At 36.5% G+C, this 72089-nt stretch overlaps 1 protein-coding gene across 1 annotated transcript; it reads right to left on the bottom strand.

Annotated features, from left to right (window-relative positions):
* Window positions 1–13042: 13042 nt before the first annotated feature.
* On the bottom strand, window positions 13043–71442 carry LOC138307364 (disks large homolog 4-like). Its single transcript, XM_069248065.1, has 10 exons — window positions 71428–71442; window positions 61844–61891; window positions 59923–60047; window positions 31709–31811; window positions 29687–29753; window positions 24396–24532; window positions 23780–23921; window positions 23311–23425; window positions 13665–13811; window positions 13043–13208 (listed from the first exon to the last, which is right to left on the bottom strand). The coding sequence occupies exons 2-10, from the start codon at window positions 61889–61891 to the stop codon at window positions 13058–13060; spliced, it is 1035 nt and encodes a 344-aa protein (XP_069104166.1). The 5' UTR covers window positions 71428–71442; the 3' UTR covers window positions 13043–13057.
* Between the last annotated feature and the right edge of the window lie 647 nt (window positions 71443–72089).

Below are 72089 nucleotides of genomic sequence, written 5' to 3'. Positions count from 1 at the left end.
AGATTGAGTGCCGACTGATTGTCTATCATCATCTTAATCTTTATATCCTAGAGGAAATGCCAAAAGTTTTGTATCATTTATATCCAAAAATATCCAACATGATAATCACAGCAAAAGTTCAGGAAATTATACAATACATGACAATGGTGTAAACATACATACATGTATGGCTAGCATGTTAAGTCTTTCCCCTCCTCCCCAATAAACTAACAGACATATTTTGAGGTAGTGTACATTAATTCTCATGTAGTAGCTGGTTAGGCTATATGAATTCCCAACATGAATAATTGCCTAATTAAGTTAACATTTTCGGAGTCCAAAAACTTGGAAAATTCATGGATATTTCCAATTGTCAAGCCCTCGATTGCTCCTTGAATCATTTCTGAAATTATTTTTTTTCCAAACTGGTATACAACAAACTGCTTTACTGTAAAGTGTTCTAAACCAGAAATATGTGATCAAGGCTAAGTGGCCAATTTTTATTCAACACAGCATATTGATACATTTTTATAATCGTGTCATATTAAACAACTTGTCCCACGGTGCTGGAATAGACAATGGAAAAGCAGAACATTGAGTTGAATAAATATATTGCTCAATCCTTCCAACATCAGAGATTCTCAAGAGCTGTTTATATAAACTATTTTCGGAAGGCTTATTGAACCTGAACAGCAGAAAACACTTCAGAACACCTTTTAAAACTCTAGAAATAGTTTCAGTAAATATGTTTGAAATAGAACAACTTTTGACAGGTCCTCCCTAATGGTTGTAGCTGTCATTAAATTGTTTTCCCACCTAAATCCTACCGTCAATGGACCGTAGTTCCTACCCTTAGATTAGACATACTCCGTCCATTGAGGGTCAGTTAGTGTGACAGAGCATTACTGGTCAAGCCATTTCACACTAATAGGGTAATTATGGCCACACTTTAGCCAGGAAAGGAAGAGATGGCCTGAGTGATGGTCAGTGTATTGAATGACCACCATTATCAAAAGTGACCAGTCATCAATAAATTCAGATAACAAAGTTCCTGACCTAAATAACTTACACTAGCAGCCTCAATCACCTCAAAAATGAAGCTGGAACTATCATGGCAATTTGCTTCTTCCAAATTTCCTATTGCTAGGGTGGCAGCCTTGCAAGGTCAAGGAGCTTAAATACAAAAACATTGGTTTTTTTTTTTAGTTTTACTTCCTATTAACAGCCAGGGTCATGTAAGGATGTGCCAGGTTTGATGGTGGAGGAAAGCAAAAGTACCTGAAGAAAAACCACCAACCAGCAGTTAGTACCTGGCAACTGCACCATATCAGATTCAAACTCGCGTCCCCGAGGTTGAGGGCTTGTGGTAGTGTCATGTCAGGACACTTTAACCACCGGAAATGCCAGAAGGTCATGTAGGCAGGAAATAAACCCTGGTCTTAGTAGAAGATTACAGTGTTACCATTGCACTATCTGACCACATAACAGTGGTGAGTTATAATGAAGTCAATTTGTGTTTGTTAGTAGCTACCACATTATAAACCAATCAAAATATCAACAATCTCAATATTTTTAAAATAGTTTAGTTTTACTCAATATTACTCAATAGGACCCAAGAGAAATCCAAAGGGGCATTCACATCAAGAAAACATCAATACTTAATGTAATTAAATAATTAAATGATTCTCAGGGCATAAATGCTTTCTTGTAGGAGAAAATGATTACATGGTATTTTTGTATGAGAAGAAAAATGGTTACAAAAATGAGGGGGGAAATATCCTGTCAATGCGGGAAAGAACTAATTATTTTATCTGAATTATCATTAATAAATGTAATGGGGAATTTTTCCATTAGATTTTAAATATGCTGGTAATATTGAAAGTCAGTCACACCAAGCTTGTATCATCTCCAAGATAAAAGACTTAATGAGATCATTTAACACTTCACACCTAGTTATGTAGGCTCCAGCTTAAGTCTGCTGTTTCATTAATACCATGGCAACAGAATCAACTATTAACCAATGTATAGATAGCATCTTATTGATTTTCCCCGCTACCAAAAATCTCCGATAAGTCGTCAATGTCTTCACTCCACCAGGCTGGACACAAAAATCCACAGCGATGTCCTACTGGGCACTAGACGAGACAGCTGACAAAATGCTGACGAAGCAGAAAATTGTGCTGACAATGCCTGACGAAGTCTATTATATCTTAAAATCGTGACATTATAGATCGAATCATGCTCCTACACACAGACAATCTGATGATGTAAGATAAAGGAGATGACATTCCCCTGATTTAGGAAAAGGTTAGCCTGCTTTACTTAATGTAAATTAAATCATGAATGGAAAGGTCTTATACCAATAATATTGATCAGATGTATAGTGTAATATCACATATTTAGATATTACAAAAAACATCCCTATCACGCAGACTTCAACATGAGAATGCACCTCATTAACCCCTGTACATGCACTTGAACTCTTCCACCTCCAAGACAGGAACAACTCATTATGAATTTCAGGTGTGCATGAATTAACCAATTTAGTCGCACAATGAATTGCAGTTAAAAGCATCAAGTTTAATCAGTCATGATTCTGTCAAGTTTCACCTGTCTGAGGACATCAACTGGTAGATCACAAGTGTATGTCATCACCTAAACATATACTGGTATGTATTGAAATACCTGTAGTCATAACAGCAAAGGAGGAAAAAAAGTTCAATAACTCCAGGTCATAAGACTGATAAACTCTGGTCATATCTTTAGACAGTAAGGGAAATAACTCGGGAGGCAAGGGACATAATTCAAGGTCATATGACTCTGATAAACCCTGGTTGTAACTGTAGATAGTAAGGGACATAACTCAAGGTCATATGACTCTGATAAACTCTGGTTGTAACTGTAAATAGTAAGGGACATAACTCAGGAAAAAAGGGACATAACTCCAGAAGACTTAAGTATAGAAATCAAAGGTCATAACTCTAAATAACAAATTATTTAACTGTAGAAGGGATATAACTACAGGTAACATGGATAAGTTAACACAGTTCATCTTGACGACTATAAATCAAGAGCCATAATTCTAGTCCGCATTGTTAAAGTGACAAGGGCCATAACTCTGGCCTACAAGGAACATAACTTTTATTGACATGTCTAAATCTCAGTGCGTGACACAATCCTCGTGATTTACCATATTGCTAGGAACTCCTTTACAGTATAACATACAGACACATGACTTCGAAAGAGACATCACACTAGTCCAACAGCCAACAGCTCTCAATCACTGGACACAGAACATGTGAACAAGGCAACTATAGCAAACAAAATGGCGAGACTGTTTAATCAACAATAAAACTGTTCAATCTCAGAAGGGTATTACTGACATTATCAGAACTTAATTTATTGTGTTATCAATGTATAAACATCTTAAATTGACAGCACTGAATTAACGTTTAAACCCTAGTTCACATCCATCCAAGAAATGATAAGAAATATATGACTACCTGTCGCCCATAAACCTGTATGTCAATATCTACTTCTGACAGAAATAGCTCAAGTGTTCCTAACTAAGATAAGCTACCCATTTCCCTGCCTAACTAGAATTACAGACTAAACTGTCCACTGGACATTGTGATACCCTGAATGATATGGACACCCAAGAGAAAATTTAACCAGGATCCCAGTGTGATTTAACAATCAAACTGGGATCCTGGTGGGACAAACTGGGATTCTGGTGGGACAAACTGGGATCCTGGTGGGAGAGACTGGGATCCTGGTGGGAGAGACTGGGATCCTGGTGGGACAGACTGGGATCCTGGTGGGACAGACTGGGATCCTGGTGGGACAAACTGGGATCCTAGTGGGACAGACTGGGATCCTGGTGGGACAAACTGGGATCCTGATGGGACAGACTGGGATCCTGGTGGGACAAACTGGGATCCAGGTTGGACAAACTAGGATCCTGGTGGGACAAACTTGGATCCTGGTTCGGTAAACTGGGATCCCGGCCGGAATTTCACATGACAGAGATCCCCCCTGGTCACAGAAGACTTGGCCAGGATCCCTGGAAAATGTCCTAGCAGGGTTCCCAGTCAAATTTTCTCTTGAGTAGTAATACGGACTACATGTTTTTAACTGATCACCTAACATGACGTTGTAAGAATTTAGGATTGTCTCCCCTATTTTAAAAGTAGACATGCTGTAGATGCATTAACAAAATACTCAAAATAGTGATAATTCTGGTAATCTAGAAACTCTGATGTGGCATGTCTGAAGACAGATTTTGTATCGACTGAGTAAATTGGTACAAGTTATTATTTTTTAAATGAAAAAGTATATTGTTGGAAAATGATTTTCACTTATATCTTAAATGATTGCTAAATTTCCCTTCATTATTTGCCCCTATTGGAATGTCTTACTTTTTTCAACAACACATGAAATTGTGATCATGCTTTTTGAAGCCTAAAGTGTTTAAAAGTTCTAGGCTTAGACAAATTGTATTAACTAACCTTGCCATTAGCATAAGGACTGATTGTGCAAAAAAAGAAGAAGAAATAAAATGAAAATAGACATAAATAGAAATATTGATAACAAACGACAAAGTTTCTCAATCCAAATTAGAGATCTGTTACCCAGACCCATGTTGTAGTGATGTTTTCTACTCAGGGGTGTGCCAATCAGACGTTGGTTTTATGGAAACAAAAGCATTTATCTCGATCCTCCACACCAATAAAAAATACTCCTTCAAACTATATTTCCCTTCAGATATCAATACTTCTCCAAATTCGATCTCCCTCCATTTGGCAATACAAATCTCTACAATTTTATTCTGATAGCATCTCTTGGTATCCTAATTACTGTCTCTTTCACAACACAATGTACACTTTAATACCTCACAGTAAGTGTGGTACTACAAGCTGTATGATGTTAATGCTAATCCTATTACTGGATGTGTTTGTTTATTTTGGCCCCTTTTTAATCTTGTATAGTGTCCAGTCCTTTTTGTCCCAATGAATCGTTACATAATATTAAAACCCTTTGAAGCAGTCCCTTTGTATGACTCTTCTGTTTGATTGTCTATCATTTCCCTTACAAACGTGTTAAGTGCCTAAAAGTTACATCATATTGATAGAAGAATTAAAGAACTATACAAAGACCACATGGCAAAACATTGTTACCTGATTAGAGTTCAAAGTTGTCCAAAAGGGGTCAAGATTAGATCTCTCCTGTTGTTATACTATATGGAAAGGACTAGTGTAGACTTATAATTTTTTTGTTTGTTTCATTAATTAACGTCCTATTAACAGCTATGGTCATGTAAGGACGGCCTCCCATGCATGCGGTGTGCTGCGTGTATATTGTGCGAGGTGAGTGTTTTGGGAGACTGCGGTATATTCATGTTGTGTCTTCTTGTATAGTGGAACTACTTTTGCCCTTTTTATAGTGCTATATCACTGAAGCATGCCGCCGAAGACACCAAGCGACACACCCCACCCGGTCACATTATACTGACAACAGGCGAACCAGTCGTCCCACTCCCTGTATGCTGAGCGCTAAGCAGGAGCAGAAACTACCACTTTTATAGACTTTGGTGTGTAGACTTATAAAGCTTGTTGTCTGATCCAACCTTCTACAGTATATCTGACTGTAATTTATAATGTTTATTGACAATAAAATATTTTGAAATTAATGGAAATGGATATTTTATGTAGCTGTGCAGCTTTAAGGAGCATTATGTCTATTTGTCAAATGAAATATAATTTCCATTCAATTAAACAGTAATGAGACATATCTTGTCATCAAGGATGTAAATAAAGACCATCAATGACAATGACATATGTATTTTATTTCTGATCTCTGTCAAACAACATGGATAGAAGAATTAAACTATAAATCCTTTAAACCTTAATGTCAGTTTGTCATTTCAAACCAAATTTTATGCGACATTTTCATATATTCTAATTGGTTAATAGGAAGGCCACAAATGATAGAAATGGCAGTACAAACATCATAACAATTCAGGCTATTAGCACAAAGAGATCCCCAATAGCACTCAAGGCTTCCTTATCAATGGGATATTGCTACATGCATGATTAACCATGAGATAATATTTATCAAACTCTCCCCCGAGCTTGAGGACAAATCCATTTCCTGCACATTGACCTACTTAAGTACAAGACGAGCAGGAAACAACCTTTTCACTCTTTATCAATGCAGACCAAATTAGGATTGATATCTCCTCCATATCGACATTGCCTATGCAGCATCAGGACAAATTGTGTGTTCTACTATGTAAAACGTTGCTACAGGTTTTGGTAAACCGCTTCAGATGGAACTCATCAATATTGATGACAATTAACTGTAAATCAATACAAAGGCCTAAACCAAAAAAGGAAATGGGTAATTCAATTGGGCATTATAATCAATGGAATTCAATTACAGAGTTCCACTCCCATACCAAGATTAAATTCTATTTTACCACAGTGATTTGATTCTTCATTCATTACTATGTAACGCCTTGTTGATCAAGTCGTGTAGGTTCGTTTCTTCATTCAAAATATACATGATTCCTTAAATTGTCCAAGATCAGATTTTCTCTTTCAGTACAACTGAGCACTATTACATAACCTACAATTATATGTCTGGTTTTAAATGTTCTTGTAAGAGATAGTCATGTATGCAGACCTGCTCAGCTGATCAACGATATATACAGTAGAGTATAAAATTTTTAAGCTAAATTGACAGAGAACAGAACTGTAAATCTTGATTTAAGTATGATTTTAGTTTATATCGGAACAGGGGGTCAATTACCCTTCGAGACACAACCATGTTTAACACATCCAAAATTTTTAAAATTCTTCAAATTCTCCCCTCCCTAACCATTCATTCACCTCAAAATCTCCTCCAAAATTTCAGATGTCAACTTAGAATGCCTGTAAGACATACACATCCTACGTTCATAAGACAGTACGACATACACATCCCACGTTCATAAAACAGTAAGACATACACATCCCACATTCATATGACAGTAAGACATACACATTCCACGTTCATAAGATAGTAAGATCTACACATCCCACGTTCATATGACAGACATGGAAATAGGAGCATAAATTCACACTAGTCCCTTTTCTGACATCTACAGTAAAACCTGTCTATAAAGGACACAGCAAAATGTCCTTTATAGACAGGTGCCCTTTATAGACAGGTGCCCTTTATACAGGGTTGTCCTTTATTTCAACTTTAATTATACACCAATCTGACCAATTCTATATTGGCCTAATGCCCCTGTCCTCGATTGTTTCTCTAACAGTGTCCCGTTCTATATTGGCCTAATGCCCCTGTCCTCGATTGTTTCTCTAACAGTGTCCCATTCTATATTGGCCTAATGCCCCTGTCCTCGATTGTTTCTCTAACAGTGTCCCATTCTATATTGGCCTAATGCCCCTGTCCTCGATTGTTTCTCTAACAGTGTCCCATTCTATATTGGTCTAATGCCCCTGTCCTCGATTGTTTCTCTAACAGTGTCCCATTCTATATTGGTCTAATGTCTCTGTCCCCGACTGTTTTCTCAACAGTGTCCCATTCTATATTGGCCTATTGTCCCTGTGCCTGATTGTTTCCCCAGCATTGTATCAGATTCTGTTCCTGAATGTCCCCGGCAACGACAGTAAAACACTGTGACACTATAATTAATTAATAATACATCTCTCTCTCTCGACCTATTTACATGAATTATTGATGAGCCTGGTTTTCCCTTCCTGCTGCATCATCATAATTTTTACTATGCACAATGAGAACTATATATCAGGCAGATTTAGGTCTTCTTCAGTTTTAGATGTGCTAAAGTTATGGGGATCTCAGGTTTAATGTTCTCGAAGCACAGGGACTTGAGTTACAAGCATATGTGTATAGATGGATTCCAGTTATGCCTATAATGCTAAGTGTGCTTTACATATATCACATTGACAAGTTTGGAAATAACAGACACTTAATGTTATGTAATATATATATACCATTATCTTCCCTCATACATGTACATCTGACAACACATGATAACTAATGTTAGGTACAACACTCACAGCCTATCTCACTTGGTCCCCTCCATCTATCTTTTCCCCTCCTGATATTAGTTTCACCCTGCCCCTATAGCTATCTGCACCCCTCCCCATATTGCTATGCTCCTTCCCCCCACATTACATCCCCTTCAATCTCCCCAATCGAAGCCCTTCCCCTACATTACATTTCTATTACATCGCCATCTAAATTATATTGCCCCTTCCCCATGTTTTACTTCACTCCTCATCCACCTTAAGTATTTGTATGCAGTGACGCCAGCCCTACACACAAACATCCATACATCTGTACACTGCCCCTGCCCCATGTATAACTCTGCCCCTTCCCCATGTATAACTCCACCCCCTATCCTCAACCACATTCATAAATCTGCAGACTGCCCCCATCCCCTATCCTAACCCACATCCATACATCTGTATACTGTCCCCTCCCCTATCCTCACCCACAATTATACATCTGTACACTGCCCCCTCCCCCTCTCCTCACCCACATCCATACATCTGTACACTGCCCCTCCCCTCTACCCTTACCCACATTCATACATCTGAACACTGCCCCCACCCTCTACCCTTACCCACATCCATACATATGTACACTGCCCCCTCCACCTACCCTCACCCACATCCATACATCTGTACACTGCCCCCCATCCTTCCCCACATACATACATCTGTACACTGCCCCCTCCCTCTACCCTTACCCACATCCATTCATCTTGCACTGCCCCCTCCCCCTCTCCTCACCCACATCCATACATCTGTACACTGCCCCTCCCCTCTACCCTTACCCACATTCATACATCTGAACACTGCCCCCACCCTCTACCCTTACCCACATCCATACATATGTACACTGCCCCCCCCCTACCTACCCTCACCCACATCCATACATCTGTACACTGCCCCCCATCCTTCCCCACATACATACATACATCTGTACACTGCCCCCTCCCTCTACCCTTACCCACATCCATTCATCTGTACACTGCCCCCTTCCCCTATCCTTACCCACATCCATACATCTGTATACTGCCCCCTCCCCCTATTCTTACCCACATCTGTACACTGCCCCCTCCCCTATCCTTACCCATATCCATACATCTGTACACTGCCCCCCACCCCCTATCCTCACCCACATCCATACATCTGTACACTGCCCCCCTCCCCCTATCCTTACCCACATCCATACATCTGTATACTGCCCCCTCCCCCTATTCTTACCCACATCTGTACACTGCCCCCTCCCCTATCCTTACCCATATCCATACATCTGTACACTGCCCCCCACCCCCTATCCTCACCCACATCCATACATCTGTACACTGCCCCCACCCCCACCCTATCCTCACCCACATCCATACATATGTACACTGCCCCCCTCCCCCTATCCTCACCCACACATCGGTACAGTAACACCAGCCCTACACACACACTGACTGTGTTACACAGACATAATCATAATAGATACACTTACCTTCTAACGTTAGGATCATAGAAATAAGGTTCCTTTTTGGAACCCTTGGGCCTCGACCCCATACTGCTGAATTCACTGTGTACACTGTCCCCCGCACAGATTTAGTCCACCATATTGGATGTTTTAATGGAAAGGCAGGGTAAATTCCACATGATCGTTATGTATTGTAATTCCCTTTCACTACCAACTCTTACAGCACAACACGAGTTTGGCACACACTAAGACTGTTGGTGTACGACACACATTTAAACACACACATACAATCCTCTGGCTCCGACCCTAAGTGCCCAGTAAATGAGAATCTGTGGTGGGGTTGACACTGGTCTATATTGGGTAGAAATGGAGATTATTGTGCCTGTGACATGCCCAGGAAGACATATGAGTCTGACTAACACTACAATGTGGTAATACACTGCAGCCCCGTTTAAATCACAGACACGTGTGTATATAATTTACGCCAGAGATGGACCGACCAGCACCCAGTAATATAACACAGTTATCCTACAGACGATCTACCTGTATGTAAATAATGGCTGCCTGCTGGACACTTTTACTGTGGAACAACAAACACTTAAGTCAATATTATCACACAAAGTCGGATCTACACACACAATGGTTTAAAAGCCTGACCTCAATCTCGTGTCACTGCATGTGTGTGAGTCTCGAGGACATGGGGAGGGTTACCACTCCTTATAAGAATGAGGATATAGAATATCATCTTCTACAGTAAAAATCAATATACCACGTTTTTTATATTAAACAGGCGAGTCACAGATCACCAAGTTTTATCAATAGTCAAACATCAACAGGTGTATAGAATTGGGTGGGCAGGTGTATACAGGTAAATCTCGTTAATTACCTACCTTTGTCGCTCGTCTTACCTGGCATAACTATGGAAATTTGGTTAAAATTTAATTAAACATTGATATAATTAGATCTTTATTCATGAAGATTCTTTAAATCACAACATTATAATGAGGAGCTCAACGACAGATTTTCTAAAGAGCATATGGGATTAACTTCTGCCATAGAAGTTAGTACATACAATAACAATTATACAAATGTAGGTTCTTTTTTAATGATTAAAAAAAATATTGTATCTGAAAAGTCTGTTTAAACATTACTGTCCAAATCTGTTTCCATTGATATATGAGATCAATGAATAGAACACTACAGAAAAATACTGGAAAATATATCATTCTTACATAATATGATACACATTGATTTTCCTATTCTGGCCATGTAGGAAGTAATCAACATTCGTGTTTACTACAAATCACTTGGTAAGTATGTATGTATACATGGTAATAATAGATATACATATATAATTATATAAACTGTATAAATAAGCAACATTCCTGAATATGGATATATAATTGTAGGCATAATAATAAATTTATGCATAATAGTTATTCAGATATATGTCAATTATATATGCATATCAATTTTCTGATAAACCGCATTGATAAATCTCTTTTGTAAGGAGAATTAAGATTTAATAAAATGCTCAGATTTCACTGATTAATAGAATTGACAACTTGTATAAAGGAATTGAACCGAGTAACATTTATTTTGTCAAAGAAAAAAGTTATGAGCTGATTTTAAGTTACCTTCCAACAGTCGTGATCTATCTAGATCTATTTGTCAGCATGCATACCATTATTACTTCCATCCTTTTTAATCTATACCTACTAGTACATAATTTAAGCATAGATATTGTGCTGTGAATACTCGATGGTATGAAATTCTGAGCCTTTCTTGAAGCGGATTATTTGCTTGGCAAAACAAATCCTTTTCAATTTTATATTTGAAATTTCTGTTGCTTCAGAACGGGCCATATTCAGTCGTAGCCAAAAGTGATTTGTTGAAGAAATGAGAGACAGAACAGGCCATAGGTGGCATTTCGTTGCTTTTATATTACTTTCTGAAAATTCTAAAAATCATTTTTTTGGTAAATTTTTTGGTAATTCATCAGCCTTTTTTTAAACAGATAGTATGAAGCAAAAGAAAATAAATTACTTATGAAAGCTTATTAGGAATTCATATTTTCAGTCTGGGGAATAGCACCTAATGGTATTTCAATACATTCGAATCTATCTTCTGGGCTTCAAGTCCCCTGGACAGACAGAATAACACTTCATGGTACCTAGCTAATACACTATAATGTATTTATAAAGTGAAAGTAAGTGAACCATGAATTCATTAGATAGAAGTGTGTCAGACCGTGAAATCTCTGATTTAAGGGGCTATACTGTATCATATGGGACTATATATAAAACTGGAGTGGACTAGCAGATGTTAGTAGGATATACCACACAGACTGGGAATGCGACCCATTATTCTTAGAGAAACTGTAGCAGGACTTTGGCAGTCATTGTTTTCTTCCCTTCGGCCATTACACTTGAGTTTGTAAGTGGAAGGATGTGTAAGACTTATCTTTGTTTAGGGAAACCTAGTGTAATCAGGTTACACACTTATAATAAATGTTTCTGTCTATATATAAATCTAATGGGGAAAGGGAACAGGGAAGTTCTCAAAGCCAAACTTAAGTCGTGAATCACCTTTCTTTTACACTAAGAGTAGTAATTCCAAAAACTTGTACTGAAAATGTCTTCAATGTAATTCATCAAAATATTATATTCTCCCTTTACTGATGATTTTGATGAATTTTTACATAGTTCAAATTGTTACATTTTCCAATCATTTTCTTTTCAAACTTTCACAAATGTTCAATTATTTTGTTTTCTAATGACGTTTTTAAAACTTTAACAACTTTCAAATTATTTCATTTTTCAATTTTCTTCTTTTAAACTAAAATGTGTTGACAACCTTTCCATTATATCTGAAAATTAACATATCAAGGTCTGGTCTGATTATGTGGTATTTGGCATGCAGCACTACAGTATACCTGTAGTTGTGAATGACCTTTGACCTGAAAGCGTAAATGACTTCTGACCTGTGTAATTAGTACCAACACCCTAGGGATACATTCTCTCACTTTGTTGATAAAACATTTAAAGTCTGTCTTAATCAACTTAGTAAGGTGTTAGGCTGTCAACGTTCAGTACGCCTGGTTAAACTCAGCGACATCTTAATTGTGTCAACTGTCGTAAACTTTTAACAGATAATGAGGAGACATCTTCAGGTTAAGGTAGCGAGGAATATGGCCAAAAAAATAATGTTCTGCACAAAAAGTCTTGCTCAGACAGTGCATTTAGCATTCATTCACAATATTTCAGCAATTCTATGCTGGGGTGATAAATCAAACCTTTCAAAGCATGATAATCAATTTATTGATTTTTTTTTTCTTCAAGTTCCTGCAAATTTGCTGGGTACTTGCTTATATATTTGTTATTGATAAACATTAACTGTTAATTAAGAAATAACTAGGTTGACTTACAGGGATAAATTGTATTAGTAGTTAATCCAGGTATGTAAGGTGAAGGTCATTAGTGTTTGACCTTTGACCTTGTACGCATTAGTCCAGCCCCATGTCTATATATCTGGCTATACGTCGTGCCTATACCTACACTTTAACCACCGGCCGAGGTATCTTTGGGGACGACTGGTGGATTGGCGCTGGGGAGGATTTTCGTGGTAAATGGGGGGATGATTGTAGCTGCTGCAGGGAGGGTTTAGTGGGAACTGGGGGTGGAGGTACAGGGGGACGGTCCATTCTGCAAAAGGGTTGGAAGGTCATTTAATCAAATTCACTAATTAAACTGCCACCAAAGCAATCTATTTCATCAACAGAATTATTACTTTTTACTTAATATAATGCTGAATAAAATGCAGAAAATATTGTTGTAAATTGATTGTTAATAACCACTTAAAAATTTACAAAGGGAGATAACTCCATGAATAATATAATGAAAGAGACAATTATCAATTTATCAAGGTATTAAAAAGGGTGCAGTATACTATTGACTAAATACTCATGTTTATTTGAAACATGGAAATAGAAGCAATTTTTATTGGTATCTGTGCATTATCTGTCAAATAAGGCTTTAGAGAGAGATGAAAGATTCAAGCAATGAAGGCGGTGACAGGGGAGACAACCTTGTCAGGAAGCCTGAGGTGATCGCAGAGTTAGCAAGTGTTCTAGGTTAAATATGGCTGCTGTGTTTACATACACTTTAACACCGCCTCGTGGAATCTGAGGCGACTGACGCAGTGTCTGGGGAGGTGATTGTCGCGCTAACGGGGGTGTGGTCTCGACGGAGTTCACAATCGGGGGAGGTGGTTGTTGTGGTATCAGGGGTGGAGCTTCGTCCACAAATCTGAAAAAGGCCACATACATTTCAACAACATGCTTAACATAAAGGGATTCCAACCGGCCGCATGACTATACCGGTCATATATTCTATCTTCAACCATCCAATCTGAAAAAGTTGAGAGAAAAAACAACACAAGTAATACACAATGGCAGACTTAAACATAAATCTGTTTTAAGTAGTATAAATGAGTATACTGCTCCTATTCCTCCAGTAATGTTTTGTAAACTAACCTATATAAAATGATCCACATGACATGCCTTTTCATATTATTATACAGCTTTTCAGATAGTAAATTACTATTATGTGTAGTCCTAGTCCCGAGTGAATTCATTGCTACCACCTTACAAAGCCTTTTGAAATGCATCGCCGGCACAAATAGTAACACTTGAAAACCATTAAATAAACTAGTTTGTTACATATTTACCAGCAACATAACTCTGTTCATAACTTTATAGTTCAACTATTTAATCATGAAGAATGAGTTCTGTCCATTCCAGTCACCGTTTCTGAATCTGATTATTCATGTCACTTTGTCAAATCTAGAATGGATAAACTTTTGCTGTCATCTATTTTTGATACATTCGAAACATGAAACAACCTGTATCCAACATGAAGTCATTTCTCTGACTGATCTATTTTAGTCATTATTGAACTTTGGTTATTGGATGACAAATCTAGTGTCATCGTATCCCGATGTCACCTGTCGAAACTTAAATGGTTACTTGATTGTCGATTCCTTTGTTTTTTTTTATAAAAAGCTTTAAAAAATGGAGGGAGAACAAAGGAATGAAGGAAGCCTATATATACATATTTATATATTGCCTATATTTTTCAGCAAGTAGCAAAATCAATCTTGATTACTTTTTGCAGACATGGACATATGCTGGGCCAAATGTAATGAGTATGACTCAATTTTCAAATGAACACAAACTTTCATCTCGCTTTTAATTTCTATAAATCTATAAAACCATATTCTACCTTACGAGATGCTTTGATATTTATAACTACATATGACATGGACATCAATCGGTACAACAAGGGCTTATACTTGTACACCTCTTTTCATATGGTGGGGCTGTGGTGGCTCAGTGGTACAAATATTATCACATGCACTCCACCTCTGGGTCACAAGTTTGAATCCCATATGGAGTAGTTGTCAGGTACTGATCATTGTTCGGTGGTTTTTCTCCAGGTACTCAGGTTTTCCTACACCATATAAACCTGGAACATCCTTAAAGATGCTCCACCGCCGACAGAGCAAAAATGATATTCTTCATTTGAACAATAATTGCTGTTAAGTCGTGTATATATATGCCTAATTAACACAAAAATAACATAAAATAATTTATTTCGCCTTTGGTGCATGCGCAATCATCACTTCATTCCATATAAGATATAGTACCACGGAATTTTTTCGGGATGCAATTAATTATTTTTCATATTTTTAACTTGAAGTAAAATTAGAAGCTCAAACTTTTCAATGGTGGTAATGGTGTAAAGTAGGTAACTTTTGTAACTATAGAAAATACTAAATCGTCTGCTCCTGTTTTTGATAGTAAAAAATTACCATTTGTCAGCGGTGGAGCAACTTTAAATGATCCTGGCTGTTAATATTATGTTTAATACTAATCAAACTAATACAACCCTTTTCATATCATCAATATATTACCATATGGAACTAGAAATTCCTACAGAGGCTTGATACACACAAAAATATACAAGGAAAATCAATATCTGCCAGCAGGTAGGTCAGACACAAGTTAATTAAATTTGAGGTTAATAGATGTCCTGGGTGTGACGACGCCCCCCGGTGGAGATTTACACGCCAGACGATATCCCAGGGCCGATCCGTCCCGCTAGCCACGTCACTCCCTCCAATACAACTTCTACTCCATCTTGGGAAAGTGAATTAGCGGGTCTGAGAGGTGAGGCACAGGATTGGTGGAGAAAGTCGACGCGTCGAGCCTGTCACATCAATATCTATACAGATACACACGCTGGGGTTCCAACACTTTACTAATCTTATCATTTATTTATGTCCCGGTCTTTTAATCTAAAAGAATACATCAACACTTTACTTACATCACAGAGTCTTTGAATGTGAACATCATTTGCATTCTATCTATATTCCGGCTATTTGATTTCACAAAGTCTTTTATTTTAATTTAAGAAAGACCTCTCCACCCACACAATGAACCATTGGATTTATGTGTACATGTATTTATAACACTAGACAATCATGTATTGTGTTTTATTTATGCAAAGATTTTCCTGCAAAGGTCCAATAGGCCTAAATTGCATATTTTTTTTATTTTTTATTTTTGGTGTCAATTAAGAAAAATTACGTTGTGTGTTATTCATTAGAGAAGAAATATTCGGTGTAGTTTTTCTATTCCTTAATATAACCAAATAAATTAAACAATTTGATTGACATTCTCAGTGAATCATTTATTCTATATATTAGGACACTTAATTTGTGTTACACAAGTTTAAACAATCTTTCTCTTTGTTTTCATTATCTTGAAATAATTGACTGGCTTCTAGATTATTACCCTAAAATGATAGACTGGCTAATCAAACCTATTGACATAGCGAAACTTTATGATGTAACATAAGAATTACATCAAGGTTATTCATTTTAACAAAGGTTAGCTCTTTATACAGAGATGCAAATGGAAAAATCTAAAAAAAGGCTGAAATTTTTGTTTTTTGGGGAAAATCATATGGAATTACATGTACCAGGAGCCTATTTTCTGAAAGTCAAATGGCTGAAATCAGCCGATCGGCGAAAGGTTTTCATCCCTGTTGCAGTATAAATTCATTAGCTCTAGTTAAATTAGCATCTTGACTCAAAGCATCATTGCTATATTGAAAAGTCGATTAAAATTTCAACATACTTGAACAATCTTCTCAATTACTGCAGTGACAATCGCCATATCAAATGTCATGATTCAAGAATTGTTTGTATACAGTAAATTATGATTATAATGAACAAACATGTTTCCAACAAATTTGTGGTTATAACGCAGTAAATATCATTCCCCATCAAGGTTCCTATAAGATGTTTGTAATATTGGTATAACGAACTTTGCTTATAATAATTGGTCCCCAGAGGTTTGTTATAGCCATGTCTCTTGGTATATGGAAATGCTTTGAAACTTTGTGATGCTATGTGACTTGAATTTACGCCACATTTGCTTATGTCAGTAAAGATCTTCATTTCAGCCTCTTTGATATTGGAGGGGGGAATCCTCTAACAATAAATATCAGTAAATTTATAGACCTCAAAAAGAGGTTAATGGACCAAAGTTTTAACCATAAGCCAAATAATATTCCCGTCACCACAAACACAAGCTGTAAACTTGTTCATAATAAAGGAATATGACAATCAATCATTTCTATAAATAGCTACGTAACTCTTTAGAATTACATTCAAAATGCAGTACAATGTGTATACTCCTCTTGTTATGAGTAGAAAGCATCAACTTCCGCCACTACTAATAAATATCAACAATTTGTAGCTTTAAGATTAATTAAACTTTATTCATGATTAACTATACAACAGAAACTTTGGGGATATCATCAGCCTTGTTAAATAACAAAACACAACACACTATTGCTACCCAGAGTGATATAGCCTGGGTTTGGACTCGTATTACAATTAGAAATCACACAGAAACGTTTTAACATGTTTTGTAGATCACAACCATTACATTAATCTAAAACAATAAAGCTATCATATTGACATGAATCAACAAATGCTCAATTACCAAGAAAATGACTTATTGATGGAATGACGGTAGGATATATATATAAGGAAAACAACATCAATATGATTATACAATATTCTCATGCAGATGTTCATAACATGCAAAAATACTACAATATCTATCAAATTTTTAATTTTATGTACCATTCACCAACAATCTATGAAAATCATTTTCCTACTTAATTATACAATATTCATAATTTACTATTTTTTAATATGAAATTTTATAGGAAAGTTTTATTTTACAGTCTAACATGCTATAAAGGATACCTCTATGGAAAGGACACCTGTCTATAAAGGACTGATTCATCAACCAATTTGGTGTAATTTACAACATAATTGGCCTCTGTATAAAGGACACCTGTCTATAAAGGACTGATTCATCAACCATTTGGTGTAATTTACAACATAATTGGCCTCTGTATAAAGGACTCCTGTCTATATTTTGCTATGTCCCTTTGGTGTCCTTTATAGACAGATTTGACTGTACTGTATATCTCTAACTTTATAAAGCAATATTTACAATATATTCAGTAAAATTGAAAATGTTCAAATAATTACTATATATTCAGTTAAATTGAAAATGTTCAAAAACATCATTATTAGGAAAGAAATATTCAAACATACTTCTTGTTGAATAGAAGATAAATTTTGTAGCATGAAACAAAATCCATGTACACACAGCTTTTTTCTACCTTTTAGTTCAAATGGAGACTTGAAGATTGGAGAACCAACTAATTTTTGATCATTTACGTCACTCAGAAGATGATTATGTCTTTATGAACGAGTATTAATATCAATTTGAATATCAAGTATATGAACATATCAAAAAGTGAGGAAAAAAACCTTTTTTTTCTAAATATATATTTTGTATTAAATTTGAAAAACCTATTCAATAGCATGCAGATTACAGTAAAATCATTTCAGGACTACATTATCAGAATACACCATTACATAAAATTTCTAAATCCGGAATGTATCATTTAAACATAAAAAATATCTATAAAAATAATCATAAAAAAATCTCAAGCTCTGCTCTATCGAATGTATAGAAGTAAATAAGTATGGCACTGAAAGATATCATTATAAAGAAACCTGTATATAGCGACCCCTGTCTATAACGAATCCTGTTTATAAAGATATTTGTCTCTGTCTCTACATGTTCTATGGTATAAAGAAACCAAGCAATAATTCCTGTAAATATAATACGTAAAGAAAACAGGACAATTACAGAGCTCATCACTGCCAAATAAACATAGAATTAATATAAAACATTTACAAAAATAACTTGATAAAAAAATTTTGATAATTTTTTTTGGAGTTTAATTGCTTCATGATGTTTTTGATATGCAACTAACATTATGTTCCATCATAAAAGTACATGAATAAACACTAAAAACAAATGGCTTGCAATATTGCAAATGTAATGCCATAGAAATCTTCAATATTTGGTAAAAATTGTTAACAGCAGAAATTCAACAATTTGAGTTACCTTAAATGATACTTCATTGGTATATACTCAATCACAACACTTACTTGATCTCACAACACTTACAGCAATAATCACTGATATAAAATAACTAAAAATAATGGAAGAAAATGGTTATAAATTGGATAGAAAAGATAGACATGACAAAACCAACTTGAGCTACAGGTAATACCATGCAATATGGGTTCAAAATAATACAAATGACAAAAAAAGTAACATATAAAATCTGCTTTCAAAACGAAAGTTTTTAATGCCATTGCAATAATTTGAATTTAATTTTCTTTTAAACGATATTAAATTCCTTTTATTCAAATGCACACCAATAAACTTTTTTTATATGTATTTTTTTCCAGTATAATATGCATACTTAACTTGAGCTATAAATAGAATATGTATGAAGAGAGAAAAAAATCTGAGAAAATGTGTGAATGAATTTTTGAGCATTTCACATGTAGTTTTATAGGTAAATATCAAAATTCATATTCCTTTTCACCAGGAGAAGTAGGAAGACTCATTTTCTACCTTGTCATGCGATAACTATTCGTTGGGAGCTTTTCTAATAAACAATTTAACTAATTCACCCCTGAAATTCCAAAATGGACTGTTCCAGCCGTTGAACTAAAATAATCTAAATCCATTGTCAGGGGTGAATGGGTGTAAAGTTGGCGCCTTATTCCAACCAATATCAGCCTTTAAGTCACAGGAATTTGAAATTCATGTTCTTAAATTCATACAAAAACTTGTGTTGTTACAGAACATGAGGATACAGAAATTGAATTTTTGAGAAAGTACTTAATTTTTTCCTCGCCTCGTATATCAGATGAAAAACAACACACTAGCTTCTGTAAAGATTACACTGTCACTGGCAATGAAATCTACCTCTGGTGCAGATATATGCATCCGTGTGTTGATGTCGCTGTTGTCATGGAGACAGGGTATTGATTTTTACAGAGATAGGAAACAGATCTAGCTATCTTGTCATTCAAAATGTACAAAGTGCTCTTAAAATTTAAATTTAGTAAAGAAAGGAACAATGTCACTAATTCTATAATCATCAGTTGATTTTTTTTTCTTTTTTTTTTTTCGCAGCAACTTTTAACCATTCCGAATAGAGAAATCCTTGCAGCAGAATGGACAGCTTTGGTAACCAAGATTTTTATCTTTGCTTTGGAAGCTTCTTTCTGCATGCAAGAAGAAAAAAAAAAAAGAATTATTGGTTATTTTAGACTGTTATAAACAGCTAGCAGGATGGTTATAGATACATGGTTCCATTCCAATGCAGTTTCTAAATTTAAATTTAAAAGGACCTCTGTGAATTTAAGACTGATGCATTAATGTAATTGAAATTTTTAAATAAAAGAATAATAATTGAATACATTTCTTAAAAGAAATAAAGAAATCTTCCAAAATACAAACATGCAGAAATCCATGACAAAAATGGTCATGACTATATTTATCACATAATCCATTTCTTGCCTTACTGACGTTGCCCATGCAATGAATTTGCATGTTTCTAATCAATACAATCAGTAATCAGTCGTTTTTGATTCTGCTTTGCTGGATGGAAATCTATTGTGATCTGAACAACAATGTGAAGTCGGCAAACAGTAATTTCGCCACAAAATAACTGTTTCCATTAAATTTGATAGGCATTACAAATTTCATTTCAATTTGTCACAATTTTGTTTTTTGTTATTATGTGATAAATAGTATACAGAAGAAGTAGTGCTCACTGCATATGAGGTCTCATGAAACTTGGAATATAATTTTATGTTTTCCAAGGATCATAAAAATAAATACTTTGAAAAGCTTATTTCATGAATTTCATGTGAAATGAACACTCTTTCAAAATACTTCTTTATATATCAACTAAAAGTTTAAATAAACAACATTTAACTCCATAATGATATTAACAAAGGGGGAATTACTAAAGCACAAAAATATACAAAGAGTTTTTCTGCATAAGCTGACACAAGAAAAATCAACAATCAAATGCAAAAAGAGATCTCCTGCTCCCCCAAAGCTCATTACAGCGGTACGAATGAGAAAATTCTTTTAATTAGAGTTTCATTTAATAGAATTGACATGGAATTGCTGACTAGGTAAAATTAGTTTAGCAGGGGAAACTTGGGTATTGATGGTCTAGGAGGTGTCCACATGTAAATTTAAGTCTGGTCTAGGAGGTGTCCACATGTCAATTTAAGTCTGTAAAGTCCATTTTGTCCAAACCTCTCTTTAAATATTGAGCCAGTTTGCGATACCTGCTCTTTGTTTGTCCAAACCTCTCTTTAAATATTGAGCCAGTTTGCGATACCTGCTCTTTGAGATTGTATCAATCACTACATTAATTATTAGTATGTCCGAGAAATCTATCCTGTTGTTTCTAACAAATTTACGAAATAACCCTCACAACCAATTCGAAGAAGAGTTGGCATTCCATCACATCAAGATCAGGATTACCAATACTTTGGTCAGCCACATTTTTTGGGGTTTTTTGTTTTGTTTTTTATAAGTCACCCTTTTCTTCTGAATGGCTTTTTAATCATTGTGCACATTCCCTCTGTCACCGTTACAGAGTCCCAGACATATCTATTTACCCACCATGATGTATGTTTGTACACATTTTTTTTAAAGATGCTCCACCGCTGACAAATGGTATTTTTTCATAATCAAAAACAGGAGCAAACAATTTAGTATTTTTCTTCAGTTTCAAAAGTTACTTACTTTACACCATTACCACCATTGAAAAGTTTGAGCTTCTTATTTTACTTCAAGTTAAAAATATGAAAAATAATTAATTGCATCCTGAAAAAATTCTGTGGCACTATATCTTATATGGAATGAAGCACTGATTGCGCATGCAACTAAGGCGAAATAAATCATTTTATATTATTTTTTGTGTTAATTAGACATATATACACGATTCAACACCAATTATTGTTCAAATGATTAATATCATTTATGCTCTGTCGGCGGTGGAGCATCTTTAACAGCAGCTAATTCTATTACATTTTCTCTCTAAATTCTGTTTACTTTTCTCCGATAGTTATCTGCTATATATCTTTTGAGAGACGACCTAATATTTCTTACATTTTCTAAACTCTACTTGATTCCTAGCCATTCAATATTTGGCATTTAATAATCAATTCATTGGCAGTGCTGGATGGTCTATCATCAGACACATATGTACATAATTGCTTTTTAAACTTTTTAAAACATTATGTCAGCCAGCTATTTAAAACCTTCCAAAATTTTACTGACACATGACCAAACTGAGAATCCTACAGCAGGAAGTAACGGACAGAGACAAAGGAGAGGAAACATAATCAATTTAACCTGAAACACATGTATGATAAGACTTTCTGCCTGTGTTTCCTTACTGTTGTGATTTTCTTGAAGAATCACATCGGGACACTTCACTAATACACATCAGAGTCATTCTCTCCTATACATCCTTTATCTTACACTTTGACAGTTTACACTTCCCAACCATCACTCTTACATTTGTGAAGTTTCTGAATTCCAATGAATTCCAATTTAATATGGATACAGATCAGTAAACAATGCGAAAAGTGTTTCAAGCTTGTCTTTTTTATTTTAGTTATTTTTGTTACTCTTATTGTGTGCATTTTAATATCATCAGCTGGAATCAACATTGTACATTTCGTTTTCAATCTTTCTAAGCCAAATTTCTACACATCACAAAAGGGAGAATTCAAATTTCACCAAAACATTGACTAGAGCAGTTATCTCCCCTTAACCCATCATATTCTGTAGTGAAAACAATTAAAGAAATTCCAGCACCGTCTTTTCATAACCTCTCCACCATTTCTAGCTTGAACAGTTCATCATTCCATAAATGGATCCAATACACCTTTATGTTAATCAGTAATGTTTCATTTTCTCAAAACACCAAGAACATTGGGTAAATGACTGATGTTTTCAAGCCAAATAGCTACTTTCTTAAGTCACTGACTCCCCAACTTGTTTGTCCCAAATCCATTTTTCTCCACTTCATAATAAGATTGGACATTACAGAAGACTAACAACATTTAAATATCAAGGGCCAGACTGTACTTTGCTTCTCAGCTTAGGGACATGTTCATTTCATCTGTTCATTTCATTTTTTAAAACCAAAAGGCTGTATTAGTTCATGTTTTATCTCTGTGGATGCGTACTCATTCACTTTTGAACATGTCCTCAAACATCTGAAGCCTTGTACAGCTGTACTAACAAAGCCTTACCTTGGGAAGTCGTCGTTTTCATAGTTGTTGAGTTTGGGTGGTGTGCTTGGTGACGGGGTTGGTCTGTCGGGCGTGGACGATGGAACACTGGCAACACTCTCTATCTTTCTATTCACTAATAAACACACAAATCAACGTGTCTTAATCAAGCTTTCGACTGACCGCTTGCAATGATTGAAAAAATAACTAGTATAACTGGTCACTAAATAACAAACATATAATTTTCCTGAAGATCAGGGACCAATATGACAAAAAATGTTTTTATGTATGTATCAATTTACTGAATAGGCAGAAGTTCTGATGAACTTAACATCAAAAGCCTTTATTGGGAATGATCTATACCTGCCTGAGAACTGTTCTTACTAATGCACTGTAAGATTTCGTTAATTGTGAATCCTTTGTATTTATTCACTTTGTAAGGGAAAGTGTAAGACATTGTTCATTATGAACATGTTTTCTCGTTATTTACCTGGCGGGGAAGGATCTTGCTGAACACTATCTGGTGGTACATACGAAGGTTTCGCTATCGTTAACCGCACAACTTCCTGCGTTGCTTTTAGTGCTGCTACAGCTTCTTCATGACTTACATTCTCAAGGTTATCCTCATTCACCTGAGTAAAAAGACAAAGTCTATTATACAAGAAGTTTGTTACGGTGTTAGAAAAGAAGAACTTAACAACAAAGTTACCAACAAAAATATTCAGATTATAGATCAAACTGATATATTTAGTGACAGAAATCTATTTTTTCTACTTAAGTTGAAATATCTCCGCATGATCAAAGAGAGGTAACTGTGACAATATTACTTCAAATTGGTCTTGGTGTTATAAGGGAGATAATCCAGACAGGACTGTTAGAAACAATACTAGTCTTACAACACATGAAGAAAATTGTACCAGATATTCTATTTTCAAAAATTCAATGACAGCATTCTCATTTCAATTATGATGTTTTCTTCTATATCCTTTTGTGTATCATTTATTTTCCTTAGTTATTTTGATTTTGGATTGAAAAGAATAGTGTACATGATCTGGTATATTTTTTAATCCATTAAAGACAATGCATCACAGATGTAAATAAAATACCGCAATAAGTCTGTCGCCCATGGCCAATCGTCCGTCCTGTTCAGCTGCCCCACCTTCAATGATCTTGGTAACAAAGATTCCATTGTCTCCAGGAATGTGTTGGTTACCAATACCCCCAGCGATGCTGAAGCCAAGCCCTGTAACATAAAGGACAGCACAGTCAGTAGGAGTTTGTTAACAGTACCCCCAGTAATGCTGAAGCCAAGCCCTGTAACATAAAGGACAGTACAGTCAGTAGGAGTTTGTTAACAGTACCCCCAGTAATGCTGAAGCCAAGCCCTGTAACATAAAGGACAGTACAGTCAGTAGGAGTTTGTTAACAGTACCCCCAGTGATGCTGAAGCCAAGCCCTGTAACATTAAGGACAGTACAGTCAGTAGGGGTTTGTTAACAGTACCCCTAGTGATGCTGAAGCCAAGCCCTGTAACATAGAGGACAGTATAGACAGTAGGAGTTTGTTAACAGTACCCCCAGTGATGCTGAAGCCAAGCCCTGTAACATTAAGGACAGTACAGTCAGTAGGAGTTTGTTAACAGTACCCCTAGTGATGCTGAAGCCAAGCCCTGTAACATAAAGGACAGTACAGTCAGTAGGAGTTTGTTAACAGTACCCCCAGTAATGCTGAAGCCAAGCCCTGTAACATAAAGGACAGTACAGTCAGTAGGAGTTTGTTAACAGTACCCCTAGTGATGCTGAAGCCTAGCCCTGTAACATTAAGGACAGTACAGTCAGTAGGAGTTTGTTAACAGTACCCCTAGTGATGCTGAAGCCTAGCCCTGTAACATAAAGGACAGTACAGTCAGTAGGAGTTTGTTAACAGCACCCCTAGTGATGCTGAAGCCTAGCCCTGTAACATAAAGGACAGTGCAGTCAGTAGGAGTTTGTTAACAGTACCCCCAGCAATGCTGAAGCCTAGCCCTGTAACATAAAGGACAGTACAGTCAGTAGGAGTTTGTTAACAGTACCCCCAGTGATGCTGAAGCCTAGCCCTGTAACATAAAGGACAGTACAGTCAGTAGGAGTTTGTTAACAGTACCCACAGTGATGCTGAAGCCTAGCCCTGTAACATAAAGGACAGTACAGTCAGTAGGAGTTTGTTAACAGTACCCCCAGTGATGCTGAAGCCTAGCCCTGTAACATAAAGGACAGTACAGTCAGTAGGAGTTTGTTAACAGTACCCCCCAGTGATGCTGAAGCCTAGTCCTGTAACATAAAGGACAGTACAGTCAGTAGGAGTTTGTTAACAGTACCCCCAGCAATGCTGAAGCCTAGCCCTGTAACATAAAGGACAGTACAGTCAGTAGGAGTTTGTTAACAGTTCCCCCAGTGATGCTGAAGCCTAGTCCTGTAACATAAAGGACAGTACAGTCAGTAGGAGTTTGTTAACAGTACCCCCCAGTGATGCTGAAGCCTAGTCCTGTAACATAAAGGACAGTACAGTCAGTAGGAGTTTGTTAACAGTACCCCCAGTGATGCTGAAGCCTAGCCCTGTAACATAAAGGACAGTACAGTCAGTAGGAGTTTGTTAACAGTACCCCCAGTGATGCTGAAGCCAAGCCCTGTAACATTAAGGACAGTACAGTCAGTAGGAGTTTGTTAACAGTACCCCCAGTGATGCTGAAGCCTAGCCCTGTAACATAAAGGACAGTACAGTCAGTAGGAGTTTGTTAACAGTACCCCCCCAGTGATGCTGAAGCCTAGTCCTGTAACATAAAGGACAGTACAGTCAGTAGGGTTTGTTAACAGTACCCCCAGTGATGCTGAAGCCTAGCCCTGTAACATAAAGGACAGTACAGTCAGTAGGAGTTTGTTAACAGTACCCCCAGTAATGCTGAAGCCAAGCCCTGTAACATTAAGGACAGTACAGTCAGTAGGAGTTTGTTAACAGTACCCCCAGTAATGCTGAAGCCTAGCCCTGTAACATAAAGGACAGTACAGTCAGTAGGAGTTTGTTAACAGTACCCCCAGTGATGCTGAAGCCTAGCCCTGTAACATAAAGGACAGTACAGTCAGTAGGAGTTTGTTAACAGTACCCCCAGTGATGCTGAAGCCTAGCCCTGTAACATAAAGGACAGTACAGTCAGTAGGAGTTTGTTAACAGTACCCCCAGTAATGCTGAAGCCAAGCCCTGTAACATTAAGGACAGTACAGTCAGTAGGAGTTTGTTAACAGTACCCCCAGTGATGCTGAAGCCTAGCCCTGTAACATAAAGGACAGTACAGTCAGTAGGGGTTTGTTAACAGTACCCCCCAGTGATGCTGAAGCCAAGCCCTGTAACATTAAGGACAGTACAGTCAGTAGGAGTTTGTTAACAGTACCCCCCAGTGATGCTGAAGCCAAGCCCTGTAACATAAAGGACAGTACAGTCAGTAGGAGTTTGTTAACAGTACCCCCAGTAATGCTGAAGCCAAGCCCTGTAACATTAAGGACAGTACAGTCAGTAGGAGTTTGTTAACAGTACCCCTAGTGTTGCTGAAGCCTAGCCCTGTAACATTAAGGACAGTACAGTCAGTAGGAGTTTGTTAACAGTACCCCCAGTAATGCTGAAGCCTAGTCCTGTAACATAAAGGACAGTACAGTCAGTAGGAGTTTGTTAACAGTACCCCCAGTAATGCTGAAGCCTAGTCCTGTAACATAAAGGACAGTACAGTCAGTAGGAGTTTGTTAACAGTACCCCCAGTAATGCTGAAGCCTAGCCCTGTAACATAAAGGACAGTACAGTCAGTAGGAGTTTGTTAACAGTACCCCCAGTAATGCTGAAGCCTAGCCCTGTAACATAAAGGACAGTACAGTCAGTAGGAGTTTGTTAACAGTACCCCCAGTAATGCTGAAGCCAAGCCTGTAACATAAAGGACAGTACAGTCAGTAGGAGTTTGTTAACAGTACCCCCAGTGATGCTGAAGCCTAGCCCTGTAACATAAAGGACAGTACAGTCAGTAGGAGTTTGTTAACAGTACCCCCAGTGATGCTGAAGCCTAGTCCTGTAACATAAAGGACAGTACAGTCAGTAGGAGTTTGTTAACAGTACCCCAGTAATGCTGAAGCCTAGCCCTGTAACATAAAGGACAGTACAGTCAGTAGGAGTTTGTTAACAGTACCCCCAGTAATGCTGAAGCCAAGCCCTGTAACATAAAGGACAGTACAGTCAGTAGGAGTTTGTTAACAGTACCCCCAGTAATGCTGAAGCCAAGCCCTGTAACATTAAGGACAGTACAGTCAGTAGGAGTTTGTTAACAGTACCCCCAGTAATGCTGAAGCCTAGTCCTGTAACATAAAGGACAGTACAGTCAGTAGAAGTTTGTTAACAGTTCCCCCAGTAATGCTGAAGCCTAGTCCTGTAACATAAAGGACAGTACAGTCAGTAGGAGTTTGTTAACAGTACCCCCAGTAATGCTGAAGCCTAGCCCTGTAACATAAAGGACAGTACAGTCAGTAGGAGTTTGTTAACAGTACCCCAGTAATGCTGAAGCCTAGCCCTGTAACATAAAGGACAGTACAGTCAGTAGGAGTTTGTTAACAGTACCCCCAGTAATGCTGAAGCCAAGCCCTGTAACATAAAGGACAGTACAGTCAGTAGGAGTTTGTTAACAGTACCCCCAGTAATGCTGAAGCCTAGCCCTGTAACATAAAGGACAGTACAGTCAGTAGGAGTTTGTTAACAGTACCCCCAGTGATGCTGAAGCCTAGCCCTGTAACATAAAGGACAGTACAGTCAGTAGGAGTTTGTTAACAGTACCCCCAGTGATGCTGAAGCCTAGCCCTGTAACATAAAGGACAGTACAGTCAGTAGGAGTTTGTTAACAGTACCCCCAGTAATGCTGAAGCCAAGCCCTGTAACATAAAGGACAGTACAGTCAGTAGGAGTTTGTTAACAGTACCCCCAGTAATGCTGAAGCCAAGCCCTGTAACATAAAGGACAGTACAGTCAGTAGGAGTTTGTTAACAGTACCCCCAGTAATGCTGAAGCCAAGCCCTGTAACATTAAGGACAGTACAGTCAGTAGGAGTTTGTTAACAGTACCCCAGTACAGGTCAGTAGTGTTTGTTAACAGTACCCCCAGTAATGCTGAAGCCTAGCCTGTAACATAAAGGACAGTACAGTCAGTAGGAGTTTGTTAACAGTACCCCCAGTAATGCTGAAGCCTAGCCCTGTAACATTAAGGACAGTACAGTCAGTAGGAGTTTGTTAACAGTACCCCAGTAATGCTGAAGCCAAGCCCTGTAACATAAGGACAGTACAGTCAGTAGGAGTTTGTTAACAGTACCCCAGTAATGCTGAAGCCAGCCTGTAACATAAAGGACAGACAGTCAGTAGGAGTTTGTTAACAGTACCCCCAGTGATGCTGAAGCCAAGCCCTGTAACATTAAGGACAGTACAGTCAGTAGGAGTTTGTTAACAGTACCCCAGTAATGCTGAAGCCTAGCCCTGTAACATAAGGACAGTACAGTCAGTAGGAGTTTGTTAACAGTACCCCAGTATGCTGAAGCACCCTGTAACATAAAGAAGCAGTCTAGTTGACAGTACCAATGCTGAAGCCACTGTAACATAAGACAGTCAGTCAGTAGAGTTTGTTAACAGTACCCCATGTTGCTGAAGCCAAGCCCTGTAACATAAAGGACAGTACAGTCAGTAGGAGTTTGTTAACAGTACCCCCAGTGATGCTGAAGCCTAGCCCTGTAACATAAAGGACAGCAGTCAGTAGGAGTTTGTTAACAGTACCCCAGTATGAAGCCAAGCCCTGTAACATTAGGACAGTACAGTCAGTAGGAGTTTGTTAACAGTACCCCTAGTGTTGCTGAAGCCTAGCCCTGTAACATTAAGGACAGTACAGTCAGTAGGAGTTTGTTAACAGTACCCCCAGTAATGCTGAAGCCTAGTCCTGTAACATAAAGGACAGTACAGTCAGTAGGAGTTTGTTAACAGTACCCCCAGTAATGCTGAAGCCAAGCCCTGTAACATTAAGGACAGTACAGTCAGTAGGAGTTTGTTACCAGTACCCCCAGCAATACTAATGCCCAGCCTTGTAACATAAAGGACAGTACAGTCAGTAAGAGTTTGTTAACAGTACCCCCAGCGATGTTAAGTGGGAGGAACCAGAAAAATTCCATGTGATGAGACAGACTGGCTAGGCGGAAGGTGAATGACTTGTCTACTATGCCATCCAACCAATCATCTTAGTGGCTCAAAAGTTAAAGTGGCTGAAAATCTACCAGAATTTTCTATCTTTTAGTAAGCTGGTTGTGACATACTGAGTTTGATTTAGGACGATTATCACGGTTTGCATTAATTACCTTTGTTTCCCTTCACTAGCTCAATCTCCAACACATTCTCTAATGGAGCCCGCAGTCTTTTTACATACTGCAATACAAAAACATGTAAATGTCACTTATTGTAAAATTCAATACACAATTGCTTCATTAAAATAAAATCTGCCATAGCGACCACCTCTGTATGAAGACCGTCTGCTCAAAACTGTACAGCCAATTATTTTCACAGGGATGATACTTTCATGAGGATGATATTTCCGTGGGGATGGTATTTTTTCATGATTTTGTGAGACAATTAAAACTGGTACATTTTAATATTCTTGTTTTTAGTTAAAATCACTACAAATAACCAGCTTACAGTGGGATCATTTTAAAGTCCCATAGAAAAATTTAAACACAAATTGAGCATTGTATATATTTAGACTAATTTGCTATAAAGAGTATTTTTCTTCCTTCCTTGAGTGGTATTGGGAGGTATTTATAGATAGATTGGATTGTAACACAGATGCTGTGACACACAATCTTGTATATATCTGGGGTATCAAATGTTATTAATTCATATAATAAAGTAAAACTATATGTACTTTTTCTCATTGCAAAATGAAGCATCAGATTCTTATAGAGAATTGAGGATTGAGTGAATCTAATAAAGGATAAGTGGTTTCTGATAGGCAAAATTGAGAAGGCAGTATCTGATTTTGGGCAATCAGGAATTGATATAGGAAAATAGAAGTAATATTATGTATATAGGGAAGGCCCTGCTTGTTCTTATAGGATTCACGACACCAAATGAAGAAATAATTTTTTTTTCTGAGGACAATTGAGAATGGCAAGAATTATTGATCTAGGATATTAGGTTATAGAAAGTACAATAGTCAAGAAACTCCAAAAATAGCACAACTCTTCATGTCATGATTGGTTCCTGACTGACCAACTAGTGCGTCACACGGGTCGCGATTACCTATTTTTGGAGTGGCTGTGTCACAACCAAACCTGAGTTGATATAGAAACAACGGTAAAGGTGTTGACATCTTCTCTACTGGATAACTGTTATAGCCCTCTAAACCAACTGTAGCTGGACTCTCTCAGCCAATCATAGACAGTGTACCTCCTGTCACATGTACTCCAAAACACTTCTGATTCATCCCCAGTGATTGGGCAATGAGATTACTGCTGTCAAGTCACCACATTATACAAGTGTTAAGGGACCTGTACTTGTACCCTAACACTATAATTGTGTCACATGTCAAGCACAGAGGATAAGGAAAAGCTGAACTATCAATTACACTGAGAATAAGGAAAAGTTGAACTATAAATTATACTGAATATAAAGAAAAGTTGAACTTACACTGAAAATGAAGAACAAATACTGATAACAGCAGTCCATTAAATCTTCTTCTTTTTTTAACTTCTGAAGCATTTTTTTACTTTGTTTCCTCCTGATAACTAAGCTTTGATTGATTTAATGTATGTAAAGTTTTCCTAGATGCTGTTTATAAAGTTGGGATCATCATTAAGACAGCATTAATTTAAAGGGGCTATAATAAAGAACTAGTCACATCCCAGCCGTGTACTAAAATGTGTATAATCAAACACTCAAACAAAGACCTCTTAACAACACAGCCCTCCGAAAAAAACCCAAAAAACTCTGATACGCTTAAAGGGAGATAATTACTTACTTGTACACTTACAGTGAAATTTGTAGTTGTTCATGTTGGAAATAATTATACCAGAACCAATCAGAAGTACTTTCTATAGCTTAGACTTAAAATCATTAAGTCAATCAGAAAGAACTTCATTTACCATATAAGGACAATTTTTATCAGTATGGCTGTAACAATTTCCAAGAACCTTTTAAAAACAATTAAGCTATTTTCTACAACATTAAAAACTTCTTAAGAGTGAGAAATCTAAACACCTCATTCAAACACATGATGAATAAAGATCTTTAGAATTATCTCTTTCTGAATCTTTTACATGTACTTGGTCATGTAAGATATTACAATCTTTCCAAAACAAGCTATTTTTATCTATTGTAAGTCTTACCAGAACCACCCGTGTTCCAGCCTGCTTGAGTGCATCTACTGCCGCGGAATGTGTAGCCTGAGATACATCTGTCTCATTCACCTTGACGATGATGTCGTTCATTCTGAAAAACACAAAACATCCTTAATTAGTATCAGAAATCGTTGAATTTACATTATAAGTCATCAGTGAATCGTTTTTTGGAAATCTTTTTGTCATGACAAGAACTGGTTTAACTAGGTTGCTGAAACAAAGAATTTAAACCTCTCTCTTCCATGCTGTCAACAATAGTGGACATAATTTTTTTACCCTCTCTGTTCCTACTGTCAAATTTAGTCAACAGAATTTTTACCCTCTCTCTCTCCCCGTTGTTGACTATAGTCAAAGAATTTACTCCCTCTTTCCCTGTTGTTGAACAAAATTTTACCCTCTCTCTTCCCCGTTGTTGATTATAGTAAACAGAATTTTACCCTCTCTCTTCCCCGTTGTTGATTATAGTAAACAGAATTTTACCCTCTCTCTTCCCCGTTGTTGACTATAGTCGACAGAATTTTACTCCCTCTCAAATTTACTCTCTCTTCCCGTTGTTGATTATAGTAAAAAAATATTTTCCCCTCTCTCTTCCCCGTTGTTGTTAGTGATTTTACTCCCTCTCTTCCCTGTTGTTGAACAAAATTTTACCCTCTCTCTTCCCCGTTGTTGATTATAGTAAACAAAATTTTACCCTCTCTCTTCCCCGCTGTTGACTATAGTCGACAGAATTTTACTCCCTCTCTTCCCTGTTGTTGAACAAAATTTTACCCTCTCTCTTCCCCGTTGTTGATTATAGTAAACAAAATTTTACCCTCTCTCTTCCCCGTTGTTGATTATAGTAAACAAAATTTTACTCTCTCTCTTCCCCGTTGTTGATTATAGTAAACAGGATTTTACTCTCTCTCTTCCCCGTTGTTGATTATAGTAAACAAAATTTTACTCTCTCTCTTCCCCGTTTAGTTGATTATAGTAAAACAAAATTTTACCCTCTCTCTTCCCCGTTGTTGATTATAGTAAACAAAATTTTACCCTCTCTCTTCCCCGTTGTTGATTATAGTAAACAGGATTTTACTCTCTCTCTTCCCCGTTGTTGATTATAGTAAACAGGATTTTACTCTCTCTCTTCCCCGTTGTTGATTATAGTAAACAAAATTTTACCCTCTCTCTTCCCCGTTGTTGATTATAGTAAACAGGATTTTACTCTCTCTCTTCCCCGTTGTTGACTATAGTAAACAGGATTTTACTCTCTCTCTTCCCCGTTGTTGATTATAGTAAACAGGATTTTACTCTCTCTCTTCCCCGTTGTTGATTATAGTAAACAGGATTTTACTCTCTCTCTTCCCCGTTGTTGATTATAGTAAACAGGATTTTACTCTCTCTCTTCCCCGTTGTTGATTATAGTAAACAGGATTTTACTCTCTCTCTTCCCCGTTGTTGATTATAGTAAACAGGATTTTACTCTCTCTCTTCCCCGTTGTTGATTATAGTAAACAGGATTTTACTCTCTCTCTTCCCCGTTGTTGATTATAGTAAACAGGATTTTACTCTCTCTCTTCCCCGTTGTTGATTATAGTAAACAGGATTTTACTCTCTCTCTTCCCCGTTGTTGATTATAGTAAACAGATTTTACTCATTTACTCTCTCTCTTCCCCGTTGTTGATTATAGTAAACAGGATTTTACTCTCTCTCTTCCCCGTTGTTGATTATAGTAAACAGGATTTTACTCTCTCTCTTCCCCGTTGTTGATTATAGTAAACAGGATTTTACTCTCTCTCTTCCCCGTTGTTGACTATAGTAAACAGGATTTTACTCTCTCTCTTCCCCGTTGTTGATTATAGTAAACAGGATTTTACTCTCTCTCTTCCCCGTTGTTGACTTGACTTCACAATTAATTTCCTATTATATACAAGTTTGTTTTTAATGCAGTGAAATACAAAAAGTATATTAGGAAAGTCAAAATTCCTCTGAGAAAGACACCAATTAATTTACAGTCAAATACTGGACATTATAAATGTGACAATCGGTGTTGGAGGTATAGAGATTGTATGTATGACACCTGAACCATTAAGCCACACTAACGAGCCAGAGATTGTTAGAATGTTTTATCATTACTCAGTCATCGTGACTGCTAATTCCATGTTTGTTTTGCCCCTTTTAGCTGCCTTATATAAAGTTGAACATCAAACATTAGAAACATGTAAAATAAAACATAAAGTAGCACTTGTGTGTGATTTGATAGCGACAGGCGCCCAGCACGCAGTATCACCTTCGCAGCTGGATCATGATCAAATTAGCCAGCCAAGGCAAATGTTTGTTTTAGTGTCGATCATGAAAAATTCATAGTTTACACAATCGTAGCAAAGCTGTTCACACTATAGCGGGATAGGATAGCGCCGATCAGACAGGGTGGTGTGTTATCAGGATAGATGGCCGACGGAACCTCATCACGATCACAAATAGCGGCACAAATAATTCAAGGTAGTAAATCAGCAATCAATAGCTATATACTAACTGAACATGTAATACTGACAAAAAACATATAAACCATAACGGTATCATACAAAAGTTATACGATAGTATAACACTCACAGGTACGTAATACTTCTATGGGATCATAACTTTCTCATGCCGTAGATATATGACTGTATTACACTAAGTAACTGCCCAGAGAGCTAATATATTCCCACTGTAACTCTATAAGTCCATAAGAAATTCATTTCAATTACTACAAGACCTTAGTAAGGGAAAACTGGGATGATGTCCAATAGCTCTCTGATAGACCTTTCTTTACTGAAGAGTCTTGAGGGTTAGTCAGGACCAATTTGTCCACAATACTAACTTCCTAAAGTAATCAAACACTCTAACCAGATTATGAGCTAACTTTCTAAAGTAATCATGCAAACACTCTAAACCAGGTTATGAGCTAGCTTTCTATAGTGATCAAACACTCTAAACCAGGTTATGAGCTAACTTCCTAAAGTAATCAAACACTCTAACCAGGTTATGAGCTAACTTCCTAAAGTAATCAAATACTCTAACCAGGTTATGCGCTAGCTTTCTAAAGTAATCAAACACTCTAACCAGATTATGAGCTAACTTCCTAAAGTAATCAAACACTCTAACCAGGTTATGCGCTAGCTTTCTAAAGTAATCAAACACTCTAACCAGGTTATGAGCTAACTTCCTAAAGTAATCAAACACTCTAACCAGGTTATGAGCTAACTTCCTAAAGTAATCAAACACTCTAACCAGGTTATGCGCTAGCTTTCTAAAGTAATCAAACACTCTAACCCGGTTATGAGCTAACTTCCAAAAGTAATCAAACACTCTAACCAGATTATGAGCTAGCTTCTTAAAGTAATCAAATACTCTAAACCAGGTTATGAGCTAGCTTCCTAAAGTAATCAAATACTCTAACCCGGTTATGAGTTAACTTCCTAAAGTAATCAAACACTCTAACCAGGTTATGAGCTAACTTCCTAAAGTAATCAAATACTCTAACCTGGTTATGCGCTAGCTTTCTAAAGTAATCAAACACTCTAACCTGGTTATAAGCTAACTTCCTAAAGTAATCAAACACTCTAACTAGGTTATGAGCTAACTTCCTAAAGTAATCAAACACTCTAAACCAGGTAATGAGCTAACTTCCTAAAGTAATCAAACACTCTAACCAGATTATGAGCTAACTTTCTAAAGTAATCAAACACTCTAACCAGATTATGAGCTAACTTCCTAAAGTAATCAAACACTCTAACCAGGTTATGCGCTAGCTTTCTAAAGTAATCAAACACTCTAACCAGGTTATGAGCTAACTTCCTAAAGTAATCAAATACTCTAACCCGGTTATGAGCTAACTTCCTAAAGTAATCAAACACTCTAACCCGGTTATAAGCTAACTTCCTAAAGTAATCAAACACTCTAACCAGGTTATGAGCTAACTTCCTAAAGTAATCAAACACTCTAAACCATGTTATGAGCTAGCTTCCTAAAGTAATCAAACACTCTAAACCATGGTTATACCAGCTAGCAGCTAGCTTCCTATAGTGAATCAAACACTCTAAACCAGGTTATGAGCTAACTTCCTAAAGTAATCAAACACTCTAAACCAGGTTATGAGTTGACTTCCTAAAGTAATCAAACACTCTAAACCAGGTTATGAGCTAGCTTCCTAAAGTAATCAAACACTCTAAACCAGGTTATGAGCTAACTTCCTAAAGTAATCAAACACTCTAACCAGGTTATGAGCTTACTTCCTAAAGTAATCAAACACTCTAACCAGGTTACAAACTTACTTCCTAAAGTAATCAAACACTCTAACCAGGTTATGAGCTAACTTCCTAAAGTAATCAAACACTCTAACCAGGTTATGAGCTAGCTTCCTAAAGTAATCAAACACTCTAACCAGGTTATGAGCTAACTTCCTAAAGTAATCAAACACTCTAACCAGGTTATGAGCTAACTTCCTAAAGTAATCAAACACTCTAACCAGGTTATGAGCTTACTTCCTAAAGTAATCAAACACTCTAACCAGGTTATGAGCTAACTTCCTAAAGTAATCAAATACTCTAACCTGGTTATGAGCTTACTTCCTAAAGTAATCAAACACTCTAACCAGGTTACAAACTTACTTCCTAAAGTAATCAAATACTCTAACCCGGTTATGAGCTAACTTCCTAAAGTAATCAAACACTCTAACCCGGTTATGAGCTAACTTCCTAAAGTAATCAAACACTCTAACCTGGTTATGAGCTTACTTCCTAAAGTAATCAAATACTCTAACCAGGTTACAAACTTACTTCCTAAAGTAATCAAAGTCCTTCCTTAAATAACATTTTTTTCCTCTTGAAACTATTAGTATATTAACTTAACCATCGTTTTGATTGACCTTTGACCATGAAAAATTTCTACAAAATTGCAATGAATTTGGTTCAATAGTTTTAGAGAGGAAGTTAAAATTAATCTAAATTATTAATGGCTGAATGATGCATAACAGTGCACAAATTGCATTTAAAATTATTTGTCTGAGATTTTCTGTCTGATGTCTCAGACCAAAAAGGTTACAAGAGAGGTATTATTTTTGTTTTGTGTCTTTCCCCTTTCTCAAAGACGATATTGCTTAAACCAAAATAATTTGGATACAGAAAGGTTAAACCACTACGACCTTTTACTACATCAGCCTAAAACATTTGAAAAGCACTATTGAATCTTAAACAACAATAGCTAAATTTAGAGCTTTCTGTAGAAAGTTTTAATTACGCACAGTCAAGGTCACTTCTACCAGAAATAGATCACTGGGTTTTAGACAGATGTTAACGATTCCAACACTAATGACTAGGATTCTAAGATAATTTTAACCCTAATTTGCAAAATCTCTTTTGTCCTCAGGCTCTGGACAGAATAGCATCATTAGCCAAATTCTCACCATCGTTGGCGACAAAGGTCACAACCTGATCTGTACAAATCTGTGACTCACGTTATGTAATGACCCAGTGAGAATGAGAATCAACAGACATATTGTCACCTAATGGCCGCTCCTACGACGGGACAGTTCTAAATCGGTACCGGTCAGCTCTACAAACCCATCATTTAGCTGTCTATCCAGTATCAAAATCATCTCTAACTTCCCACGTAAACACGACATACACAACCTCTAACTATTTATTCCGTTATCTCCTCAGGAAATTATCATATGACAAAGATTTACGTAAACATGACATTTACTTCATTGTTCTAAAGTAACATCATCCACACCGTATCAGACTCACATTAACCATATTTACATATATCCTCTGGTTTAATTACCATTCTTGTACTCAAAATTCAGATAATGATAACTCTGCTAATTAAGATCTGCCAAAAGTGGCGATCGAACTCTGCTAAATTAAGATCTGCCAAAAGTGGCGATCGAATTTGGCTAACCCCTTAAGACATTTAACTTTGTTACCAAGTTTTAACAATATTAGTTTTAACATTTGTTAGTTATTACACAGAAACTGCAGAAAAATGACATTTGTAGTAAATTAAAGGGCCATAACTCGGATAAATAACATCCACTGAAAGAGTTGATCGAACCGGGCCAGGCACTTAAGGCATTTAACCTTGTCACCAAGTTTGAAGAAAATCGGTTTACATTTGTTACAGTTATTGCATGGAAACAAAGTGTTTCAGACAAACAGACGGACAAATAACCATGAAATCTGATTTTTTTTCACTATTTACCAATTGGTTTCTCCACAATATTCCAAGCTGAATGCCACAACTTTTGACCTTATACAAAGTTACTTATCCCCTAGCCTTATATAGCTACTGACCTAATGGTTTTCTCCATGTATGTACCTCACCATTAGTAAATACACAACTTTCATGTTCTAGTTTCCCCCGATCTTATACATGTTAGTATTGCATTTGCATTTCCCGCATGGAACATCCTAAGACTGTCAGGAAAATGTTTTGTATGAGAATCCTTTTAGCCGTCGGAGAGAGTTGTTTAAAAACCGCCACTAATTCAATTGTACATGATATAGGAAGTTACAGCACAGCATAGGACTATCATTGTATATCACACACACACACTATAGACAAAAGGCACAATAGGCCCGACAGTACAATTACATGTAGGTCTGTAGGTCCAGTGACTTTATATGTAGACCCGGGCAAGTCATATTGACTGACAGTTACTGTAAACATTACATGTAGACCCAGGGAAGTCATATTAACCCTGACAGTTACTGTAAATGTTACATGTAGACCCGGGAAAGTCATATTGACCCCTACGTTTTAGATGAAGACACTTTTATTCTGTATTTGCATTTTACAGAGTTATCTGCCCTTGCAAGTATAGGTATTGATTGTGACATCATCTGTTTTTTGAGCGTAACATCATACTTTTTGGAGAAAACGATGTGAATTGCGATCGCAAAATAATGATGTAACAATTGATACTTTTCCGCAAGGGAGCTAACTCTGCAATTTGCAAAGACAGAATACACAGAAGTTAAGGTATGCCATACACAGAGCAAAAAGTGTCACTGAACTTTTCTGACTTAGTTACGGTATGAGTTTTCAGTAGTTTCTGAGCAGCAAAACTTTTGAAGGCCATGTCTCCATATATTTATCAGAACATCTAGTAACCACGCAGTGATCAACAAATGTCACTCAGATCTATTCAGTTTTAGTGCCTTCTTTATTATATATCCAATCACTTCAGCACAGTCCAGAATGTTTCTCAGTATCTTGAGAAACATTAACCTGTAGAATTGATTGGAGCAAATTTAAGCAGATATCAAAGATATCCTGGTTGACGGCAAAAGCAGCCGTGTATTTCCTTGTTTACAACCGGCTATTTTTGTCAGAAATAAGTATTGGCCCCCAACCACCTATTATTAATTTTTGACCATCTATTAAAAACTTAGTGAGAACCCTATTGATAATAATGTATTATCATGTTTCATAAAAAAAAATAAAAAATATTTTTGCATAAAATAGATTACTAATGGCCAGGATCGAGATCACTCACATATCGGTGAGCCAAATATGGTGTTTGGGTGAACCGAAATAGAAGTGAAGGCTACCATACAGCCTCAGGGATTAGATATGATGAGAAAAGCACGTACAGGCCTCAGTGGTACAGGTCCTACCTACACTGGCCTAGCTATAAGTGTGGGTACCTGGGGATTCACACAGACGGCAACAACACCTCTCCTCCACGACCCTCTGACCTTACAATAATGTCTTTTATGTGAGTCCTACCAACTACGCAGTGTATGTTTTATGTTCAAATTCAAAATATATTTAATACTTATCATCGAGTCCTCACAATGTATGTTTGATGTTCAAATTCAAAATATCCTAAATAATTATCATCGAGTCCTCACAATGTCTGTTTGATGTTCAAATTCAAAATATCCTTAATAATTATCATCGAGTCCTCACAATGTATGTTTGATGTTCAAATTCAAAATATCCTTAATAATTATCATCGAGTCCCCACAATGTATGTTTTATCTTAGTTTTAAAATCCATTTCTGTACAGCTCAAAGAAAATATCCATTTAGCTTACAAAGTTTTCAAACACACAGCTTCACGTTGATCTAGAGATTGTCCATATTTTTTCTGTCTCCTTAATTTGTTCAGTGTAAATTTTAGAGACGGTAAATAGAAGTGATTAGTCTGAGATCAATAACACATAGGCTTGTAACATGGTGAATACAACATAATAGATTACACACAATATGTCCGCTTTGCATTTAAATCAACCGTTCACTTGATTTCATGTGTGAGATTCTAAATGTTTTATTCGTCGAAAATGAATCAGTGGTACGAAAAAAAGATTCCCTTCCACGAAAAATCTTTGCTGGGCTTTCTTTTCCAGAAGAAACTCAGCACGAACTTCTCTGAAATCAATGTACTACCTAAAACAACACATCACCATGGTTACATAATGCAGTTTACTAATTTTCTAAATTAGCAGAAATTAGATACCCATGGACCGGGTGTTGGCTTTGTAATCATACCACAAATCAGTACAAAGCGAGGTGAGATTCAGATTGGGTACCAATTTTACTCACAGCACACTTAGTCCCTTAGCTTGCTTCGTACTTGCTAATATTGTACACATTGTATTTTTGTAATTATCAGAATAAGGGTAAATTTTCAGAATTACAGAATAGAATAGGGGATGAAATCTTTAAAATAGACCTGCATCACTGCTACTATGACGCTCATTGTTGTTGTTTAATTAAGTTGTTTTAACTTTTGAACACTTTTGGTCCGGTATGTGACCTTGAGTAAATCTCAATGATGTATATCACAACAAACTTGATAGCCCTTCACATATCAAAACAGCAAGTATATGGAACTATAAGATTTTCAAAAGACTTACAAATATTACAAAATATTTGCTCATTTAAAAACAAAATATTGCAAGCTTTGTAAAACAAATATCAGATTTTGGCTTCCTGGGTTTGATAAACACTAAAAACTATATAATTACAGAGTGTGTTATTACCCCGGACCTTTACACACTATCTACGGAGTGTGGTATTACCTGGGACCTTTACACACTAACTAAGGAGTGTGGTATTACCCAGGACCTTTACACACTAACTACAGTGTGTTGTATTACCAAGCACCTTCACACACTATCTACACAGTATGGTATTATCCAGGACCTTTACACACTAACTACAGAATGTGGTATTACCCAGGACCTTTACACACTAATTACAGAGTGTGGTATTACCCAGGACCTTTATACACTAACTACAGAGTGTGGTATTACCCAGGACCTTTATACACTGACTACAGAGTGTGGTATTACCCAGGACCTTTACACACTGACTACAGAATGTGGTATTACCTAGGACCTTTACACACTATCTACAGAGTGTGGTATTACCCAGGACCTTTACACACTAACTACAGAGTGTGGTATTACCCAGGACCTTTACACACTAACTACAGTGTGTTGTATTACCCAGGACCTTTACACACTAACTACAGAGTGTGGTATTACCCAGGACCTTTACACACTAACTAGTGTGGTATTACCCGGGACCTTTACACACTAACTACAGAGTGTGGTATTACCTAGGACCTTTACACACCATCTACACAGTGTTGTATTACCTAGGACCTTTACACACTAACTACAGAGTGTGGTATTACCCAGGACCTTTACAAACTGACTACACAGTGTGGTATTACCCAGGACCTCTACACACTGACTACAGAGTGTGGTATTACCCAGGACTTTTACACACCATCTACACAGTGTTGTATTACCTAGGACCTTTACACACTAACTACAGAGTGTGGTATTACCCAGGACCTTTACACACTGACTACAGAGTGTGGTATTACCCAGGACCTTTACACACTGACTACAGAGTGTGGTATTACCTAGGACCTTTACACACTAACTACAGAGTGTTGTATTACCAAGCACCTTCACACACTATCTACACAGTATGGTATTATCCAGGACCTTTACACACTAACTACACAGTGTGGTATTACCCAGGACCTTTACACACTAATTACAGAGTGTGGTATTACCCAGGACCTTTATACACTGACTACAGAGTGTGGTATTACCCAGGACCTTTACACACTGACTACAGAATGTGGTATTACCTAGGACCTTTACACACTATCTACACAGAGTGTGGTATTACCCAGGACCTTTACACACTAACTACAGAGTGTGGTATTACCCAGGACCTTTTCACACTAACTACAGTGTGTTGTATTACCCGGGACCTTTACACACTAACTACAGAGTGTGGTATTACCCAGGACCTTTACACACTAACTAGTGTGGTATTACCCGGGACCTTTACACACTAACTACAGAGTGTGGTATTACCTAGGACCTTTACACACCATCTACACAGTGTTGTATTACCTAGGACCTTTACACACTAACTACAGAGTGTGGTATTACCCAGGACCTTTACAAACTGACTACACAGTGTGGTATTACCCAGGACCTTTACACACTGACTACAGAGTGTGGTATTACCCAGGACTTTTACACACCATCTACACAGTGTTGTATTACCCAGGACCTTTACACACTAACTACAGAGTGTGGTATTACCCAGGACCTTTACACACTGACTACAGAGTGTGGTATTACCCAGGACCTTTACACACTGACTACAGAGTGTGGTATTACCTAGGACCTTTACACACTAACTACAGAGTGTGGTATTACCTGGGACCTTTACACACTAACTACAGAGTGTGGTATTACCCAGGACCTTTACACACTAACTACAGAGTGTGGTATTACCCAGGACCTTTACACACTGACTACAGAGTGTGGTATTACCCAGGACCTTTACACACTAACTACAGAGTGTTGTATTACCCAGGACCTTTACACACTAACTACAGAGTGTTGGTATTACCCAGGACCTTTACACACTACTACAGAGTGTTGTATTACCCAGGACCTTTACACACTACAGAGTGTGGTATTACCAGACCTTTACACACTAACTACAGTGTGTGTATTTACCCAGGACCTTTACACACTAACTACAGAGTGTGGTATTACCAGGCCTTTACACACTAACTACAAGTTGGTATTACCCAGGACCTTTACAGTGTGGTATTACCCAGGACCTTTACACACTAACTACAGAGTGTGGTATTACCCAGGACCTTTACACACTAACTACAGAGTGTGGTATTACCCAGGACCTTTACACACTGACTACAGAGTGTGGTATTACCCAGGACCTTTACACACTAACTACAGAGTGTGGTATTACCCAGGACCTTTACACAATAACTACAGAGTGTGGTATTACCCAGGACCTTTACACACTGACTACAGAGTGTGGTATTACCCAGGACCTTTACACACTAACTACAGAGTGTGGTATTACCCAGGACCTTTACACACTAACTACAGAGTGTGGTATTACCCAGGACCTTTACACACTAACTACACAGTGTGGTATTACCCAGGACCTTTACACACTGACTACAGAGTGTGGTATTACCCAGGACCTTTACACACTAACTACAGAGTGTGGTATTACCCAGGACCTTTACACACTAACTACAGAGTGTTGTATTACCCAGGACCTTTACACACTGACTACAGAGTGTGGTATTACCCAGGACCTTTACACACTAACTACAGAGTGTGGTATTACCCAGGACCTTTACACACTAACTACAGAGTGTGGTATTACCCAGGACCTTTACACACTGACTACAGAGTGTTGTATTACCCAGGACCTTTACACACTAACTACAGAGTGTGGTATTACCCAGGACCTTTACACACTAACTACAGAGTGTGGTATTACCCAGGACCTTTACACACTGACTACAGAGTGTGGTATTACCCAGGACCTTTTACCAGGACCTTTACACTACTACAGAGTGTGGTATTACCTGGGACCTTTACACACAACTACAGAGTGTGGTATTACCCAGGACCTTTACACACTAACTACAGAGTGTGGTATTACCCAGGACCTTTACACACTGACTACAGAGTGTGGTATTACCCAGGACCTTTACACACTGACTACAGAGTGTGGTATTACCCAGGACCTTTACACACTAACTACAGAGTGTGGTATTACCCAGGACCTTTACACACTGACTACACAGTGTGTGGTATTACCCAGGACCTTTACACACTAACTACAGAGTGTGTATTACCCAGGACCTTTACACACTGACTACAGAGTGTGGTATTACCCAGGACCTTTACACACTAACTACAGAGTGTGGTATTACCCAGGACCTTTACACACTGACTACAGAGTGTGGTATTACCCAGGACCTTTACACACTAACTACAGAGTGTGGTATTACCCAGGACCTTTACACACTAACTACAGAGTGTGGTATTACCCAGGACCTTTACACACTAACTACAGTGTGTGGTATTACCCAGGACCTTTACACACTGACTACAGAGTGTAGTATTACCCAGGACCTTTACACACTAACTACAGAGTGTTGTATTACCCAGGACCTTTACAAACTGACTACAGAGTGTGGAGTTACTCAGCACCTTCACACACTAACTACAGAGTGTTGTATTACCCAGGACCTTTACACACTGACTACAGAGTGTGGTATTACCCAGGACCTTTACACACTAACTACAGAGTGTGTATTACCCAGGACCTTTACACACCTACAGAGTGTGGTATTACCCAGACCTTTACACACTAACTACAGAGTGTAGTATTACCCAGGACCTTTACACACTAACTACAAGTGTGGTATTACCCAGGACCTTTACACACTAACTACAGAGTGTGGTATTACCAGGACCTTACCCACACATCTACACAGTGTTATTACCCAGGACCTTTACACACTAACTACAGAGTGTGGTATTACCCAGGACCTTTACACACTGACTACAGAGTGTGGTATTACCCAGGACCTTTACACACACATCTACACAGTGTGGTATTACCCAGGACCTTTACACACTAACTACAGAGTGTGGTATTACCCAGGACCTTTACACACTAACTACACAGTGTTGTATTACCCAGGACCTTTACACACTACTACAGAGTGTGGTATTACCCAGGACCTTTACACACTAACTACAGAGTGTTGTATTACCCAGGACCTTTACACACTAACTACAGAGTGTGGTATTACCCAGGACCTTTACACACTGACTACAGAGTGTGGTATTACCCAGGACCTTTACACACTGACTACAGAGTGTGGTATTACCCAGGACCTTTACACACTAACTACAGAGTGTGGTATTACCCAGGACCTTTACACACTGACTACAGAGTGTGGTATTACCCAGGACCTTTACACACTAACTACAGAGTGTGGTATTACCCAGGACCTTTACACACTAACTACAGAGTGTGGTATTACCCAGGACCTTTACACACTAACTACAGAGTGTGGTATTACCCAGGACCTTTACACACTAACTACAGAGTGTTGTATTACCCAGGACCTTTACACACTAACTACAGAGTGTGGTATTACCCAGGACCTTTACAAACTGACTACAGAGTGTGGTATTACCCAGGACCTTTACACACTAACTACAGAGTGTGGTATTACCCAGGACCTTTACACAATAACTACAGAGTGTGGTATTACCCAGGACCTTTACACACTAACTACAGTGTGTGGTATTACCAGGGACCTTTACACACTGACTACAGAGTGTGGTATTACCAAGGACCTTTACACAGTAGACACTTAGTGTGTATCTGTAGTACTAATGTAATAAAGTCTCCAGATACATTTACACAACCTAAATGTGGCCTGAATAATTGATATTCACTTTGTCACATTATTCCTGCTCTGGCACTAAAACAATTCATGCAGTTTAAATTGTAACTTCCAGAATGCTTCCCATGTGAAATAATGTTTATAGATTTTATATTTGAAACTATAGATATTTTATAGTGAGTTTTAGGATTAAATGTATGTCATCCAAGAGGTCAGCTCAAGACCATTGTTACCTAGAGGGTAATGATTACATGGTCAAGTGGTCAGTTTAGGACAGTTGTCACCTATGTTACAGGTAAAAAAATTTGAATCTAATTCATGTACTGTCTACATATGATGTGTTGTACAATATTACCCATGTGTCTGTTTAGTGTACTGACCAAGTATGATTTGTACAAGATTACCCATGTATCTGTACAGTGTACCAACTGAATATGATGTAAAATATTACTTATGTACCTGTATAGTGTATTGATGGAGTATAAGGTGTACAACATTGCCTATGTACCTGTATAGTGTATTGACGGAGTATAAGGTGTACAACATTGCCTATGTACCTGTATTGCGTATTGACTAAATTTGAGGTGTACAATATTACCTATGTATCTGTATAGCATACATGACTGCCCTCCTTGGGTATGAAGTGAAGATCTGATTCCCTGGGTAGAGGACCATAGCTGTCATCCCATACTGTCCCTCAGTCGACCGGCCATACTTAGGCCCCCTCAGGTGACCACCATCTCCTAGTTCAAAGTCCAGTTGTCTAGTAATACTAATCCATTAAGCACAAATTCCTAGCTATTGGATCCTCTAAGTAGCTGTCCGGTAATGCATTTTATTATAAGAATCACTTTTTACACTGAAGTACTGCTGCATAAAATTTCACAAATATTACTATCCAGAATAATCAGAGTGACATCCAGTTTTTTTAATCGTCAATCGGAATTAACAGGTGTTACTTCTTCTTGCAATCTCCCATTGACTCTGAAAATTTCCATAACATTTTTGGACAATGTCAAATGACATGAGGAATGTTCACCGATGCTAAGCCAAAAAAGGGAAATTCCAAACAAAGTTATTAAAGCAGACAAGACAACTCTAAGAGTCTTATTTTTATATCCCTGTCCAAGGCTATTCATATAAAAGTGCACTATAACTTCAATACACCAGCTTCTGTACAATGTCTTGTGTTCTGAAGTAACCCCTGTCCTTCAATATAACCCCAATCATACTACAACACCGAATGTCTCCACACAACCTGTCAATCCAAAACATCAACAATCTGCCAGCGTGTACTGCAGGCATGGCCTCCTCTCCAACACACTCATCACGCAATTAAATGTTTATGAGAAAATCTAGATCAATTTAATGTTTGACGCACAGAAATCCTGCCTTACAAATCGTCTGTGTCTCCCGGAATCTAACCACAACAATGACTGCCTCCGTTGACTTTTTTATCTCTACGTTTTATCAAACATGTACACTGATCTAATTGAGAAGACGAAGATGTGCACATTTTTTTTTTTTTTTTTTTTTACCCGGTTGGTAATGAGAGATGACTATGGGACGTTCACCGAGGGAATCACTTACACACCTTGTAGTCACACCTTGGCCCAAAGTGCGACCACCATTTCCTTTAATTATTGATACAGGAAAAACACTTTTCTTTTACACACAGTCCTGACTTAATGTCCCTTTAATCCACTTTACCTTGGCGAGCTTTTAGAAACAATAAGATTTAGAGTGTACAGAATGGTTCTCCTACATAAATCCAATAAAGCTGCAGTTCTCTAGCTCTCCTATACTAGTCACGCCAGTACTACTCACCTAAATATTTCATACTTGTATCTTGTCTAGAGAATTAATGATATATCAATCGGCCAGCATGATATCTGTTAAGTAGTCCAAAAGGACGGCTTCTGTCCATATTGTCAAACAGCGCTTACACACGGATTTGTGCTTTACAAGGCAGGAGCTAATACGAGGACTACCATCTGACGGTTTACCCCAAGGACTTAGCTCCTGGAATAAAAACCCTCATAAATATGGTCCCTGTATGGGACTTCCCTTGATGAACAGAAATGTATTATACCAATACACAAGAGAAGGAGAGGTCTTCAATTGAGGCCAAAACCCTGTTTCCTAATCATATTTCTGGCTGCTGCTAAGTATTAATATATAACGTATAGGGACCAGCTTATAAACAGTTACAAACACAGGCACTTGTCTCATCACTAACACAGGGACTTGTCTTTTAACTTACACAGGCACTTGTCTTCTAACTTACACAGGCACTTGTCTTCTAACTAGCACAGGCACTTATCTCATCACTAACACAGGCACATGTCTTCTAACTAACATATCTAACAAGGCACATGTCTTAACTAACACACAGGCACATGTCTTCTCACTACACTAACACAGGCACATGTCTTCTAACTAACATAGGCACTTGTCTTCTAACTAGCACAGGCACTTATCTCATCACTAACACAGGGACTTGTCTTTTAACTAACACAGGCACTTGTCTTCTAACTAACACATAGACTTGTGTCATTAATAACTCAGGGATGTGTGTTATCACTAACACTGGCACTAATAACACAGGGACTTGTGTTATTCTTATTCAAGGGTTTGTGTTATCAGGGACTTGTGTTATCATTTACACAGGGATTTGTGTTATCATTAACACAGGGATTTATGTTATCATTAACACATGTACTTGCTTTATCACTAACTCAGGTTTTTTTCTTCTCACTAACTTTGGGACTTGTGTTATCACTTACTCAGCAGTACACTTACGGAATATTTTTTTAAGTAGCACAGGGACTTGTATCATCACTAACACATGGACTTTATTTGATTCAACCTTAAATGGACTTGTCTATGCATTATTGGACATTGACCAATATTAAAACAGGTACTTGTCTTAAAAGTAACATGGGGAATTGTATTGACTCTGTTGTAGCATACCCCTACTTGATCCATTATAATTGCAGGTCAATATACTGTACCCTAAACCTAGTATGTTGATACCTTTACAGCAGTTTAGATAGTGATTACAGTAAGTTCCAGAGAATTAAATATGACAAAGAAGTTGGAAAGACTTAAACATGACAATGAAGCTTGGTGTATGGAAAATGACAAAGATTTCATCAGAACTCGTTATCTACATCAGCGTGTCACCAAATTATTTATCACCGGGCCCAGAGTCAATCACTTGTATATTCTGTCACATCTGTATACATTGGTGTTTACTACATTGATTGATTGGTATTGACAACCCCCATGATAATTGAAGGAAAATGTAGTCACGCTATATACACACACATCTATCCAACCACAAATAGTAGCGACAAGTGTTTTAACACTTCAAGGAAAACAATTATCTATTTATAGATCTTGTCAGGAACCTTGAAGGATCTATGAATATTTTAGAGGAATTTAATTTTGTAATATAAATTCTAACGACATAATTTTGATATCCATGACTACACCCGTTAAACATCATGTACACAAACTGCTATCCATATCTGTGACCAACTAGGACACAGATTAATTCTAAACTTAATAAGTTCTTCTGGGAATGGTCCAGCCAAATGAATTTTAATACTTAATTTTGTCTTTATAATTTAGGGGAAATTGGAAACATATTTTAGCAGTTTTTGTCAAAAGTTTTAATGGCATCAAAAGGAACAAAACAAAGGATAAAGTTTATTGACACCATTAGTGGTCATTAAGAGGTGACCATATAAGGAGACAGTAAGAGACTAATCAGCAAAGTACAGTGTGGTCCTAATACAACAGGCATCATTATCTACATGAATATGTATCTGATGGGGCCTGGCCTGTTCTAGAGATACGTACCAGCATATGTACAAGTGAAATCTGCTGACAGTAGTATATACAGACTAAAACACATTATAACAAGGAGGCTTTACCAAGCTCGTATCCTTTCATGTTCTGTCAGCCTATACAATCTATACCCAAACTACTTCCCTTGTAAGATGGAAATTGTTCTGTCCTTTTCAGTCTTTTGTCACGACAAATGTGTAACTCAGAAATCTCGAGCTGACGGCCCAATATGAGCCGTTTAATAACATCCAAACACAATTCCCTGACAAGCAGAAGTGTTTTCTCTTCATTTCCTGACAGGTCTCATGAGATTTTTGAGTACCTTTGTAATAACATTTGTTGAGATTTAATACAGAGTCTCCCCTCCAAGTCACCCCTCGGCAGAACCTCGGTGGGAGAACAATGCTGATGTATCCCTCAGCTGGTCATTGCCTTCAAGGTCACATACTAATAGGTCAAGGTCAATCATTTGCTAAAATTACATTTCAAGGTCATATTAAAATGATGAATTAGGTAATTCACAAAGGCATTTTAACCAAGAAAATGATCAAGGATTCACAGAAAAACATAACCAACCAAGGGTCAATCAATGGAACACACATTTCATACATAGAAAATCCTAGATCAAGGTAATTTAATTTAAGCATAACACAAATGTCAAGGTCAAATATAAACAAATATTTTACCAGGAATCAAATCTCACTAGAGGGTTTATAAATGTACACAAACAACTTTGTGTTTGGATTCTAGTTACTTAACATCTTCTGAACAAATCCATAAATGTACACAAAAATTTGTTGACATAGCAACGCTCGACAAAAATTTACTATTGTAAACTTGTCAGCATTGTCAATAACAACACAACTCAAAAGCTTTCATACCAATTGATCCTTCAGTGTTTTAATGTTGTACGTGTATGGTTTCTACACAATCGAAGAATAGGATGCTGTGAGAAACCTTTCTAATGAGACAGAACATTTCATGTTTACTCTATATGAAGTTTTATTTTCTTCTCAACAAGATTTTACCAAGATTTATAATACCAAGATTTTACCAAGATTTATAATACCAAGATTTTACCAAGATTTTACCAAACACCACCTCAACAAGGCATTTTACAACTTTGTATATTTGTTAACTGTGTTTTAGTGAAGGCTGATTTGTAATGTAAACTCAGCAGTGTAATATATTGATGACCTCGGGAGGAAATTAGGAGCGGCCATAAATAAGAAACGAAGATGAACAAGTTTAATATACATGTCATTTCAATCATTCTGTGAACAAGCGAGAGGGAATTAACTTTGTATAAAACATAACAGTAACATAACATTATATCTAATATGTATCAGTTTAAAATAACATTAATGTACCACAAGATGACGATTTCTATGGCGTCTTCAAAACAAAAACTTTCTGATCTTTCCTATCTATACTCTTTTTCCAGCCTACGATACAGTCAATATGTATGCTGGTGTATTGGTGTCAATCTATCATGTAATTGGGGGTTTCCAACTTTAATTCTGGGGTACGTTGCCCACGTTCCAACTGATTTTCTCCGTAATGGCCTATTGATTTCTTCTAATTGCAATGTTTTCAATTTCAAGATCGGAAAAAAATTAAAACTTAAAAAAAAAGAAATGTAAAGAACAAAGCTCTAATGACAGGTACGTGACTTGTGCCTGACTGTACACGGATTTCTGGAGCCCGAGGGGCTGATTAAACCTGTAAATAAATAGCCTGCCAAACCACAGGCCTTCTCAGAAATACAACCCTGTATACAAGTAGGGTTTATCCAAAAATGTGGTGCAAGAAAAGCATCTTAAAGCAATATAAAAACATAGAGTTGTGACTGACATAAGACATTACCTATCTTTTAAAAGACCAACTTTCAATCTACTTCATTTTATTACATATATTAAGCATTCCATTGTCTAAGAATCAAAATTACAGAAAACAAAAGTACAACACAACAGTACATCTAAATACCACAATACCTTTGTATTTCTTTGTTAGTTTATGCATAAAGTTCATCTCCAAAACTAATCTTCAATACTGCATGTAGAGTTTTATTTAATCCTTCAAAAATACTTCAAAGCCTAAGGTCATAAAAAAAATTTGGTTATGCAATCATAAAACCAATATTTTATAATGAATATGGAAAATGGGTACTACACAAGAAATATTTCAATTATTTAGGAAAAGGGCAAGGAAAATCAATGTTTCAAAGGAAAAGGACAAAGGGACATTTTAATGGTTATTTTAATGGTCATTTTTATGGGTATAGAGTGCCATGAATGTCACATGTTTAAAGGGATTAGGGCAACAATGAAACACAAAACCAAATGTTTTAATGATATTAGGCAAAGGGAATAGTGATGCTTGAGGATTAATGCCCATGAATACATAAATAGTTATGGACAAACATCATCAGAAATCAGATATCTAGATGGTGATGGAAGGCTAAAATATTAGGATCTGTAACGCGAGACACTAGAGAAAATAAATACTAATTGTATAACAGTGAACTTTATCATCTTCAAAAGTCGTATTAATTTACATAACTACATCAATTATTCACCATACTTTCATTAGCACCGATTATTCTTGGACGGAAAAATCATTACACTAAAACGTCACTGTCCCAAATGAATTGCATGCTGCTGGCCATGTTGTTTTGTAGAATGGCAGGAGATTGATACTAATTAGACCTACGAGAAAAAGCTACCAAGGACACGGTCATGGAAGACAAATATGTGACAACATGATGGTTAACCATGAGATTCCATTACAAAGGCATCAGTGTTTAAAGTGTCAAGTGGTAACCACATTGATTGGGTCTGTTGCTGGCTTCAAAGAACCTTGCCTGGGATGGGGCAACATATCACCAGAGATCATTGTCATCCAAATACGAATGGACTTGAGAATAAAGTATAATCATCGGAGACTGTTGTCATCCAAATATGAATGGATTCAAGAATAAAGTAAAACCTTTGGCAAAGAAATACCAGCCAAGCAAGCTTCTGGTCAAAATATTTTGATATATACTTGCATTTCTATCTGAAAATGTTCAAGAACTTTGGAAACATTGAAATTTCTGGCTTTAAATCAGGATTAATTTTGACCAATATATAATCATTTTTCTCAGTAACCATATATATCAACTGCACTGTCATTGGTCTTACAGTATAGAGAATCTGTCATTGGTCTTACAGTATAGAGAATCTGTCATTGGTCTTACAGTATAGAGAATCTGTCATTGGTCTTACAGTATAGAGAATCTGTCATTGGTCTTACAGTATAGAGAATCTGTCATTGGTCTTACAGTATAGAGAATCTGTCATTGGTCTTACAGTATAGAGAATCTGTCATTGGTCTTACAGTATAGAGAATCTGTCATTGGGCTTACAGTATAGAGAATCTGTCATTGGGCTTACAGCAAAGAGAACCTCTCAGACATTACTTGTATAACCTCTTTGTTATGGGTCTGACAGCAAAGAGAACCTCTCAGATATTACTTGTATAACCTCTCTGTCATTGGTCTGACAGGAAAGAGAACCTCTCAGACATTACTTGTATAACCTCTTTGTTATTGGTCTGACAGCAAAGAAAACCTCTCAGATATTACTTGTATAACCTCTCTGTCATTGGTCTAACAGGAAAGAGAACCTCTCAGACATTACTTGTATAACCTCTTTGTCATTGGTCTTACAGGAAAGAGAACCTCTCAGACATTACTTGTATAACCTCTTTGCCATTGGTCTTACAGGAAAGAGAACCTTTCAGCTATTACTTGTATAACCTCTTTGTCATTGGTCTTACAGGAAAGAGAACCTCTCAGAATTACTTGTATAACCTCTCTGTCATTGGTCTTACAGGAAAGAGAACCTCTCAGACATTACTTGTATAACCTCTCTGTCATTGGTCTTACAGGAAAGAGAACCTCTCAGACATTACTTGTATAACCTCTCTGTCATTGGTCTTACAGGAAAGAGAACCTCTCAGACATTACTTGTATAACCTCTTTGCCATTGGTCTTACAGGAAAGAGAACCTCTCAGACATTACTTGTATAACCTCTCTGTCATTGGTCTTACAGGAAAGAGAACCTCTCAGAAATTACTTGTATACATAACCTCTTTGTCATTGGTCTTACAGGAAAGAGAACCTCTCAGACATTACTTGTATAACCTCTCTGTCATTGGTCTTACAGGAAAGAGAACCTCTCAGACATTACTTGTATAACCTCTCTGTCATTGGTCTTACAGCAAAGAGAACCTCTCAGACATTACTTGTATAACCTCTCTGTCATTGGTCTTACAGGAAAGAGAACCTCTCAGACATTACTTGTATAACCTCTCTGTCATTGGTCTTACAGGAAAAAGAACCTTTCAGAAATTACTTGTATACATAACCTCTTTGCCATTGGTCTTACAGGAAAGAGAACCTCTCAGACATTACTTGTATAACCTCTTTGCCATTGGTCTTACAGGAAAGAGAACCTTTCAGCTATTACTTGTATAACCTCTTTGCCATTGGTCTTACAGCAAAGAAAACCTCTCAGACATTACTTGTATAACCTCTCTGTCATTGGTCTTACAGGAAAGAGAACCTCTCTGACATTACTTGTATAACATCTTTGCCATTGGTCTTACAGGAAAGATAACCTCTCAGATATTACTTGTATAACCTCTCTGCCATTGGTATAGGCACTTGTATAACCTCTCTTTCATTGGTCAACAAAGCTATAGTGTTTCCTCAGAATATTAACTGTGACTAAAAATTAGTCAAACGAGATCAGAGCCAGATAGAATATAGATTCTAACACAGGCTTGATGAAGTGATCTTGTACAATCTTGTAAATTATATGTAAATTATATAATTAGTTTTACAGCAATCAAGAGAGACTTGTGGTTATCAATAATTGAGAGTGGAGAGGAACTCAATCACTATTATCTGTACAATGACCCATGACTTTATTGGAAACTTGTGTTTTCTGATTTAGAAGCCAGAAGTAGAAGTAAAGCAAAGACAACATTAACAAATTACAGATAAATTAAACCAATAATGGATGAGAATGCCTGGCAGCATAAACAATAAGACAACCATGACATCCCTCTAATCTGCTGAGCAATAAAATCAATTTAAAATCTTTAAAAATAGAAAAAAAAAATTGACAATAAGACAAAATATGATACGACAATGCAGTTGTGTCAGGCTAACTCCCCACTAACCCATTCTGTTTCAATAACTCTTTATAGATTTTTAAAATCTGACAATGTATTTGCTGATCTTTACAGTTAGGAGAACATCATCAACAATATTTGCTTCTATATTTAAACAAACAAATATTTGCTTCTATATTTAAACAAACAAATATTTGCTTCTATATTTAAACAAACAAATTTAACATATATTTATGTAACAATGAGCAAAGGTCTACTTCCAACGACATACCATCATTCCAACGTAGCAAACCACCAAATACAATTATGGAATTAGTGAATACACACTTTTCAGTTACATACCAATAATTGTCCATTATAGTATAGTATAACAATAACAAACTTCAAAAGGATAAAATACCAGTATTATATACCATAACCAATTATTATATGATCTATTCCTTTCTGTATCTGCTAATTTTTTCATACTTTTATATCAAAATTAAATTCACATGTAATTCTTCTTTCTTTGAATTATGCTTCACCCCTACATGTAATTCCAAATTGGCTTAACATTTTCTTACAAATGAGAAATTATTTCAAATGCTTTGAATTGTAGATGAAAATTAATAATGCTATATGCGTATCCCATTGCTAGATTTTCAATGTAATCTAAAACTTTTCCAATATGTTTTAGAGATGTTTTCACTATTTAGACAGGTTTTACTTCATCTGAGGCTCTCTGCTCCTACATCAGTACAAAGAGAAATAACTCTTACATTACTGATAGCCAATACTGTATGTTCTGCTTGCTGTATCACAGGTCTACTAAAGTCACAATTTATTTCAGGTAGCGGCGAAATCAGAGACAGTTGCTATAGCAGACCTGTATTTTGTTCCTTTATTAGACGGTGTAGTGTCACCGCCGTGATTACCCTCAGCTCGACTTGGCCAAAACTAAATTAATCTTCATCATTCTCTCAGCCCATATGTTAAACTCTCAGGTTGGAGGAGTGTGACACACAAATGTGATAAAAGCTTTTTAATAACCGATCACTTCCCAAGGTCAATCTCAGAGATGTCTGTTTAAATCGTTTCCCCCTCTCCAATTAATTTTAACAAATTTATAACTAGCCTTATAATGAAATCTTCAGTTTGTTTTTCAAACATAAATTTTCACCACAGTGGTAACTTTGTCTCTTTGCAGCAAATCAGAATTTGAAGACAAGAGGCATGGTGTTAGAGGAATAGATGCAAGGGAACAGAATTAATTTAAGAAATAAATCTTCTGTACCTAAGAGACTAAACAACCTATACATTTTTTAAATAATGTGATTTTTTTAACAAACAAAATCAAATAATAAATTTGGATCCAACTTCTCATTTACAACTCAGAGAAATCAGATTATGTGGTGTTTTTTTGTTTGTTTATTTATCTTCTTTTTTTTTTGGTTTGTTTTGTTTGTTTTTAATTTTTTGTCAGTCATAGACCCTGAACTTCTATACTACTGTTACTTAAAAGGTTTATCAATAATCTGCATATGCTCTTCGACAAAAAACCTAAGGTTAGACAGGTTTGCTGTGTGTTACGAAAGATATTGTCAGTGACGAAACAACATCTCTTACAAGAGGAAGCCATTTAATGCCTGGTAACCAATACAAGCTATATCAGTCCATTAGATGTCACAAGATCTGAGAGACCCCCGTCCTCCGACACCACGGGGACCTAAACAATTCAAACATTATCATCGCATCATCACCGCACGATCAGTCAGCGACGGCAATAATATCGGCAACACTCGGCTAAAATATCAACGTAACAATGTAAATACATCCTCAATCAGGGAAATGGACAGTTTGGAAAGAGTGGAGGACACAGCGGGACCATCCCATCATCACAGCGCTGTCCATATCCAACTGGTAATTAGCTCAGAGTGGTATCACAGATAATTCAATTGTGTGGGATGTGATCCCTTTACCACGACTAGCAGGGGGCGACATCCATACCGACCAATATAATGATACAAGCACTGCCTAATTTCGTTTATTAGCCAGCTAATGGTTTCTTTTTTCCTGGAGGTGAAATCAATGAGAAGCATTTTATTCTAGAATATCTTGTAACACTGGCGGTAATTTTTCAGTTTTCTGCTTGGTTTACATGGTGTAGTATAAAGTTGTCACCAGTGAGATGATCCGATATCCATATGACTGCCAATGATGGAGTCACCCCTCTCTGTACGCCCGAAGTAGGAACCATTTTCCTTCACGAACATTACTCATCCAGTACTCCACTAAACAGTTCCTCACAAATCAAATGGGAAGCCATTTCAGTCCGACCTTCCTCGACTCCAAATCTCTTTTTACAGCCAGGCAAAAGATCGGAACTTGAAATATGGGCGAAAATCCCTTAAGTGTAACAAGCCTTCCAGCAATGGGGGAAACCTCCAAGTAATAAAACACTTAAATCTTTGATAAGCAACATTCAGTGATAGAATGCAAACATAGCATGGCCGACATGCTCTTTTCTTACTCTGGAAAGAGAAGCCATATTGTGATCACATTACAGAGGGCTTACATACTGGTAAAACCAATATGGATAGTCTGTCTCAAGCTACAAATACATCACTTACTCCCACCTACACTCATCTCCTCATCTTTGTAAGTATGGATCTGTAGGATACACACACACTTGTAAATATGCCGCGCCTGATCTCTTACTGTCTCTTTAATTCAAAGATTGAAATAGGGTAGATTGAGGGAGCTTAGGAGGGGGAATAAAGTCAACTACAGGGCATCACATAATTTCTAGCATTACTTGTTTTCTTTATGTTTTACATTCTATTAACAGCCTGGGTCATATAAAGGCATACCATATAAGGACATACCATATAAGGAGATGCCACATAAGGGCATACCATATAAGGACATATACCATATAAGGACATAAAAAGTTTAGAAGATAGGAGAAACCCAGGAGAAAAACCCCTACCTACGGCCATGTCACCTCATTGCCAAGGGGTGAAAAGTTAGTCTATTCATCTTACACACTCAGACACCATGGCTATCAATTTCTACAAATAACTGAATTGAAAGTTACAAAATGCAAAACTTTTTTTTTCCTGCAAACCACCCATTATTTCTGTAACTGACAAATAATTTTCAGCTTTCAAAAAAACTTTTATAAATCAATTAAGCACAAATGACTTTCCCATAGCAATTCACGCTATCCACTTTTCCAAAATATGATATTGACCCTGAGCCCAGTTGTCTCCACCATGGGGGTACCTCCGACGGAATCAATAAACCTATCAACGGTAATCTGTTTTACAAAGGGGATCAAATTTCCCCTCGCCAATATCTTTACTATCAAATTGATTTGTAGGCACTGGTTCTTGGCTTTTTGATTTCCCAATGTACATTTCTATCTTAATTGCCCCAATAATATCGTCTGCGTCCCTCCCTCTGCTCTCCCTTTAAGTGTCGTCGCTCTCGCCGCGCAGTGGTCTGATGGCGGGGTGTGATGGTCATACTCTGATTACACTAACACTTTCTCAAATCTGAGGAAGCATTCACCTTTATGACCTTCTGTACAACAGAATACCAAATGTTCTATGTTATAAAAACTATTTCTCATCTTAATCAATTACCAAAATTAATTTGTCACTTTTTCAAATACACATTTTCTTCTCAATTAGTTGTTTAGAGTTATTCCTCTTTAAAGTTATCTCCCCTTTTTATAAAAGGCACTAAAAGCATATTAGCTAAAATACTTATAATCTCCCCTTGATCTTGATTATCTCCCATTATCAAATATAATAATTTTGTTTCCAATCAAGAATACATGTTCTTAGATGAACTTCCTATATCTACAAATTATCTCCCCTTCTTCACAACATCAATGCCATGTTAATCACAACTAATACTTGAAACAAAGTGATAGTAAAACTACTATGGACTCAATCAAAGGAGTAGAAACGTTTTGATTGAAGAAAAATATTTCTAATTCAACAACACAAGCACTCAAACAGATTTTGCATCAATATGCTTCTTGAATTCAACCAATGTGTAAAGATCTGCAATCAGTCAATAATAAATAGATCCCGACCTTTCTCTAAAGGTGGAACTCTTTGCCTAAAAACAGTAAATAATTTTAATGATTATATGTAAGGAAGCACAGTAGACCTGAATGATGGAGTTTTAATTCTCATAATTATGGCTTGTCTTGACCCACTGCCAAACCCTCTAATACTGTACCATATACTATGACCTACCAATCAATAATCAAGACATGAAAGTTTTACTGCAATGTAGTAATAAATTCAGTGGTTGACTGACAGCCATGTATTTGACTAATCAACTTCAAAAACTTGATTGTTGATACAGTTTAAACTTTGTCAAGTATAGTTAGTACATAGCATACTTGCAGAAGTCAATAATAACTAAAATCTCAAGAAAGATATGAAATAATTTCTCACATCACAATGTTACTTATTTGTATTATTTTTTATTTAATTTTTTTTTCAATTTCAAATTCTATGTCCTTTGGTGTTAAGTATTTTTGTCTTTGTAAAGATCACCCTGATATCATATCTAAACCCCAAAAGATTTGCTGATACTATTTATTCTCAACAATGTCATTCAGACAACAATTTTATGATATCATTTTAAACAACATTAAGTGATCTGCTTGGAAAATAGAAGTCATTCTTCTCACTTCTGTTGAATATCTTTTATCTATCTACACAAATAACCAGCTATACCGAGCCAATTGGCCGTTTTAGAATCATTACCGGGTACAATAACACAGTAGAGAGCACACTAGGACCATTTTCAAACCCTGTACCATTCACACAAGAGTAAAACTGTCAATAACCGGGGATATTTTGATGAATTTCGAGTAATAACTTTACCTACCCCTGGGGTCTGTGTACCAATGACAGGAGTATATTGTTTTACAGAATGTATCTGTCTACTTCTCAATCCCTACCATCCATCAGTCTCCAATAAATGGACAACTGTATCCTCTAAAACTCTCACCCATATCAAAAATTCTGTAGACATAATGAACTCCTACATCATACAGCTCCAAGTCAAGCACCTATTATTTCTTTTCTGTTTTTTCTTAAATTGGTAAAATTAGTTCTTCGGTTGAACTTAATATCCTATTAACAACCAATATATGTATATGTATATAAATATGGCCTTCCCGATATGCAATGTGTTGTGTCTGTGTGAATGTCATTGCTTTTGGAAACTGCAGTATTTCTGTCTTGTCTCCCTGCAATTGTGGAACTCCTGCATTTTTATAGTGCTATATCACTGAAGTGTACCATCAAAGACACCGAGCAGCACACACCCACCTGGTAACAAAGGTAAATGCATCAATAACATAGACTACAAGAACATTGAAGGTAATGAAATGTTGACTTACTTGAGTCTTCCATCAGCAGCAGCAGCACCCCCTTGGATGATCTTTGTGATAAATATTGCTGGGTCCTCTCCAATGTGTGGGTTGTCACTGCCACCGGCAATACTGAACCCCAGGCCAGTGTTCCCCTGGAAACGATACAGGTAAATCATAGGAACACAAGTAATTACGGGTAAATCATACATTTACAGGTAAATTACGGGTAAATCATAACATTTACAGGAAATTACAGGTAAATCATAACATAGCAACACAGGTCAATTACAGGTAAATCATAAACACAGGTCAATTACAGATAAATCATAGCAACACAGGTCAATTACAGGTAAATCATAGCAACACAGGTCAATTTCAGGTAAATCATAGCAACACAGGTAAATTACATGTAAATCATAGCAACACAGGTAAATTACAGGTAAATCATAGGAACACAGGTAAATTACAGGTAAATCATAGGAAAACAGGTAAATTACAGGAAAATCATAGGAACATAGGTAAATTACAAGAAAATCATAGGGAAACAGGTAAATTACAGGAAAATCATAGGAAAACAGGTAAATTACAGGTAAATAATTACAGGTTAATAATTTAAAGATGGTAAGTTACAAGTAAATCATACAAACACTAGTAAAACACAAGTAAATAATTTTAAGTTGGTAAGTTACATGTAAATCATAAGATGACAGGTAAATTACAGGTTAATCATAGGAACACAGGTAAATTGCAGGAAAATCATTAAAAGATAGGTGAATTACAGGTACATCATACAGAATCTAGTAAATTACAGGTAAATCAATTACAAAGACTAGAAAATAATTTAAAATTCTCAAGAAGGGAATCATCAATAAAATATTAGATGAATTCAGGTAAACCCAAGGGTGAACCTCAACAGATGGATTTTCTTCCAAGTTCATCCGGTTATATCTTGTTAAAATACAACATATAGACCTTCTATCAAAATATTTTGTCAGTCCCTACCACTGTTTCCATTTAATAAACTCCAGTACTCAGATAACTCCAATTTTAATCATTCTGACTTCAAATTATTTGATTTGACTGCATTGTACAAACATTATCTTCAGGCCAAAACACTAGAACACACTTAAAATTTTACCTTCGCTCTCACCAATATTAGTTGGCATCGCCTTTTCTAGACGAGCTAATTTTGTTATAAAAATGTAATTATTGATCTTATTTTCTCCGTGAAAACCTCAGGAAATGAGCTCCGTCAAGTGTCAGCCGTATAGGAGTTTATTGAATCTCATAGAAAAATTATGTTCCCATCTAAACATCATTATACAAGGCTAGGACATAAACGAGGAGCAGAACGCCCCACGCTAACTTAATCAGCACTTTGGTGTATGTATATATAGACATGTTCAAAAATAATGGAGACATTCACTGGTACCTTCCCCTATCAATTAGACTTAACCATAAAAGTACAATGTTCAACACTTTCCATTTATATCAAATCATCTACAAATAAATCTCTTCACATACTCATCATGTAAAAATCATTGAAAAGCTTTATATGTGAATCTCTATCAGTGGGATGGAGGGAGAAATTCGACAGAAACAAAAGGCTCAATATTTGGTTGTCTAATATAAAGGGAGATAATCAGTTCATTCATAACCAGAACTATACGCCAATGGTTAACAAACACTTCTACTCCCACTATATATATCATTTTTGTATTTGCAATTTCTTATGGACAGTGGTATATGGAAAATTTAATAACATAAAATAAGTTGGCCAAATGTATCATGAATTCCCTCCTCCCAAAAACTTCATTGGAACCATTGACAATCAGACATGACTTGCATGAAAATGCAGACTATTATATATGCTCAGAAGGAAAATGAAGACTTTTAAATGATCTCCGATATTACAGCTCCTGCGTGTAAGTAGTAAATGTAAACTTACCCTCTCCAACGGAATCTCTTCATACTCCCACTCGCCTGCACCATTCATCTGAAAACATAAGACATACCAGTGAGGTCGGTCTTTGTTTACATGATTACACATCAACAGCATTACAGTTGACACAATACAGTAAAATCTGTCTGAGGGATCGACTACTTAATTTGACCACTTTTCTCTCTGTCTCTTGGATGATCTTTATAGACAGGTTCACTGTAAAGCTATCAACCATGCTGAATAACTGTCATTCCTAACAAAACAATGTTATAGTCACAGAAAATCTCTGTAGATTAAGGTCAGAATAAAATGGCAGCATCTAAACAAGCCCTTATCAAGTAAAAAGTCACACATTTCAAATTCAATGTCAACAACTCAAGGGCATTCATTATAAATGACAAGGTCATCAAAATTTAAAGACAAAATCATATAGTTATAAACTCAATGTGAAGGTGAAGATAATCTACATGTTTACTGTTAAGTCATAATCTCAACATCATTAACTCAACATCATCACAATCATAAACTCGATGTCAAGGTCACCGCAATGTAAGGGCTATAATCATAAACACAATGTCAAGGTCACCACATTTTGAGGGCTACACGTAACCTCAATGTCAAGGTCACACATTCTAAGGGCTATAAACATAAACTCAATGTCAAGGTCACACATTCTAAGGGCTATAATCATACACTCAATGTCAAGGTCACCACAATGTAAGGGCTATAATCATAATCTCAATGTCAAGGTCACGCATTCTAAGGGCTATAATCATATACTCAATGTCAAGGTCACACATTCTAAGGGCTATAATCATACACTCAATGTCAAGGTCACACATTCTAAGGGCTGTTATCATAAACTCAATGTCAAGGTCACCACAATGTAAGGACTATAATCATAATCTCAATGTCAAGGTCACACATTCTAAGGGCTATAATCATATACTCAATGTCAAGGTCACACATTCTAAGGGCTATCATAAACCCATGTCAAGGTCACACATTCTAAGGGCTATAATCATAAACTCAATGTCAAGGTCTTCACATTTTGAGGGCTACACGTAAGCTCAATGTCAAGGTCACACATTCTAAGGGCTATAATCATAAACCCATGTCAAGGTCACACATTCTTAGGGCTATAATCATAAACTCAATGTCAAGAAAGACAATCCTCAAACACAATATCCGACTTCTGGCACTGATCACCTTACTAGTTTAAACAGCCACTGGAGATATACACCTTTGATTTAGACTCCTCTTCATTCAAACCTCACCTGTGTGCCTTAACTTAGATAGATACATACAGAAGTGGTAAATGTATGGGGACGCCTCAGACAGTTTCCCCCCACCAATTGTAGACCAGGTCAGTGATGTATTAGGATGGATGAGAGTAATACACTAGGATATAGTGTAGACGGTCCTAATCCCAGTAATCACGCTTTATTTCTACATTTCGACATCAGCCATACACACCACGATAATTATTGCCTGAGATAACACACAGTTTTTCTCCTGCTGTTCCTGGTTTAGTTTGGTACTGCTGAATGTCCTATCAACAGTCAACCCTTACCTAAAACCATGGCAACCAAATGGTCCACCATAATTTTTCCTTTTGAAATTGATTTCCATATTTACACCAATTGACGAAATTTTAAGAAAATTGATCTAAAATTTAAAAAATTATTGGTCATGAATTAATGTTGACTTCCTCTATTTGAGTGTATGTGCATTATTGCAGTAATCCTCTGAAAGATAGCAGTTTACATGTGTAGTAGCTGGACTCGTGACCATTTTATAGTGCTATCTCACTGAAGCATACTGCCGAAAACACCAAACAATACACCTCACTAAGCCACATTATACTGACAACAGGCAGACATGTTCTCCAACTCCTCTTTGTTAAATACAAATCAGGTTATCAAGAATCTTATGGGGTAATTAACTTTCTGTTATATCTTTGTTAGAGGACAAGGTGAAAAAATACAGAATCTTCCTCATTGAATGGCAAATTATCAAAACGAGATCAAAGGTGTTCAAACACACTAGGTGATACATTTACATCAACAAGAATACAACACCTTACAAAAGAAAGGATGCCTCATCATCGGAGAGTCCATCAGCCTTTACAAACGATCATCAAGGCCTGAGAGTGTAAATCAGTCATAAACGTCCAGAGTTTATTACACCATTTAGTTTTTACAGTATCAAACCACTTAAAGAATGATGTTCTGGTTTACACTGTCTGGAAATACACCATAAAGTTACCATAAACCGCTGTCATAAACCACATGGTGTGATGGTTATATCTAGGACATGGAATCAAGTACAAGGATATTCAGATTTATCCAAGGAAGAAACATTCATGTTTGGTTTGGTTTAATTAGTTGGAACAGCCAGGGTCATTTAAGGATGTGCCAGGTTTATTGGTGGAAGCTTCATGGTATAGAGGAAAGCCGGATTACCCGGAGAAAACCACCGAACACCGGAAAGTATATGACAACTGACCCATATGGTATTTAAATTCGCAGAGGCGGAGGGTTTGTGGTACAGACAATCTTAACCACTCAGCCAACAGCATGGCCCCGGAAAAAAAAAATTAATGGTTCACTGTTGGAGAACAGCAAAGCTCGCCTATTCAGAAGAAGTTGATGTTCAAGTATTTAATATTTTAAACATGGAAATATGACAAATTAACAGACTCAAAAACCCCCTAAAGGCCCCCAAATTGGTTGTATTATCACATTCTGCATCCGTACACATTAGGAAAATAAAATCATAAACATTTATAATGACTTATGCTTAAACAATTGACAAAATAGAAACTTGCTCAAAAACTTTAACATGGAAATATGACAAATAAACACACTCAAAAAAAACCTAAAGGGCCCCAAATTGGTTGTATTATCACGTTCACATCCATACACATTAGAAAATAAAATCATAAACATTTATGATGACTTAAGCTTAAACAATTGACAAAACAGAAACTTGCTCAAAAACTTTAACATGAAAAGGGACGCCAACGCTGACGCCGATGCCGACGCCGGGGTGACAACATTAGCTCCCCCTATTCTTCGAATAGGCGAGCTAAAAATTAATGGTAAAATATCTTTGTATAGTATTGAAGAACATCAGAAAGCTCTAAAGGTTTGTCCTACATTGACGATGACGTCATTAATTTCGACCCATGGCGATGTTCTTGTGATGCTGTTGCGATGAAAATTCTTGAAAACAACTGAAATTTCAGCATCAGTCAAATGGATAATGTAAGGTTTTTGCTGGACACAACACTGAACATGCCTGAAATCTTACACCCAGGCTGAATCAGTAATCCAACTGATTTCCCCGCGAACTGATTTCACATTTGAATAACCTACTAATTTCTGCAGCAATTAATTTTGCAATTTAGAGCCATAAGCTTATTCTGTACCTATAGCTATGCCTGGGATTTTTTCGTGCCAACATATTGTTGAGATTTGTATTTCATATGAATTGCGCAGAATTGAATCGCATACAAAAATCAATTGGTTCGTTTTGTTGCGATAATCTTTTATTCTATCAACAGGTGACACCAAAATTTCAGATTGACCCCTGAATATCAGGTACAAACTGAAAAAGAAGTCACTATATTTCTAAAGGATACAGTGTAGCTTGCACTGCTTTTCCTTTTAGACATGACAGGATTTCCCTAGATGAAAATGTGTCAAACGCCTACTTGAAATTACAATTGAACACTTAAGCTGATGCTATAAGTTAGGCTGTAATCCACCCTCTACCATCTCATGAGACCTAAACACATGTACAGAACCGTACTATAAACCCAGGTACACCAAAGATGACCTTTGTGAGCAATCTCCTGGGTACGGTGAGTGCCATTTTAAGTGTGTCTTTTTAAGAAATCAATATGTCTCCAACACTGTAGAACCCCAGGCATCTTAATTTCAGTGAGGGTTTTTAAGTGTGCTATACTACCACAGTCAGGGCACTTGAGCTTGAAGCACATCTTTCTATGCTTTCTTTTATAGGCAAGGCAGATCATATCTGCAGTGAGAACATTTCTATATCAGAAATCACAAATATCCCTGCCATTATATAGCAGTTTTCTAAAAGATCTTACATACATATATATTTCCATTCTACTTTCAGTTTCCCGTTTAATCTATGTTAAACCAGATGGGCAATATCTGGCTATGAACTCCAATCTGGTCAAGCGTATGAATATCTAACGTTTCCGCCACGTCACTGACAATGTATTCAATGTATACTTACGCCTATATATAACGGTCAAATAATTTCAAAAGTGGTTTTAAAGTTGTGTTGTCTATGAAATCTAATAGTATTATCGTGTTGACAAAATCACTTGTATTAAAAAAACGTCATCGCATAATTTTCATTTGTTCGCTTGTTTCAAACCGTTTTGTGTTGAACACTATTCAGAAGTTGATGATATTGCTGTTCCGTCTATTGAACTTGGTGACGTCAACACTAGCGCAAGCGGGAAATTTAAAGGATATACGTGTGTAGTTTTGAATTCGAATGATCGTAATGGAAATATAAGTAATAAACTGTTGCCAGATTGGACATACAGTTGATATGAAGCCCATCCGTCCGAAAGATAAATATTCATGGCGCCCTAACGGGCGCCATTCTATTTATCTTCCTTCCGGATGGGCTTCATATCAACTGTATGTCCAATCTGGTAACAGTTTATTGCTTAAATATATACATGTCAACCCTTAGAACAGTAGAACACAATGCTGTTGGATGGTATCTGCCAAGCATTTTAGGGACTTTTAGGGGCCGATAATGGGTCTAATTCCCAATGGGTATGAATTCAAACTTTAACCAATCTCCAAAAAATAAAGCTATAAACTCCTGGAAATTCACTTTCAAATCAGGAAATGGTCTGTCCATAATATTTAGGTAAAAAGTTTATAATTTGGCCAAATATGTGAGAAAAAGCTCTGATCTGGCAAGGGCAGTGAGACCTTTAGCTTCAGATGATAAATATCATGTGTAACAGTCTATGGCCAATGTCAAGGAGGTGCTTTTATCACATAATCCACCTGATATCCACAGATTTCGCCCGTGTGATATTTTTGCGTATATCACTAGTGTGATATGACCTCGAGTGATTTTCATTGGCTGGAAATTCATTCTGACGTCAGATGGGAACAATAAAATGACATCAGGAAAATTGACGTGACGTCAGGATTACGAGGACGGTTGGACAAAATGGCGGCCTGTGCTGGATTTTCCGAATACATTTTGACATGAAGTTCTTTGTTATGAAGGTATTTGTAGTTATGTGATAAAAAGTATTTAAATTTGTGTTCATTTCATATGAAATTTTATGAAACTCGTCCAAAAGTTTTAATTTTTGCTCGCCACAGGCTCGCAAAAATAAAAACTTCTTAGACTCATTTCATAAAATCTCATATGAAATGAACACTCATGTAAGATCCTATATAAATTATATAAGGATGATTTCTAAAGGGACACCAAGAGTAACAGTAATACAAGGAAGAACAATATTACCAGCCATGCATCAGATAGGGATTATTTTTTAGGGAGATACCAACAGCTATGGGAACTACTGTAAACATAAATATTTTTGTGTTAATCATATTTGAACGCTTTTTGCACCAGAAATTTTGTGTTAAAATATAATTTTCCCTAATTGTATTTTCTTCAGTTAATTATTACCACTGCACAACATCATCGCTGCACTAACTTGGTCATAACCAATTTTCTGTTAAAATTGGGTGAAAATAAGCATGTTTATAGTAAACATTGTGAAACACTAGGTCTACCATATTTTGTATTCGGCTTTGATGTCACCACACGCATTTGATGTGCCCAGTAAAGAAAGGCGTATTTTTTCTTAGTTTGGCAGAAACTAGAAATAGGCTGCATCCAACATATGATAATGATACAAATAATTGATACAGACAAGAAAAATAATCACTTAATTTGGTCCAAAGAATTAATCGGAAATCATATCCATTACCGATGATTGAAGAAATCTTTTATTTTTATATTTAATTCTTAAAGCTTCCACAGAACAAATTGTCCTATTACAATATTTATCAGTTTCTCTAGGACAATGCCTTTCTTGTTATTCTAACTAATTTGATTTCTAAAATTGTCACAGCTAACAGGAAAACTAAATTAGAATTTTATTTTTTTTATTTTTCTTCTTTTTAAAACTTTTACAAAGTTTGCTTTATTGACCAGCAGTTAAAATTGACTTTCCTTGTTTAGCCCTATTTAAATTTCAATAAAAGTAAATTACATTAGCTAAAGGGCTTCTAAGGCATAAAACGACTGTGTGTCTCTGGTCCTCCAAGCTCATATAACTTGGCTTGAAACACGTTTACTCTGCAGAATCATAAACAGATATTGATCAGAAGGCATAACCATGAGGCAGGGAATATAGTACTACAACCATCTCACACCTACAATTTTATAACACTTCAACAAAAGTAAAGCTAACCGGGTTCAGCATCAGTAATTGCACAACGAGCCTGTCAATCGGTCCATATATTTGTCTCCTGTCTGTTCAAATTTTTCATTTACATTCTTGATAAAACTTTTTTTCTTCAAAATGTTTGCAATAAAATAATCAGTTGTAAAACTCACATTTAACACCAATTATTCACTGAAAACAGAACCACTAACCAAAGGGACGTCACTCTACATTTTGCTTCAGCAGACAGGAAGTTGCTAATCAAAGGGACATCACTCTACATTTTGCTTCAGCAGACAGGAAGTTGCTAATCAAAGGGACATCACTCTACATTTTGCTTCAGCAGACAGGAAGTTGCTAATCAAAGGGACATCACTCTACATTTTGCTTCAGCAGACAGGAAGTTGCTAATCAAAGGGACATCACTCTACATTTTGCTTCAGCAGACAGGAAGTTGCTAATCAAAGGGACGACATTTCAATTCATAAGTCACCGGCCAAATTGGGCAATATTTAATGAACTAAAAAAGATTTTGCATATTTCATAATAAAATTTTTGATTAATTTGATTTTAAAACAGGCACAGCTAACAGGATTTGAAACTAAATTAAGTTTTTTACACATATACCATTACTCATTTTGTAAAGTTTGAACTTTATTGACTCGATAAAATTGCTTTTATTATATAAGGATGATTTCTAAAGGGACACCAAGAGTAAACAGTAATTAAACAAGGAAGAACAATTTAAGCCATGCATCAGATAGGGATTATTTTTTAGGGAGATACCAACAGCTTTGGGAACTACTGTAAACATATAAATATTTTTGTGTTAATCATATTTTCAGAAGGTGCACCATAAATTTTGTGTTAAAATATAATTTTCCCTAATTGTATTTTCTTCAGTTAATTATTACCACTGCACAACATCATCGCTGCACTAACTTGGTCATAACCAATTTTCTGTTAAAATTGGGTGAAAATAAGCATGTTTATATAGTAAACATTGTGAAGCACTAGGTCTGCCATATTTTGTATTTACATTTGATACAAAACTTTTTTTGATGTGCCCAGTAAAGAAAGGCGTATTTTTTCTTAGTTTGGCAGAAACTAGAAATAGACTGCATCTAACAATTATGATTTGAAATAAGATACAGACAAGAAAAATAATCACTTAATTTGGTCCAAAGAATTAATCGGAAATCAAAAAACATCCATTACTTGAAGAAATCTTTTATTTTTTATATTTAATAAATCTTAAAGCTTCACAGAACAAATTTCCTATTACAATATTTATCAGTTTAATCAGGACAATGCAAAATTTTGCTTAGACAGAACTATTCTCTAGGACATTTCTATTCTAACTAATTTGATTTCTAAAATTGTCACAGCTAACAGGAAATGTAAATTAGAATTTTATTTTTTTTTATTTTTCTTTTTTAAACAAGTTTAATCAAGTTTGCTTTAGCTACAGCAGCTAAAATTGACTTTCCTTGTTTAGCCCTATTGAAAATTTCAATAAAAGTGACATTAGCTAAAGGGCTTCTAAGGCAAATGAAACGACTGCAGTGTCTCTGGTTGTATCCAAGCTCATATCTGGCTAATGAATGGAACGCGCCGTATTGCAGCAGAAACTTGACCGATTCAAACCCAAATCGCAGCAGCATAAACAGGATCCCTATTGCATCAGAAGGCATTGTGACCAAAGGCAGGGTAAAAAAAAGTCAAGACAGAGTTAATATCAATGAAACTGTCAATGGATTATTTACTTAACAAAATAAAATTTTACTAACAATTTCAATTCATTCATTGTAATTGCACTAACATTTGAACATACATTTTCCATAATCAAAACAAGAAAAGCAAAATCTCATATATTTGCCGCTTCTTGCAACAAAAGATAAACTAATTGGTAAAAATTTTCTTCATTTACAAAAATAAAAAGGGAAACTCATCAATTTCTGTTTTCAAAATGTTTGCAATAAAATATCAGTTGTAAAAAACTTTTGAACACATTTTGCAGTAGACTTATTCATGAGAAATAACAGAACCACTAACAAAAGGGACTTCAACATTTTGCTTCAGCAGACAGGAAGTTGCTAATCAAAGGGACATCACTCTACATTTTGCTTCAGCAGACAGGAGTTGGCCCTATCAAAAGGGACGTCACTCACATACAATTTGCTTCAGCAGACAGGAAGTTTTCTGCTAATCAAAGGGACATAACAAACTTTAAGTATATCATTTTGCTTCAGCAGACAGGAGTTACTAATCAAAGGGACGTCACTCTACATTTTGCTTCAGCAGACAGGAAGTTGCTAATCAAAGGGACATCACTCTACATTTTGCTTCAGCAGACAGGAGTTGCTAATCAAAGGGATTTAACTATCAAAATCTGGCTTACTTTTGCATTTTGAGCATTGACAGGAGCCAATCTTTGCTAATCAAAGGGATATACATATAAATTCAGAGACAGGAAATGCTTCAAAGGACATATAGCATAACACTTTAATCTACAAAATCCAAGATGGCTGCCTGGCGGCCATCTTGTTTGTACCGATTGGTCCCAAAGCAAATCTATTGTAACTCAACAAGGGACCATAGGGGAACCTACATAAAATTTGAGAAAAAATCCCTTCAGTGTTTTTTTTCAGAAAGCATAAACTTGGATCCACGATGGCTGGCGGACCCGAGATTTTTTCATTTGTGATCGAATGTTTTTCAAGGGATATTGAAAACAAACCCTATGCAAAATAAAACTTGAATTATTTATTTCAATGTATTCTGAAACTATAAAAACTTTAACTTTTTACATTTTCAATGGTAACATTGAAAATATACATAACTTTATATGGCTTGGCGTATCTTTTGACCGAATGGGTCCCAAAAAATATCACAAACACGTTCAATTTGGCAACCGTATCACTTTAGACAACACTGGTCAGTACGAATCTGACAAATAAGCAATAACACACGGTTAAATATCAATCAAAGGGCCTGACTCTATAAGTCTTGTTGACAGTAAGTTGCTACTAATCCAAAATCTTACTTCTGATTGCACTTTAAATTGTGGATCTTCTAAATGAAATGTAAGAGTAACAGTGTATGGTTCAGTACTTTCATAGTCAGAATCACCAATCTCAAATGAATTGTGGCTGTAAAATAAGAATACAACATCAAAATCAAACATCTTTTCAATAATGCATTTGAATAATCACATTATGTATTATATAAAAATCATCACTTACATTTGAATTGGCAAGCCTTAATTTTAGTGACAAATGTGAAATCCGCTAAAAGAAAATGTAATATAACAGGTAGTAATACATAGTCACTATGTAATCCGCCTTACTGATATTGACATTAATTGTAATATTTTCAGTTATTTAGCAAATTGTATTATAAATCCAAATCCTATTACATACATTGTTCAATATTCCGAAAAGTATGACGTTACACTCGCAAACACATGACGTCGCAATCAATACCTTCCCGTAAGGGCGGATAACTCTGTAATATGCAAATACAGAATAAGTTTCTATTCAACACATAACTGATATTATTGAAATTTTCCATTTTGTTTCTATATAACGTAGACTAAATTCAGCTTGGGTTTGATGTTTTTGTCTACAGACAAAACTCATGTGATGTCACAATAGTGATATTATACAGGTGTCTTTCGATATTTATTATAAGGCTTTATGATATGGCTGAACGGGCAGTTATGTGATAATTACGGGTAATGGATATCAATCAAGGACTATACGTCTGAACACGATAGAT

This window comes from Argopecten irradians, chromosome 14 (genome assembly GCF_041381155.1).
Source record: "Argopecten irradians isolate NY chromosome 14, Ai_NY, whole genome shotgun sequence".
NCBI classification, from domain to species: domain Eukaryota; kingdom Metazoa; phylum Mollusca; class Bivalvia; order Pectinida; family Pectinidae; genus Argopecten; species Argopecten irradians.
The sequence above is the reverse complement of the archived record's forward strand: the minus strand, read 5'-3'. Positions and strand labels throughout refer to the sequence as shown.

Bases quoted from the DNA above. Each gene is read 5' to 3' on its own strand.
- LOC138307364 (XM_069248065.1), bottom strand. From the start codon at position 61,891: ATGAATGGTGCAGGCGAGTGGGAGTATGAAGAGATTCCGTTGGAGAGG. The intron at 23,922-24,395 runs GTATTTTATTTA...CTTTTTACTCAG, and splicing joins TGGGCGACAGACTTATTGCG to GTGAATGAGGATAACCTTGA. The intron at 13,812-23,310 runs GTAAGGCTTTGT...GGCCTTTTTCAG, and splicing joins GAAAACGACGACTTCCCAAG to ATTTGTGGACGAAGCTCCAC.